This window comes from Bidens hawaiensis, unplaced genomic scaffold, assembly GCF_021521415.1.
Source record: "Bidens hawaiensis isolate Kalapana, Puna unplaced genomic scaffold, B.hawaiensis_p1.1 tig00034840_1, whole genome shotgun sequence".
Classification (NCBI taxonomy): domain Eukaryota; kingdom Viridiplantae; phylum Streptophyta; class Magnoliopsida; order Asterales; family Asteraceae; genus Bidens; species Bidens hawaiensis.
Genome location: NW_027505338.1, coordinates 76216 through 148304, shown reverse-complemented (window position 1 = coordinate 148304; position 72089 = coordinate 76216). Strand labels below are relative to the sequence as shown.

General features: G+C 37.0%; 2 protein-coding genes across 2 annotated transcripts; both read left to right on the top strand.

The window, feature by feature from the left end:
* The first annotated feature begins 22121 nt into the window (after positions 1 to 22121).
* LOC143612552 (uncharacterized) lies at positions 22122 to 24794 on the top strand. Its single transcript, XM_077086508.1, has 6 exons — positions 22122 to 22165; positions 23097 to 23517; positions 23606 to 23683; positions 23764 to 24002; positions 24079 to 24228; positions 24553 to 24794. Exons 2-4 carry the CDS (start codon positions 23116 to 23118, stop codon positions 23878 to 23880), a joined length of 597 nt encoding a protein of 198 aa, XP_076942623.1. The 5' UTR covers positions 22122 to 22165; positions 23097 to 23115; the 3' UTR covers positions 23881 to 24002; positions 24079 to 24228; positions 24553 to 24794.
* On the top strand, positions 24664 to 51820 carry LOC143612551 (uncharacterized). Its single transcript, XM_077086507.1, has 7 exons — positions 24664 to 24794; positions 24878 to 25081; positions 25158 to 25250; positions 50469 to 50576; positions 50656 to 50985; positions 51641 to 51685; positions 51780 to 51820. Exons 1-7 carry the CDS (start codon positions 24777 to 24779, stop codon positions 51804 to 51806), a joined length of 825 nt encoding a protein of 274 aa, XP_076942622.1. The 5' UTR covers positions 24664 to 24776; the 3' UTR covers positions 51807 to 51820.
* The last annotated feature ends 20269 nt before the right edge of the window (positions 51821 to 72089 follow it).

Genomic DNA, 72089 nt, shown 5'->3' with positions numbered 1-72089 from the left:
AAAACTACACTCTAGCCAAGATTATTAATAAGATCACTAGTATTAAGAATTAAAAAAAATTGCTCAACAAATATCGAGGACGAGATTCATTTTAAGGTGGTAATGATGTAACATCCCGAAAAATCCCATATCAATTTTTGAGCTAAAGATGTCAACTTTTAAAAGTTAAAGAGCCAAATGTAGTACCGAATATAAATAAGTGGATGTAAATATAAAATATGTTCGTTTCTATATATATAAATGAAATGAACTTCGTTTTATTCAAAAACCTATTAAACGAGCATTTAGTAAAAGAAATGATCATTGAGATATGAGATGTTTAAGCAAGTGTCTAAACTGATATGCGTAATAATATATCTAATTTAAATTACTACATCTTAAAACAAAATAAATAAATAATAATAAAATATTATCAAATTTATTATATATAGAATTCTCGAAATGTAATACATGTGCATCAAGTGACACAATTGTAAAAGGTAAAAGAAAAAATAATAAAATAAATATGACTAATAGAATAATTCTAGTTATTATAATATACTATATATTACTAATATATACTACGTACATATTAATATATGAAGTCAACCGACTTATTATATATATATATATATTACGGTGGAGTGAGGATAAGAATTAGAACTCACAATTTAAACGAATACCACGTTGCTTACTTTTGCCACTAATTTTCAACTTAACAACGCGTGTTTAAGCAATATATTTGCAAAACTATTTTGCAAATCTCCTACTATATATATATACTATATATATATATAGATATATACTATATATATATAGATATATACTTATGAAGTAAATATGAAAACTACAAACGGAAAAAGATGTGTGAGAAACATAATGTGAACACGTAGGAGGGTGGAAAGTTGGCTAATAAGGTTATGTGTAGTGAAGGGCTACAAATGGGGGGCGAATTTGACATGTGGCGCCCAGTCAGCAAGGGATGAGAATTTATTTTTAAGGTGTAATGGTGTAGGGGCTACAAATTGGGTCCACGGTATCTTTTTTTATTATTTTCTTTTTATAATTAAACTAATCAAATAAAAACCAATTTCTTCAAATAATTAAATAAAAATGTATTAAAATTAAAAAGAAATACAAAAAAAAACATAACTAAAAATATATAAAAACATATAGCTCGGTTGGCGTACATGTTTATGTTCGAGTCGGGAAATTGAAACGGATAGCTCGGTTGGTTTAGGTTCATCGGGTTCCATTGTAAGTTCACGTTCGGTTGGTTTTGCGAACCATGATGTTGACCGAAAGAAGAGAATGGGTGGTTCGGTTGGTTCGGGTTGTTTCTAGGATTCATTTTGCATATACATATATATACACACACACACAACATATATACATATACATATACACACACATATATATATATCACACACACAACATATATACATATACATATATATATCACACACACACCATATATTCATATACATATACATATATATACACACACATACATATAATATAATAATAATAATATTTCTTCGTCTTCCACGGCAATAAAAACACCCCGCCTCCGCCCCTTTTCGTCCAAAAATCGCCCGAGGGGCGGTGTTCGCGCCCAAAATCGCCCAAATCCACGCCCCATTACATATGGCCTAAAGGGGGTTTCACGACATTATATCTTCACACCAAACACACATTCCACACACATTAACCTCGTAGTACGTGCCAAGCTTCGAATTTCCGATGGTTTAAACGCTAGTGCGCGATAGAAAATAAAAATGCTGCTCGTACAAGCTTAGGCGTATAACTTCGAATACCCGCGTAGGGTAGGGGTTCTGCCTAAGTTATTATTTTATTTTATTTCAATGCTTAGACCCTAATCAGGGGTATAGCCTAGACCTTGATCAAGATTTAATAAATACAAAGGATATAGTTAAAATATTATTTCTTCATGATTAAGAAAGTTAAGCTTTTACCTACAAAGAGTATAGTCAAACTAAGGTTTCTTCATGATTAAGAAAAATAATATTTTATATACATAGGTTATAGACAAATGACGTTTCTTCATGAAGAAGAAAACATATATTATAGATGTTCTTCGTGAATAAGAAACTTCGTAGATGATTGGCAAATAAAGAGAAAAATTTCAAATCTAAATATTTTATTCAAACAAATGATCAATCAAGGTTTAAAGCTATCTAAACCTGACTAAAGGTCTGTAGCCGGATCAAGAGACGATCCAGGTATTTATAAACCTATTTGTTTATAGGTTAATAATCAATCACTCATAAAGGTTTTCAAACGAGATCACCAAATCATTCAGAACAGACAATCACAGGTGAATACGTTAAACCTTTTTCAATCAGTCAAGATAAACGAGTTTTTTTATCTTAAAGAAAGTTAGTCAAATACTTTTAAGAGATTACGTGAATTCTAACAAAAAGATTTAAGGGATTACGTGATCCATATTTTATACAAGATAGAAAATAAAGCAACTCAGACCGAGACCGAGTACACATGTGTCTGGATCCAAACATAATTAATCTAGTCTTTCAATCAAGGCTACGTGGCCGCAGACTAAAGGTCATAATAAAAGTTCTCCAATGGGCGTCAATTCCCGAAGAACCGTAATTGTGTGTGTATGGCAGTGGCAAATCCCAGAAATAAGAGACGATTCTGCTGAGCTTGTTCAAGAAAACTATCTTGTCAGTCAAAGAAAGATTTATTAAATGATTTTAGAGTCAACGATTCACCAGCACATCGCTGATGTATTTTTCCCCCATATTACAGAAAATAAAAGTTAGCACAGGTAGCAATGAATTATAGCCACTCATGAAGATATATGCTCGCAAGGTATAGATGGTTCAGTTTTTAATTATTAAAATATTGCAAACAATATTTAAACAAGATTTATAAATTAAACACTCGGGTATTTATTATCCGAGAAGCTTTTCAAATAAATTAAATATTTTATTATTATAAAAAATGGTTTATAAGTAAACTAATGTTTCAAAAAGATATATTAATATTTTATTTTTAAACAAAAGACTTTTGTTAAATAACCGCAACTCTGATATATATTTACAAAATAGGTACCAACTATTGGTCACACGTCTAGACCCTAAGTCGGGGTTTGAAAACATCATACTGCAAAAGTATTTGCAGTTATCAGAGACCGGGACTAATATTTAAGTAATTGTTGTAATTAGAATGGAGGAGCATAGGTAGGCTTTGGGAATAAACCAAACAAAAAACCAAAAAAAATCGTTTTTTGTGTTTTCAAAACTGTTCGAGTCAGTACCGAGGCTATATCAATGCTTAGGGAATCATTCCAAAAAACAATAACAACATTCATACCATTGTCAATATGCTTTTTGGGTAACCAGACTTTGACTATGCTGTTAATATTGATCAGAAAGCACATCCATACACAATAATCAAATTTGACCAGAATAAGGTCAAAGTAAACCCAAAAACCATTATTGACTATGTTCACACCAAATTTATATCTTTCCGTAATACTAAAACTACCCAAGGTGGAATAGGCACTCCATTGACTGTCCCAGGTCCACCATAACTCAAATTTGGACCCCAATAAGTCAAAAGAACCCACCCTCTCTTTCATTTTATTAATAAATTTTGTTAAAACATTAAATAACTAAATAAGTTTGATTCTCTGACTTTGTAATCCATACGCGTAAAGATACAAAAACAGAAAGAGAATGAAGCAAAACAAATATAAATAGCATACTTGTGCTAATATTATGAACATTCACTGGCTTAAATTGAAGTTTCGATGGAAATTAGACCACAAATCTCCATAAAGATTAACACACACACATAAACTTGCATATGCATGACAAGAATGACCAACAACAAAAGAAAAACAACGAAACCTATGTTGAAAGACACTAAAAATAACACATGAAAATGTGAACTTCTAAAAGAGTTTCTAAAATAAATTGACAAATTATAGAAAGTTTAAAAAAGATTACATATTGGCTATAATGCAACTATAAAATAAGAGAATTAAACCTCACTATAATGATGAAAATACTTGGCAATAAATATGCACAAACCTTTAACAACACCAGCAAGACATAAGCCCTAGATTGTTGCTATTGCAGTCTATGAGAAAAGTAAAAATATAAACAATAAGCTCACTACAAACCAAAAGAAGACATAATTCCATAACCACTGCAGATTTGCCCACATGTAAAAAGGATATATACTCTACTTTTGCACGATAAGATGATGGTGACTAAATTGTATATATGCAGTTTAGAAAAAACCTGAATTATATTTCCTACATAGTCATGGTCTTATTTGTGAGTTATTTTGTTCAAAAACATGAATTAGATTAAAAACCTAATTACCGGGTTTACAAAATTATGAAAACTCCGTATGCCGCATACTTTGATCAAGTCTTTTCTTAACAAATAATTTCAATAATTCCGAACGGAGCTGGTGCTTTCAAACTTCAAAAGTTGACTTCAAGAAAGAAAAGAAATAATTGGAGGGAGTGAATCTGTGTGTAAAATCAAGAAAAAGAAAACCCTAAATTAAGAAGAAAAAAACTATATGTTCGACAAAACCCTTAATGAAAACATACCTTAGATCTTAGATCTGGATATATGATGAGGAAGATTATGGATGTCGAGAGAGTATTTTGAATTTGAATTGCAATATTTCTCTCTCTTTCAGGAAGCTTTGGTAAAACAGTAGACTGTATTGAGAAATGACTGTATGTATGATCGACACATCAACAAATGACTCCTATGAATGACGACACATCCGCACAAGGGAGGACAAGTGGCAAAAACATCTTTTATTATATACGAGGATATATATATATATATATAAACTAGTAGGCGCCCGCGCGATGCGGCGGTGACGATGATTTGCTATAAGGTACTCATTTTTGTTAGTTTATCAATACACTCATGAAGAGCATGTAATTCGATATCGGTTCAATTGGTACCTTTATATATTGGGAGCCGGATTCCAAGTGGATGCTATGTGGTCTTTGATGATTGCTGCTATTGATTATATATAGTATTGTAGAGACTTACGAAAAAAATAGCAAGACATGAATCAAAAACTCTTTAATATAAAATGTTAGTGATCACACATGATAAAAGCTCTTTCATTCTCCTATATACTCTCTATCTCTCTACCATATCGCATTCTCTTGTATTTGTGTACTTAAAATATGGTTGCTATTATGTTAAGTGTTTTTTTTTGTTTTGTTGTTGAAAAATTCATTACATTTAATAATATACAATGATTATGGGTTTGGGTTTGGTATCCAAAAATTGGAAACAAAACACCCGCACGGATCTTACTGTGTATTATGTATGTCTTTAATTGCAATTTATTCTAGGAAGATATTAGTACATCTACAAAACTTTAATATAAGATGATCACTCTAAAGATTTTTCTACTTTCTCTCATGTATATAGTTTGGACCGCTTAAGACAACATTATCAAACAATTGTGCCCTTTTTATACTTAATACATGTTACGGTTTTGTTTTAGTTTGGATGACAAGCATGCTTTGACTTGGATGGTAAAACAAGATCGCCTTGATATACTTTGCAAGGCATTTAGAACAATATTCCATAATTACAAAATATCAAACACTATTTGATAGTTACAAAATATGGATCAGTAGTTACAAAAGAAGATTGAAGTTGGCTGCATATCCCCTAGTAGCTAAAGGTATTACAAAAGAAGACACATGTTGGTAGCCATGGTTACTTTGCTGCATATCCCATTAGTTAAGGCCCATAAGCATTAGATTTGATAGCATTCACCTATGTCTTTCGTTTTTTTTGCCCTACTTCAGTATCTGCAGAGATATAGGGATTCTCATAAATTAAAAACAATATGTTTGACTATACTAAGAGATTAACGTGCACATAGGCATAGAGACACAACAAAGATTGTAAACGACAACAATTCGGGTAACAATGTGATTCTCTTACAGATAATCCTAAATGAAATTCAATTATCTTTATAATATGAAACTTCCTCAAAACGGTAACCGAGTTCTAGTTGGGTTGTTTCTTGTCGGTTTGGTAATTGATTACGGTTAAAATTTAATTAGCCTTGATATAGATGTGCACAAAATCGGGTATTATTTAAACCCGGAACCGGGTACGTAGGAACCGGTTCCAGGTATGGTCAACAAAAGTCAAACCGGGTTCGGGTAGGAACCGGTTCCGGTTATAATCGGGTATTTGACCTGGTTTTGACCGGTTCTTCCGGGTTTTTTCGGGTTTTGATCGGGTATTTCCGGTTCCGGGTCGGTTCCGGTTCCGTGTATGGTTTCGGGGAGAAATCCTATACCTGGTCCTACCCGCGGGTTGGATACAGGTAGGAACCGGTTCCGGGTCGGGTCCGAACCCAGTTTTTTTGTGCACCTCTATCTTGATATGAGGCTTCCTCGGGACGTTTGTCTTCTCAAACATGATGTAAACGTGGGAATTTTAGTGAAATTCTTTTCCATCACAAAAAAAAAACAATATTTACCCATTTCATTATATAAAAATTACAATACGACCATTACACCCTTCTCTTATTCTGATATGAGTCGAGCATTCTCAAGCTGCATGAGTAAAGCCCAAACCTCACATAAATCTTGTTTAGTACTTTAGTTATCAAGCTCAAGTCTTGTATGAGAAGCTTGCCATGTTTGTCGAGCCTTGTAAATATTTAAGTTTAATATCTTTTGGAATTCAATTCATTAATTTCACATTGCACATCCGAGCTCGAGCCGATCATTGGCCCGTTTAAGGTAATGCACAAGCTTAAGCCGAACTCAAGCTCGCTTAAGGTTTTTCTCGAAATATATAAAAAAAATAAAAACATATATGAATTAATTAATAGATAATAAATTTGCTAAGCATAAGCTTGAAAAAAAACTCACAAGCCGAGATTGAGCTTTTAAAAAAGAGCTTGAAACGGGTCGAACTCAAGCTCGAGCTCTCGTAAGAAAAAACAGGTCGAGTCAAGCTTGGGCTTAGCTCGTTAAAACCCCCAACGAGTAATCATGAAATATTATTGTGACACTTTAAGAGCAAAATTGCATAAAGAAATTTATACAGCATAAGTAGAGATAAAAAGAATGTGATTATACCTTTGCTTTTTTCGAAGAACTATACAAAGTCATCATCAGCAAGATGACCAAGGCATCACTAAATGAATATGACATCATACCTTCCTTGACATTTCACACTGCCTTTGTTGTCATACTCTCCTGTAAATTGAAATATGATATTACAAACTCAACACAAAACAATAAGGTTTAAAATATTCACCAATGAAACTTATTCATTATCTATAGTATTGTGATGCAATGATGTATATCAGTTGAATTTGGGTCTAAAGCTGGTTGTGATATTTCCAGTCCTGCTTTAACAACATTCAGATACCTGCAAATATGTACACCAAATCCACTCTAATTCTTGCAAGTGAGTATTATAGTGTCCTTTAAAGTTATTTTGACCAAAAATAATACACGTCTTATGGTAATTACTAATTAGACACAACTTTTAACTGTGTATGACCTTGAATTAGGACGTGCCTACATACATATTACTTTTTTTTAAAATAAGTAATAACATCGATTATATTAAATTACCAGGATGTTATTACTAAAGCATAATTAAATTACTTGTCTTTGGCATCATTTCATAAAGTATAAACAAAATTACCATGAAAGACTTTGATGTTTGAGCTTTTCACCGGATGAGATTATCTCTATTTAGTTGCAGCTAGAGATTTTTCAATATTTGAGCCAATGTTATCTGCAAAAAGTTAACATGAATATAAAAATACATAAAAAGGGAAGCAAAAAGGTGAATATTCTACTTACTAATCGTTTCCTTGCTCATAAACCAAAGCCACAAGATCTTTCAATATTTAATTTACCTCACCATGAAATTCTTGTATCCCCTGAAAACAATTACAAAATGGACTGATATAAAAACTTTAAAAACAAACACTTACTTACCCTCTGAAATGGTCAGTTTCTAAGGACACTAAAAATGGTTGTTAAGTGTGTCCAAAATAAGAGATAATTAACGGGATGGGAAAGAACCTGGTACAACCAGAATAAATCCAAATGATGGTAGAAATCGCACTTTAAAATACAACATTTTTGAAATCGAGCAGCAAATAAAGAAAATCAAATCAAACCTGAAATTATGTTGAGCCTTGAACCTTCAAATTACCTAAACATATTCAAATCAAAACGCAGAGAGAGAGAGAACTTTAGTGAGATTTGAATTTCAAATTTAGGTGTCATGCATAGAGATTCAGGGTTTTTTCAAATTTGAATCATCTACCGATAGTATACGCGAGACATGTTTGTTTTGAGACCATATGCATTACCAACTTATAAGTTGTAAAATTCTTAAAATTAAGAGTTTTTGTTAAAATACTATCTTGCCCTTCATATATGTATTATAAGGTAGTATGTATGTATATATATATATATAGGATGGTTCATGCGAGAAGTAAAGTTACAGCGAGAAGTGTGAGAAGTTAATCTGGACCACTCATTTAATTTTTAATCTTGAATCATTAAAATATATAACAAGGTAATTAAAGTAATATAAATGTATTCTCTCTCCAATTAATATATATAATTGAACCAATACAAGTTACATTTTTAACTGATATAATTAATATAATCACAATAAATCCATAAAACAATAAATTAATCTTTATAGTTTTTTACCCTATTTCTTGAATTCACCCTACACAACTATAATTATTTTTCTACACATCTACAAATTTTTTCCTACATATCTTTAATTTTTCCGTACACGTCTAGATATGTTTCCTACACAATTTTAATTTATTCGTACGCATGTTTTTCGTCCTGCACATCTTCAAATGTTTCCTAAGCATATTTAATTTCTTCATACACATCTTTTATTTTCTCATACATATGTTACTTTTTATTCTACACATCTTTAATTTTCTAATACACAACATTTTTTTCCTACACATCTACAATTTCGCCGAACACGCTTTTCTTTCGTCATACACATCTTCAATTTTTCCTACGCTGCATATTCAAACATTTCCTACACATTTTAAATTTTCTCTTACACATATTCATTTTTTTCCCTACACATTTCTATTTTTTCCATACGCAACTTAATTTTTTTCCTACACATCTTATTTCTTTTCCTACACATTCTAGTGTATTCGTACACATTTTTTTCTGTCTTACACGTCTTCAAATTATTTTTTTTTCAAAATATCAATCAATGATGAAGATACTATTTTTCCTAAATGTTATAAATTAAAAACATTTTATTGGTGAAAAAAGAGCAAAATTAAATCTTACACTAACATATAATAAAAATAAATAAATTGTAACTTACAAATCATAAATTCTTAAGCTTTTATTTAGGGATAGATGAGATAAGTTAAATGATGAATTATTTTATTCTACCTAACTACCCTATTATAATTAAGGGAATATCTCATAGAATAGTAACCAACTTTTAAAAGTGTTCCAATTAAGTCACTCATGCATATTTTTCTCAAATCAGGTCACTAAATCTTCAAATCGAGTCTCACCGATTTTTTTGTATGTTAAGAAAGAAATGAAGGATAAGATGTGGGGGTCGGAATTTGCAATATATGTAGTTATATTTTTAAAAAAATTAAAAAATGTTAATTATATTAAAATTCAAAAATAAAAAATAGAATCCACGTCGCCACTCAACGTCAACATAAAAATAAAGATAAAAAGATTTCCTATGTGAAACAAAAACTAAAAACGTTAAAAAAACATGTCAAAACCTTTAATTTAATAAAATATGAAAGTTGAGTGACCTAATTGAAACATTTTTGAAACTTTGTTACTATTCTAGTTCATTAATTATAATAAATGCAATAATTTTTCAACCATTGATTAATAATTAATGGTTGAGATCACTTCTCGCACTTCTCCCTATAATATCACTTCTGAAATGAACTTAATTTACAATTGCAATGTTGTTAAAACTCACAGAATCACCGTGTCTTTCAATTATGCTTTAAATTATGTACTTTTGTCTTAGCATGTAGTACATTTGGTATTCATCTATTTATTCTCCACATGGAACTTAAACTTTACACCTATGACATGCATGTATCTCCTTTGAATCCCTTTCTCTCTTCACCATGCATCTTTCTTTACTTTTAATTGTGACAACAGGGAGAGAAAGGAAAATGACACAATTAACCTCTCTCTACTCTTTCTTTCTCTCTGTAAATAGTCGAAACGTCCATCTCCTTTTTCGCCAGTCCTTGCATTAAAATGGATAAGGTTTGGGTGAAAATGGCAATTCCATTTATTTGCTCTGGCTGCCGATTAGAAGCTGATGATGGTCGTCGGAGGTCGGCACGAATGGTTGCAATCGTCATTTCCGATTCCGGTAATGTGACAACCACTGTTGATTTGGTTTTGGGTTTTTTAGGATAGAAAAATGGAGGGTTAGGATGTAGAAAGAAAAGGAGAGAATGGTTTGGTGGTGACGGTGGTTCCGATGATCAGTGACTTGAGAGAGAGAGTAGGTATTAGGGTTCATGATATGGTGTTAGTGGAGAAAGGGTTGGAAGGAAATAGTGATGATAGTGTTTTAACGTATAATTCTAAAATTCTAGTAAAAGATTAGAATAATGCATGTAAACCCAATTTATGAAGAATCTAAATGTTACTGAAGAAGATATTAATTGAAAACTAAAACCCTTACAAAATGGATTTTGTTGGTTGATTAACCTCTTGGTTCTTTATTTTTATTGAGACAAAATGTTAATTTTTATGTTTTTTATCATTCAAAGAAATTAAGTTCGCATCCGTATACATGAGAGTTATTTACTTTCCTCAATATAATTCAATATGATAAATCTCAGCAGTGTAATTACACTTTGTTTCAAAATTAAGCCACTAAAACATAAACTGACTAATTGTTGGGTCACAAAACAGGTTGGTATAATCACCAGTAGCATGAACCCGTAGGAATTGAGGTATTGCATGGATAGGTTGTTGATAATGACAAAGGGATTTTGCATACTCATCGAGTATTGAATCTCCAACCTTTAGCGTTGTTTTACAACCCACCCACCCAACCCCCCCCCCCCCCAACGCGGGGGGTCTAAGTACTAGTATATATTAAAAAGACAACTTTGTTAACAAAAAAAAACGTGCTATATTGGTTGTAGTTTCTGCTCCTTTGGTTGTAAATTGTGTTTAAATAGCTATACATGCTGCTACTGAATTGTAACGTCCTTTTTTTTCTATACATGTGCCTCTTTTGACGGTGCATATATATGTGGTCTTTTGTTACAAGTTACCTTCTTTAGGTTACACGTATGTTTCTTGTTAATTTCTCTTATATGCAACTCTCTATCTAGCTACTTTTTCATCACCATCTCTTATTTCTATGTTGATAAGATCGCAGTTGTCAACCCAGTGACGGATCCATGAATTTTTTTCACAGTGGTCGGAAATTTTGGGAATCGGTTGTCTGTCGTTGAATATATATATATATATTTGTATCTTCGGGTCGGGTCACATAAAAAGAAAGATAAAACAAAAAAGGTTATAAATACAAAACAATATTACGTCAATCACGAGACGCATTGAAACACATTGATTTACGTATGCGATAAAAATCTGAATAATCTCTATATAAACACAACGAGAAAAAAAAAACTTATATATATATATATATATATATATATATATTACGTAGAGTCAAATATAAAAAATAATAAGATAACAAAAAAAATAATGTAAATAAAAATCAGCTAATTCAATAAAAAAAACTAAAAAAACGTATGCATAACTCAAGAATAAAAACAATACTTTAAGTTTGTTTTAAATAATCTATGTCCTATAGGCTATAATTATATCATTGAAAAGAAAGAAAAATAAATAAATTAGAAAAGACAAAAGGAAAAGTAAGGTGTCCAAATAAGTAAACATTTAATAAAAGTTTAATTAATATCAACTTCTCCTTCTAGAAATCAAATTCTCAGGTGCCGCTGCAACTCCACATCGTCGGAAATATTTCCGGCGGTATTTTTTCTTCTCCTTTCTATCTTTTGTCCTTCGTTTCTCAATATTTCACTGGGGCCGGTGTCAAAATTTTACAGGGGTCGGCCGAGATTTTTTCGTATATATAACACTAATTCTTTTTTTATCACAGGGTACGGCATCCCCTGCGGTCAAGCCGTAGGTCCGCCCCTGCATCACCGTCAACGGTATACCACCTGTCTTCAACCACGACCGTCATCATCATACCGTTCTCGCATCTCCCAGATCGGTTTTAGAATCACCTGATTTAGGGTTTTGTCGTGGTGCAAGGTTTGTCATGTAGAGACAGTAGGAATAAGAGTTGATGTGGTCTAAATTATACATATTTTATATTACCATTTTTCCTACTTTTTATTTGTATTTGAGTTGGTTTTTAATAAATATTACTTTTAATTGGTTTGTATTGGGTTCTAAAGGTTTCAAAAGAATGAGCTAAATTATATTCTACTGATTATATATTTGATTTATGTTAATGTTTAGTTGTGAATTAGAATTTAATAGTATAACTCACATTTACTTGCAATTGACATTAAGTGTATTTATATTAAATGTGACGTCAAAGTAAGTATGTTGAGGTTTTATTCTTCTAAAATTCAATTTTATATATTATCGGTGGCTTTATTTGAATTCTACGTAGGATATTAAACGCCCGCATAATGGTGGTAATCTAAGCCCATGTGTTGGAATTTAAAAAGAACAGGATGTGGTCAGAAGAGAAACGGCAATTGTAAGGTTTTGGAGAACTCTACGAAAAGGGTTTTGGAGATCGGACGTAGGGATTGGAGGCAGCCGTGAAGTAAAGTAAAGAAAGAAAGAGAGCGAAGCACAAGTTGGTTCGAGCGGAGAGCAGTGACGGATTTAGAATTTTTTTTTATCTGGTTCGCTATTTTAAGATGCTCTAAATATATAAGAACGCGTATAAAAAAATTGGGTCGGGTTGACGATTCGGATTGGTTTAACGGTTCGGGTCAAGTAAATGCTCCACTACGGTTCGAAAAACACCTGGTTCGCTAAAAAAGTCGCTATTAAATGCTCCACTACGGTTCGAAAAACACCTGGTTCGCTTGACCCGGTACTCATTGGAATAAATCCGTCCCTGGCGGAGAGCGCCTGGGTTCAACACCTACTCAACCAAACATCATTATTATTGGTTTGAATTTATTATTATCATTACGAATTCATTATTTGAACCAAGTTATTTTCTTTTGTTTTTGAGTATGGTTGTTGGCTAAACCCTTAGACTGCATAGGTTATGATGAACTTTTGTTGATTTTGGATTTTTGTTTGGATTTTGTTTTTGTTATGGTTTATGACTAAGTAACAGGTTTCTTGATTTTTCGTTCGATGCATATGTGTGCTTAAGTTTGTTTGGTGAATTTTATTGTTTCACAGTTTCCTTGGTGATTGTCTGTCATATAATAGGATTCTGTTAGGTCATCTACTGTGTGTTTTGACTAGTTTATGGTTGATTGGCAATAATACCATAGGAACAATATTAATAAATCAAGTAGACTTAAGTGTGCTGCTAATCTAAATAGCTGTAAGGTGATAGATTATATGATAAGTCTTGGTTGTTTAAATTGCTAGATTTAGTTCTTCGTAAGGAGTCCGTCTAGGTTTGATTTATCAGCTTTGTTTATCTAGTCGAGTGAATTCTTTAACTACCTTTAATTTCCGCGCTGTAAGGTAGGATTTCTTATAGAGGTACTTGTCATAAAATAAATTAGCGATCGTAAATGAGTCTAATAAAAACCGGTAATTTTAATAGCTTATTAGGATTCCATAGGTGTCTTCTTGAGAAGGGTCAAAGGTCCTGTTCGGTTTCCCATTAAGTGAATAGTTTAAGATCCCGGTTCCATAACTAGCATTTTCCAACCATTTGATAATTGATGCATTAGGGATTCTAGCCTAGGTGGTTATTCGTCATCATTTGAATTAAGTCCATGTTAAGTCGTCTTAAGTTTTATTAAATAGTTTTAATTAGTTAAATATAGTTATTAGTAAAATCCCCTTAATAATAATAAATAAATAGTTGCGTCAATAGTTAAGTCTAAGTTAGCTAGTTAATGCAATTTAAAAAGTCTCGTGGGTTGATATCCGGACTTACTTAGCTGTACTAGAGTCGACCGATTCACTTGTCGGTTAGTAGTTTTAGTTAAGTTAAGAGTCTAGAATTATTACTTAGTGTCTAGATTAGCTTATTTTTAGTTAATAATAATTAGACTACTTTTAGCACATCAGGAGTCGATTTGGAAAACCTATGCAGTGTGCTGATGGTGGGGGTTCGGTGGTCGGCTTGTGTGGGGCCGACGTGGCGATGTTTCGTAGGGTTTGTGGTGCTGTAGCGTGTTGGGAGTCGAGGGGAGGAGGTGGTTGACCTACTGGCTAGTCTTTCTCGTGTTTGGAAACCCTAGGTAGCGGTGATCCGGTAGCCTCTTGCCGCCTCTCTCCACCGGCATAAAATGTTGAGCTGCACTTTTTGTGCTGCTCTATTATGAGTTTTTACATATTTAACTTCAATTTGTGTTGCTTTGTTGTGACACAGACTCGTTTTTTGACCACGTCTGCTATCGTTGCCTGCGGTCTATCTAATTTGGGTTTTTTCGTTGTCGTCGGTCATACAATGACACCTATGGCGTCATTTTACATTTTCCTTATTGCATATGTTTATGGTCGGTTTTGTTGCTTTAATTATCGCTTTCTTTATCTTGAGATTTGTTGGGCTTTTCTTGGTTGGTGGTGTTGTTTAGTTTGACACTTTATGTTGCAGTCATGGTGTAGCAATTGCTTGCATGGTTAAGTCGTAATACTAAACAATATCTTAACACAAAGTCACTTCGTAACATCTAAGCAGTGTTTTGAAACCCAACCATAGTGTCAAATGGAAGTTGTAATAATTATTAATTAATATTGGATTATATATATAAATATAATAAGTATTTACGAGTCATCCGGGTCAACACTGGTTCGCCCTCCCGGGTTGGTCCGACCTTTGACCCGCTAAGAAGTCCGGGTCAACGTCTGGGCCGGATCTGAAAACATTGCATCTAAGTAAAGTCTTCCACAGACAAAAGCCAGTTTAGATCACCCTAAGGTCAGAAAAGGGTCACCTCGTCAGAGACGAAACGACGCAAGGAGACATTGTCATGATCACATTTATTTGTCTTTGTTACTGCAGATTCTACAAAGTTTTATATGTAGGTATTAAAGTAACAAAATATTAGCTAAAAATCACAAACATCATCCCTGTAATGCCCCAACATATATTTATTAATCAAATTAAATAGCATTGATAAATAACACTATGCTAAAGCAACCATCTACTGCACCTACAACACCACCAATACAGAACATTATTTAATTCATCAGCTGCTAAACATGATAAGAGACACGTACCGTTAAACATCTTGACAGCAAATTAAATAGCATTGATAAATAACACTATGCTAAAGCAACCATCTACTGTACCTACAACACCACCAATACAGAACATTATTTAATTCATCAGCTGCTAAACATGATAAGAGACACGTACCGTTAAACATCTTGACAGCAAATTAAATAGCATTGATAAATAACACTATGCTAAAGCAACCATCTACTGTACCTACAACACCACCAATACAGAACATTATTTAATTCATCAGCTGCTAAACATGATAAGAGACACGTACCGTTAAACATCTTGACAGCAAATTAAATAGCATTGATAAATAACACTATGCTAAAGCAACCATCTACTGTACCTACAACACCACCAATACAGAACATTATTTAATTCATCAGCTGCTAAACATGATAAGAGACACGTACCGTTAAACATCTTGACAGCGACGCCAGTCATGATTGACATGTTCTGGTCGCATCAAAGAAATATGTTTAATGGTATGTGTCTTTTCACATCTAAGCATCAAAATTATTTGTTGGTTTTTCTTGAGTGCTTTCTCATGTGACAGTTCCTCTGCCTTCCGTCATGATGTTGGTTGCCACTACTATCACGAGAATGGATGCCACTACTATAGACTGGAACAGAGAAGGTCTGTTGTGACGGTGGTTTAGGTGGATACGACGGCAGCTAGGACTTGGCTTTTGGGGCCTCTACAATGGATTTTTTTTGTCCAAATTTATCAGACAATATAATTTGGTTGTTTACAAGGTGGGGATTCTTAAGTTTCGCACTTCGTTAGTTTTTGTAACATTCGTCAATTTTGAATTTAAAATCCGGGCCGTTTTAATTTTGAATTTTTTTATTTACTCTTTTGGATCTGCGCTTTATAATTAAAAAGAACGAACTATTATTTATTTTATGAGTTTTGTCTTTATTTTGTCTGTGCGTCACTCGAATTCGTTTATTACTTGAATTAGTATAATAACTTTTAGTCATGTACAGTTTTGACCCCAAACCATGTTTTACCCTACTTTATTTAAACAGTTAAAGCTTAGGGATTAATTTGCAAAATATATTAAATTTTTTTTTCTTTTTTATTTCTTTTCCCTCCCACCGACGCAAGAACAACCCCCCTCCCCCCCCCAACTCTCGTTAATTCCGACATCAATCCATTCCTTAGATCCCGGGATTTGATTTGGTAGCATATTTCTTGTCCATCACGAGATCAATGATATGTTATATATGGTTAACTGACAGCAAATTGATTCGAATATTCGTCCCTAACGAACTCGCGGCTGACTAGAACCCTATAAATTGATGCCTATAAATCAATTGAATTATCCTACTTACTGCGTAACACATTACAAATCATAACCCTAAACCAATTGAAACCTAGAAGCCGTGTAACATCGAGTACTGAACCCGTTCGTGGCCGATAACCCTAACTCGCCGATATCCTACAATTCGCACTCGTATAAGGTAATTGTTATTTGTCTCATAATCAGTTTTGGCTGAGTGTTAAAACCCCTCTGTCATTTTGAATCAACAGAGGGTGTATGCTCGTCAATTTGAGGTTTTATCGATTTAGGGTTCTAAAGGGTTGAGAACTAATTGAGAAATCTTGTTATATAGTTTTGGTCCCATCCTTTAAACATGTTGTTACACAAACCCAGTTGGCTGGTGCGTGATTTGTGAGTTCCCAGAGACAGGTCAGGGCGCGGGTTCGAACCCCCTGATCCGGTTTTATTCCTTTTTTTATTATTTAATTGTTTTGATTAAAGAATATCTTTTATTTTGTTGTAAATTAATAAAAAGTTTATAAACTAATGATAAATTCTCACCCGCTTAATGAACCGGACTTTTAGTTGTTCAAATAAAAATTTTCATTTAACTTGCCCATTAATATATATATATATATATATATATGAATATGTGTATAATTTTGTCATCAACTAATGTTTATTATCTTTATTTGAAAATCAAACCGAGATAATAGTAATAATAATAATATAATTATAATTAACCTAATACTTTGTTAAGAGTTGTGACACATTTTATCAAACCAAACACCTTCAAACTTTTAAATATAATTATCTCGTCACTAAAATATTTTCCTTAGTAGTTTAAGATTTATTGCAAGAAAAATTGGTTAATTTATTTTCATTTTATTTTTATTTATAAAAAAAGTTTAAACCCACTACAAGTTTACATATAAACTTAGAACGATCCCAAATTCGTTATAAATTCCAAATACTCGTTATCTTGTTTGTTATCCTCGTTAAGATGTTTACTTCGAAAATACTTTTAAATTAGGACAACTCGGGATTCTCGTGTGACCTATCAATTTGCTTGAACCATCTATCCGTTACCGCCTCTATATTTCAGGTGAGTTTACATACCCCCTTTCCATCTTTTATATTTGGGGGTAGCTTGAATACCTTATTCAACTTTTTTTATTATTTTGTTTCTACATCTATTTCAAACACAATTTGTTATATGTTTATGTGTGATGATTGCAATATCTATGACTATGTTCTATGTGTTTAAGTGTTTATTTTATGTTTGGTGGTTGTTATGTCATCCTCATCTATTCTCATCTAGTATGATCATACATTTACCCAAGTACATTGATTTTTGTATCAATTGGAACAGGTCCACATCTATTTCAGTTGTTTACATTTTCATAGGAATTGTAATGCTTAACATTAACATATGAATTGTGGTTTTTATCTATATATATATCTCAACTAAAACTTATGTATTCTCACCAACATTCGTGTTGACAAACTCTATTTTTATACATGTTACAGGTACAAGTAATTTACGTTGTTCAAGATTGAAGATTTTAGTTTTACCTTAGGATATTATTCAACTTGCAAAAGCATGATGTAATTGTTTCTTATTATTGAATTTGTGTACTTGTTTGATGTTAATGAAATTAAATAATTATTGTCGCTTTAATTAGTGTATTCTGAGCTACTGTCCAATCAATATGTTACGCCCCGACATGTTCCGTCTTTGGTCAGGGTGTGACAGTTTTGGAATGCATCTTCTTGCTTTTTTGGAGATCTAAAACAAGTTAATTCATTTTACTTTATGATTATGTTTTGTCACATGTATACGTTATTAGTGTTGTGCTATAGTTGTCTTAACATTGGAACTATTTAAATTTGTTTAGGGTATGGGAATACAAGTTGGAAAACTTGCTATTTCAACTTTATGGTTTTGTATAATGTAACAATATTTAAATGTGGACAAACTACTAAGGTGTTGTTTATTTTTTCAAATATACAATGTATGTAGTCTGCGGATTATATCTGCAAACATCTGTAGTAGAAGAGGTGGACCAAACCTATGCAGTCTGCAACAAGAAGACTGTTTGTTTTTTAACGTCTGCGGACTGCTAAAATAAACTAAAATTTAAATAAAAAACTAATAGCAATCTAACAAAATTAACAAAAAACTTTAACAATTAAGAAAATTCTACAAACTTGATTCAACAATAAACTAATAACAATATTCATCAAACCTAAACTTTCTACAAGCATTTTTCAACTACAAACTAATAACAATAATTCATCAAACCTAAACTTTCTACAAACTAATAACAATCTAACAAAATTAACAAAAAACTTTAACAATTAACAAAAAACTACAAACTTTATTTAACAACAAACTAGTAATAACATAACAATTACAATAATGGTGAAGAAATAAACACACCAAGGTAGATGGTATGATGGTGGCGCAGGTATGGTGGTGGCGACGCAGGGTATGGTGGTGGCGGTGGCTGGTATGGTGGTGGAGGCGGCTGATATGGTGGTGGAGGTGGCTGGGTTAGAGAGAGGAGATTAGGGTTTGAGAGAGAAGTCTGATGAGTATGTGTTGAAGAGGCTAGAAGTGGTTGGACTATGTCTACACCAGGAAGTGGGCGCGCAAAAGTTTTTTAATGAAACGTCTTCGGAAAAACAAACACTCTACAGAGGACAATGTCTGCGCGTGGTCTGCGCGACACAGACAGAAGAGGCCATGAAGCTCTTTTGGGAAAAAACAAACACCACCTAAGTAATATATTGATGTTTGTAAATTACCATCTTGCGAGAACATTTGTTGAAATGCATAGGAGTTGGAACGAAAGGGAGCTTTCAAAGAAAGAACAAGCGGTCACGTTATTGCACTTTGTATTTTCATAACAAAACTGTTTTTATATGTGTTTTCATAACAAAATTATTTTTTTTCTCAACTCTATGCCTTTCGCTGCAATCGCGACGAGTTTAAATACTAGTTGCATAAGAATATAAAAATACTATATAGTTTTCTGATAAGTGTATACTATTTTTACACAATTTTTATTCGAGGTGAAGTTTTTTTTCCTACTTTTATTTTAAGTGAATTTATCCAATATTTTTCTACTTAGTTTTGTTTATATACCCGATGTCAACTTGTTATCGAGTTATTTATACGTTTTTCACGTTAAATTAAAATATTTGTAGAAGTATAATACGTGGGATTATTAAGAGGGAAAATTACCAAAATAAACATGTTTGACCAAGAATTTACCAAAACAGGCATGTCTATTTTAGCCTACATCTCTCCAATCATTGTTTTTTTGACCAATAAACAACTGACACGTCACCGAAGCCGGCTAAGCCTTAGCCGCCACTTTATGGGCACAACATTTTATGAAAAGTAAACGGGTCCCACCTTTAGCCAATAAAAATTTGACACGTGTCAAAGGCGGTTAAACTTAGCCTACATCTATGTTTATTTAGCATATTTGACTCTTAGCCGGCTTCGGGATACGTGTCTATTTAGTTAGCCGGCTCCAAATATTCCTTCTTAGCCGGCTCCAACTCGGCTTGTAGGCTAATGCTTCACTTAGCTGCCTTCTTTTTTTCATTTAGCCGTCTAGTTTTAGCCGCCAAAATTGAATATTTTACCATACTTACCAACTATTAAATATTTAGCCGGCTTCACTTAGCCTTTTTCTTAGCCGGTGTAAATTTAGCCCCCAAAATTAAATATTTTTACCTACTCAATTAATTATTTATCCGGCTTCGCTTAGCCGTCAAATTTTTTTCTCCTAGCCGGCATGTTTTTGCCATCAGAAATAAATACATTTACCTACCCAAATTTAATTTTTCACAAACCATTTTTATAAAACTATACAACCATATTCTCTACATCTTATAAAATCATCTTCACCATCTCAAACTTTTTTACTTTCTTATGACAAGATCCTCATTTTTAAAAAAAATATGTTTGTTAACGTCGAATCCTTTATCTTTGAAACATGAATCCTTTAAACAACTACCAATAACCGACACACCATCTTTACTATTCGACGGAAAATTGTCTGGCATTATGACTGGTCTTTTATCATACTTGGATTCCGGGGTGAAAACATATTACTATCTGGACATTTAGAATACGGCTGAAAATAATCGACAAGAATATTTAAATCAATAGGAATTTCTTCATTTCCAAAAAAAGGTATTTGGCTAGATGAACCACTCGAAACAAGTATCTTTGACAAACCAACAGAAACACGTTTCTAGTTTTGGATAGATGAACCAACACGGATTTCTTGAACAACAAACATCTTAAAAAATTTCAAAAATATTTTTAGACGTCGTTTCTAAAATAAACTTTATATCCCAATCTTTCACTAAATCGACTGGATCAGTAAACGTAGACATCTTATACGATAATCTTGTAATATTTTGAAGATTACACTTTTTTGAAATTAAAGAAATTAAATAATCGTAAGTAATATTTGTACTTATCTGTAAAACGCGTTTCATGCAATCAACCGGAAGATATTCAACAACCCGATCAACAACATGCCAATTCCCACCACTATAAACGACGACGTTAACAAACATAGTTTTTTAAAAAAATGAGGATCTTGTGATAAGAAAGTAAAAAAGTTTGAGAGGGTGAAGATGGTTTTATAAGATGTAGTGAAAATGGTTATATGGTTTTATAAAAATGGTTTGTGAAAAGTTAAATTTGGGTAGGTAAATGTATTTATTTCTGATGGCAAAAACATGCCGGCTAGGAGAAAAAATTGATGGCTAAGCGAAGCCGGCTAAATAATTAATTGAGTAGGTAAAAATATTTAATTTTGGGGGCTAAATTTACACCGGTTAAGAAGAAGGCTAAGTGAAGCCGGCTAAATATTTAATAGAGTTGGTAAGTTTGGTAAAATATTCAATTTTGGTGGCTAAAACTAGACGGCTAAATGAAAAAAAAGAAGGCGGCTAAGCGAAGCCTTAGCCTACAAGCCGAGTTGGAGCCGACTAACTAAATAGACACGTATCACGAAGCCGGCTAAGAGTCAAAGATGCCGGCTAAATAAACATAGATGTAGACTAAGTTTAGCCGCCTTTGACACGTGTCGAATTTTTATTGGCTAAAGGTGGGACCTGTTTACTTTTCATAAAATGTCGTGCCCATAAAGTGGCGGCTAAGGCTTAGCCGCCTTAGCCAGCTTCGGTGACGTGTCAGTTGTTTATTGGTTAAAAAACCAATGATTGAAGAGCTATAGGTTAAAATAGACATGTCTATTTATTTTGGTAATTTTCTAATAAGAGGCGTCAGCAAAGGTGTACAACTTAAACAGACGGCAGTAGCCAAAACTAATCCATTATTGACATCTTCCCCAAGTCGCCGAGAAAACCCTAGCACAGGTATACATACATACATACATACATACACTCTTCTACTTTTTATTATTATGCTTCAATTCACCTTCTAATTACATCATAATCACTTGTTTTATGCTCCCTATCATCATTTTTACCACTTTTCGTTGCTTAATTTCCAACAAATTTTAATTTTAACACTGTGTATGATGATCATTTCGGGTTTTTTACATCATGTAGACCTGAAGCCAGACCCAAATCGCATGTTTTTTCGGGTTAATCGAATATGTATCAATTTCTTATTTTAAGTAAAAAGCTACACTTCTAAAATTAAAGCAACATATTCGTGAAACTCGTAACGTAAATAACTAAATAACAAAACCAATCCATAAATCGAAAACATATATGAACAATAAACAGAGAGAAATGGGAACTTGTGGAACGTGTTGAGTTTTCTGTGTATATCCCTAATACTAGAATCAGGTTTTAAAACAAAAAGTTTATTGGAGTGGTGCTTCATTAGCTTCAAATATCCTGGAATTTGATGTCTATTTGTTCACTTCAGTAACTTTGCTAATTTGATAATGTGTATATGATGTCTGCAAATCTTTTGAACAACTATGTGTTAGATACAGGCTGTATGTATGTCATATATGTGCCTGCTTGTTTGTGTTCGTTGCGATTGTTTGATTGGTATAGAGTAATTTTGTTTTTTTAGATGTACTTATATTTATTAAAGAAAAGGATCCAATTACAATAAAGAGGTGGATAAGCCTGCCACCACCCCCATTATCAGCTTAGTATGGTTTTGAAACAAATTAGTTTTCTTTGAACGCATAGCTGTTATTTCTGTTAATCAAGTTATGTATATGTTTAACATTCTTTTGATAGCATTTAGCCTTTCTTGTTGCATATTATTATTTGAAGAGGAAAAATATGGACTAACATGAGCTCATCGAACTTTTGGCTTATTCAGAATCGCTAGAAATACAGCAATGAAGCGAAAACGTACAGTTGGGAGGCCGAAACGTGAAACAACCACTGCGAAGGATAAACTTCAAAATGATGTGATGAACGATGAAGCAGGAGTTCGTGAAACCAACATGAGCGGGCCATCCGTCGGTAAATCTTTACCTAACGAGAGAACAGACGCAACTGCCACGTCACTTATTGAGAAGTACCCGGCCGCATTGCGTGAGATGATTGTTTCAATTATTAAAGAGATTTCCCAGGAACACGGCGGGTTAGCTAGTCTGTCAACGAGCCTGGTTGATAACAACCCAGTCAGCAATGGACAGGTGGCACAACCTCCTGCTGACATGGACCTTGAGGGACACAAAAGCCTGTTACATCGAAACATAGAATACAACCATCAGGAGTTAAATGCTGCCCGATCAGTATGACTCGTTATATTTATAATATACATTGACAATTTTTGTAAAATTTATGCATTAACGTTTGTGGTTATTTTTTTTTTTACCGTAGGTGATTATAAAGACCATGCGTTTGGATGCAGCTGATCCATTTAACAGACCTGTCGATCCCGTTGCACTGGAAATACCTGTAAGTTTATTACTTTTGTTAACATGTGGAAAGTCTTGTTTCTTGTATCACACAATGATTATACATCATGAATATGGCAGGATTACTTTGATGTTATCGATACACCAATGGATTTTGGTACCATATTCAACAATATTGAGAATGGTGTCAAGTACGTGAATGCAGCAGATGTGTTTAAGGATGTACAATTGGTATAATTGTATCAAATATAATAAGAAAGGTGATTACATTTTGGAGCTCATGAATCGGGTCCAAGCATTCTTCATGAAGCATTGGATAGCAGCAGGATTGGACACCGAACAATCGACATCTTTTGTTGGTATTTGTAACACGTGCTACTCTTATTATTAATTCTATTATTATTGTATTATCATCTTACATGCAAATTCCGACAGAACCGAGCCCTGTTACTCCTATTGCTGGTAAAATTCAGCCAAACCAAGTAGCAGAAGATTATCCCATGCCTGTAAACATGCTAGTTGGTCCACCCCAGCCGAGCTCTAGTCAAGTAGAGTCTTCACCATAGCAGGACGAGCCTACTGCTGGTACTCCTCATTAACCATAATGGGTTTTTACGGGTTTACGGTTTACCACCATGGTTATAAAAAGCGCGTCAGGGGTTTCATGCACATCCACGCCAAAGATGGTCAAATTTGGTCAAAGTCAGGGTGTGTAAGAGGCTTATATGAAAAAAATTATCAAAAGATGAAGAAATTATGAACGGTTTTGATAAATAAAAAGGCTGATATTTAAAAGAGATCAGCTTCTGGTTGTACATTGCGTCTCGCTTTTTAAAAACCATGTTTGGTACTACATGGGAAATAAACAGTATATCTGACTTGGTTAAACCGTAACTGTCTAAAAAGCAGATTCAACAAATTTTCAAAAGAAGCGCCATCAAGGGCCCACACGTTGTCTCAAAGTATTTAGTACAGTTGGACGGATAAAAATCGTCACCAATGATCTGGGCCAGCCTATTGGTCCCGAGGCACCTCTATTAACCAGCTTTTTGGGCCTGACGGCCCGTGATGGAAACTTGGCTCCCCTTACTTTTCCTACTTGGAGTAAAGTGCCAGAAGAGAACAAGGAAAAAATGTGGCAGAAAGTCCTGGTATCTGAAAAATAATCAATTATAATTTGGCTCATGATTTATTTTCTTCTGTATTTAATATATATATACTGTTTACACAACAGACAAAGTTTGATGTTGACCAATGTTGTCGAAATTGGGTGCTGATGTCACTTGGAACTAAATGGAGAAATTTCAAGGCACTTCTTAAATCTACTCGTTATGATACTCACGAGACGGATGAGGAGCGGCTTGTTGACTGTGATAAACGGGTTCTTCCCGATCAGTGGTCGTTTCTTGTTTCTCACTGGAGCTCTGAACAATGGCAGGTTTGTTTCTAATCAAATTTTTATTTGGGGAATTGTAATTTGATTAATATTTATATATTTTCCTGTAATATTGCAGCATATGAGTGCCAAAAATAAGGCTAATCGTGCAAAACAAAAGTTCATTCACACCTCGGGCAAAAAAAGCTTTGCCAGAATACGTGAGGAGGAGGTACATTATACTTGTTAGTTTGTTAATATTTGATTTAATTACAAGGACCGATATTGCAACTTTAGTCAGGTTTCAAAACGTACAACTTTTACACCCTTGCACGGGCATAACACTGTTGGTCCCTGAAATGGACGGAGGTTAACTACTCTGCTAAATTCTTTTAAAGATGATCAAAATATCCCTTAATACGTTTTTTGTTTGCTGGTAATTGATGAGTGTATGAATTTAACAGGAATAATTAATCAATTGTAAAGGAGAATAGATTGACTAAAATGAATAAAACTTTGAAATGTAAGAGCAGTGATGTGTAGGAAGGGAATTGTTTGATTGAATGTGTAAAGGAATTACAGGAAAGAGAGAAAGAGACCATAATGGTATCCCCCCCGTATGTTAATATTATTATTATTATTATTATAATTATTATTATTACTACTACTATTACTATTAGTATTATTGGTTTTGATATAACTGTTGAACTTGATCCCCTTTGTTATGCTTCATACATATTATTATTATTATTATTATTATTATTATTATTATTATTATTAGCTCTTTACATAGCTATTGAACTTTGATTTCCTTTCTTTTGTTCCATACATATGTACTTAGAGCTGAGGGTCTCTCTAGAAGCCACCTCTTTATCCCTTTGGATAGAGGTACGGTGTGCCTACATCCCACCCTCCCCAGACCCTACTTATAGCTTTGCTGTCGGTGGGACTTCACTGGGTATGATTGATTGATTGATTGAGAAAGAAAGAGACCACTAACAACCCAGGGTTACACCCTCTCTCATTGCATGATGCAAGAGCCACTAATTTCTAACAAAATACATAACTTACTAACTTCAATATTCCCTTCCTATTAATACTAAGGGGCTGTTTGGCTTATGCTGAATCATTAAGTGCTGAATGAATAAGAGGTCTGAATGGTTAAGAGACTCTGAACCAGTAAGATCTGAACAAGTTAAAGTCTGTCTGGTTAGACATCTGAATAACTGTACAAAATGACTATCTTGCCCCTCTGAACTATTTTGTGCTGAATGAATGTATTTGTTTGGTTAAAACATTGAATGATAAATAGTTATAAAAAGAATTGATCATGAACTAGCGTGGAGCCCTTTCATAGTCATATTTTACAGTAGCATTCCAAATATGTTTATGGACGAAAGTGGTCTAGTTGAACTAATAACTTAGGAGTGTTGCAATATGGAAGTTAAATTACCGCCATATTATTTTGTAGCTCGTTAAAAAACAAATGCCCGTGAAACCTACCTACCCTTTCCACAACACTCGCTTAAAACCTGAACAATCGAAAGACCGGAAAAGGACACGAGCAACCATAACACAAGTTCCAATGCAAACCACACGATTTAAGCATCCACGCAAACCATATTTCATACTTAAAATGCAAATGCACAAAGATTGATACGAACAAAGTAACTACAATATCCATATTCCCATTAAACCAAAGTTACATGATAATCAAGATACACGTATTAAAAACATGATAACCAAATTTCAGCCCCCAAAAATGCCCTCGGTATAAAATAAACTCGAGCTGCCCCAAAAGGGAAGATGAGCCACTTCCACAAATTCGGTTAAACCACCCTATAGTTTTCTCCACGTCATCATGCACAAGTGTTTGGGAATATGAGCCGCTTCCACAAGTTCGGTTAAACCTCTTTGCATCGGGCCTTCGTTGCCTGCAATTGTCACAGTTATTTTTCTAATCAACAATAGAAAATAGAAAAAGTAACAGGAGAATAGGACCTGGGGTATCAGGTTCATGCATTTTCAAGGTGGCAACACGTTATTAGACGTTCATGAACATAAATGTAGGTTCCCGGACGGATCTTACACGGGATATCGCTATCTACGTAGGTGCGGAATCCCTGCGTAGGTAGTTACGAGCGTAGAATACGTAAAACAATCACACGCGATACAAACGAACACGTTATATATTATAACTTGAAACACGTCTATTACAGACTCTCGGCACGTTCACTGAACTCAAACAACTGACTCCTCTCTCGTAACCTAAACAATCCGTCGGCTTCAGTATATATAGACACGACAACTTCGCCCGATATGTTCAGGCGAAGTTGTCCATAACTTCGCTTGTTCAACAAGTTCGCCTAGGCGAACTTGTCGACAACTTCGCTTGTTCAACAAGTTCGCGTAAGCGAACTTGTTGACAACTTCGCTTACATACATAAACATAAACTTAAACATAATTACATTACAGACTCGATTACAAACGCTAGACTATGAACTACTGACATTTATGTACCAACAGACTCCCCCTTGGCAGTAGCTTCATGTCTTGATCTTCAAAGCTTGTGTCTTGTAATCTCTCGTCTTCTCTCTTCATCTCTTCTAGCATGCATTCCCTGTCTAACACATACAGAAACCAACTTCTGGTACTTCTTAGCTTCCTCTTTCCAAGCAGGAATGTAGAAAATCTTCTTAGCATGTAGTACCTGCAAGTCAGCTTGAGACAGATTGACTAAGTGCATAGGATCATACACTCTCATGATCTCTTGCTCATCTTCATCCTCCATGACCGCTTCAGCAGTTTCACAATCCACGTACCACCACTTCAAGTCTTTCAAGACGTTCTTGGGCATCACCTTCATCGGCACTTCTTTTAAATGACGGACTGGTTTATACTTCATAACCATCCATGGTTTGCCGTCTGCCCTCATCCCTCTATTTTTGTCTTCTACTAACTTCCCTTTCTGAGGCTTCAGAAGTTCAAACTTTTTATCTTTAATGGCCTCCTTCCAAACAATTTTCCCAATTACTCTCGCCATGTTATCATCACTTCCGTTTATCAGCCCCAGTCTTGCTAAGTCTTTCACCTCACACTCCGGTAAGGTATTCAGGGATCTTAACATCTTCTTGAAGTACTGAGTGCCGTCGTAACGTTTGATCACAAATAGTTTCAACTCTTCATCGTACAACAAGCATATGATTCTCTTCTTTGATTCTGCATATCCCTTTATATTATACGACTTTTTGAACATCGTCGGTACTGCTGGCTTCTTCGTCTTTACAAACCACTGAGCGCAGCCTTCCTTCCAGTTTGGCTGATCTTCCCACTCAGTGTTGTCAACCGCAGCAGCTTCACATATAGTCGACTGTTCAACCACAGGGATCTCATGCTCTACATTTTCTTCAACAATCTCTCCTTCTTCTATCACATTCTCAACCACAATTTCTGCACCAATCTTTTCGATCTCATCGATTGGCAGAACATCATCTTCATTTATCAACTCATCATCCTCTAACATATCGTCCATCTCTTTCAGCGCATCAATCATATCATCAACAATCTCAACATCTTCAACCACATCCACATCATCACCAACAGCAACCACATCATCACCAGCGGCAGACTCCCCCTCAGCTGTGGAAGCCCCAAGAGCTATAGTAGTTCTTGGCAACTCACCACCTGCACCTTCCGGTGCATTGGGATCATCGTCTTGATCATTTCTTCTTTTCGTCCTCAGCTCGTCGCCTCTACAGCTCATCCCCCCCTGAGATGCCAAGAACACCTTCAAGGCATCTATAACTTTCCCGTGCTCAACCAGGAGGGATGCCTGCAGTTGATTTGCTTCCACTAGGCGTTGAATAGTCTTGGACTGCTCAGCAACGATCCGCTCTAGTGAAGCTATTCGTTCCGAGTCTGAAGTGGGCGTAACAGCAGGTGGTACACTTGGTAACCCTGCAGTGGTAGCAACAACTGTCGACTCTATGAATTGTGCAACAATCTCCGACGTAGTGAGCGTTGGAGGCGGCAACGATACGATCTCCGGAGCCGAGAGTTGTGCTGTGGTGGATGGGATGCTAACAGATGCAGTAGTTGCCACCACAGGAACAACTGTAGCGCTTAAGCTTGTAGTCTGTGCTGTAGAAGGGACCAAAAACATACCAGACAAGGCAGGTGGAGCAAAACGTACCAACCGTGAAGTCTCTCCAGCTCCTACACCCATACCTGTCCTTTCCCTTCGTGAACGCTTTCTCACCAGCTGCACAGCTTCTTCTTCATCATCTTCCTCGTCGTCGTCGTCAACAGTTCTCTTTTGTTTCCCAACTGTTCTCTCATGCGTTACCATCATCCGTCTAGCCTCTTCCATCACATCATCAAAGTCAGCCTGTGGACCCGAGACTTGAATATTCTATTGAGGATCAACTCGGTCCATATCAAACATTCCTTGGCCTCCCAACATGGCATCAAGGTCAATCTCTGCAGCTGACACAGCAGCAGATACAGCAGGCGCAGCTGATACAGCCTGGGGTGGTGCCGCCTGTTGTGGTCTTGGGTCTCTGAACTCGTCCCCTGCCGCAGGCACATACTCCGGGTTTTTAAGGTACCCAAAGAGCGGAGTATGCCTGGGACGCAGCTCAGGCTTGCTTCGTGCGCTGGAAGTGCGACACTGTGCAAAGATACGTTTTGTCACACTTTCCACGTATCGAATAGGGCGTCGTTGAGGCAGCGTCGGAGCCACATGATTTAAAATCATCTGTAGGAATCGTGGATACATTATAAACCGCTCACGCGCCACAGCCCTTCGTTGCCTATCGATCTCATAAAAGATCATCTGGCTGAAAGAATATCCTTTATTATAAGTCAACGCCGTCATAGCAGACTGCATTGTCGCACCCATACCATCAGTGCCTGCCTTCCGTCCTGACATACATACGATCATGACGTGCATAAGGAAGCGCCACTGATCTAAAAGGAATCCCTTCCTCCGTTGTGTGTCCCCTAAGGGACCAGAATACCCCATCCTGAGGAACGCCCCATCACGGAATGGCGCAACAAACTCCGTTGGGTCATCCCTCGTCTCTTCACCAAACCGCAACGCCACCCGTATTTGTTCAGAAGAAAACTGAACAACTTGACCGTTTACGGTGGCTCGCATAACCGGGGGCTCAACCCGGCAATCGTACTCTACCGTCTGCCAAAAGTCTTCAATATTCGGTAGGGAAATAGGCAGGGTAGTTGTTATTGCGTGATATATCCGTGAGCGCAGGAGAAAAGTAATTATCTCCCTATAGTCCTCCACGCCATTTGCATCTGGGTCAAGTATTATGAACTGGTTATGAGCTGGGAAGAATTGTCTGTGATCATCACCGTCATCACCTGCACCTCCTGCACTTCCAATAGCAGCCATATCTGCACTAAACGAACCAAGTTAGATAAACGTTAAAGTGTTACACAAGTTCGCTTGATTACCAGGAGCGAAATTGTGATCAAACCTGTATAGGCGAAGTTAAAGGTGAGGCGAAGTTGGGAACAACTTCGCTTCATCTTTAAGTTCGTCTAATTAATTTTAAGTAAAAAGGTCTAGGCGAAGTTAAAGTTAACTTCGCCTCATCACAACATCGCCTCAGGCGAAGATAAGGGTTAGGCGAAATTAAGCATCAGGCGAAGTTGTGGATAACTTCGCCTCAGGCGAAATTAATCGTCAGGCGAAGTTGCGGATAACTTCGCCGAAACCCTAACTTCGCCTGAACTGAATAGGCGACTGTTAGCATTCCAAACATCCGGAAATCCGATGTTTCGGTAAAATTGACGATGAAGAACTCAATAACACTTGGTATTAAGGTTATGTGGACGAAAAGTTTGTCCATGAACACGTTAAACACAAGTTATAAAAGTCGGTTTTGAGTCCGACGGACCAAGATCTCGAAGCGGTCGAAATAAAGTTTGAAAAACAAGAAGAAACAGCTAACACGATGTACCGATAACACATACCGTGAAACGATAACTGAAACTGAGAACAAAGAAAGAAATCGAAATCGAAAAGATCAAGTTCGCTGATATATCGGAGCACTGAAACGATAACTGAAACTGAGAACAAAGAAAGAAATCAAACCCCTTTCAAAACCATTCTCTAGCAAGTAGTCCGATAACGTTGAATACCAGGCACGAGGTGCCTGATGTAATCCATACAGCGCCTTGCTCAACTTGTACACGTGATCAGGAAAGTCTGGGTTAGGAAAACCGGAGGTTGCTCAACATATACAACCTCATCAACTTTCCCATTGAGGAACGCACTCTTCACGTCCAACTGAAACACTTTCATCTTCTTAAAAGCAGCAAACGCCAAAAACAATCTTATCGCTTCCAACCTGGCCACCGGAGCGAACACTTCATTATAATCTATCCCCTCTTGCTGATTAAAACCTTTAACGACCAGCCTCGCCTTGTTTCTTATAATAATCCCCTTTTCATCTCTCTTGCACTTAAACACCCATTTTGTGCCTATCGCATGCACATTCTTCTTGTTTTTCAAACTTTATTTCGACCGCTTCGAGATCTTGGTCCGTCGGACTCAAAACCGACTTTTATAACTTGTGTTTAACGTGTTCATGGACAAACTTTTCGTCCACATAACCTTAATACCAAGTGTTATTGAGTTATTCATCGTCAATTTTACCGAAACATCGGATTTTCGGATGTTTGGAATGCTAACAGTCGCCTATTCAGTTCAGGCGAAGTTAGGGTTTCGGCGAAGTTATCCGCAACTTCGCCTGACGATTAATTTCGCCTGAGGCGAAGTTATCCACAACTTCGCCTGATGCTTAATTTCGCCTAACCCTTATCTTCGCCTGAGGCGATGTTGTGATGAGGCGAAGTTAACTTTAACTTCGCCTAGACCTTTTTACTTAAAATTAATTAGACGAACTTAAAGATGAAGCGAAGTTGTTCCCAACTTCGCCTCACCTTTAACTTCGCCTATACAGGTTTGATCACAATTTCGCTCCTGGTAATCAAGCGAACTTGTGTAACACTTTAACGTTTATCTAACTTGGTTCGTTTAGTGCAGATATGACTGCTGTTGGAAGTGCAGGAGGTGCAGGTGATGACGGTGATGATCACAGACAATTCTTCCCAGCTCATAACCAGTTCATAATACTTGACCCAGATGCAAATGGCGTGGAGGACTATAGGGAGATAATTACTTTTCTCCTGCGCTCACGGATATATCACGCAATAACAACTACCCTGCCTATTTCCCTACCGAATATTGAAGACTTTTGGCAGACGGTAGAGTACGATTGCCGGGTTGAGCCCCCGGTTATGCGAGCCACCGTAAACGGTCAAGTTGTTCAGTTTTCTTCTGAACAAATACGGGTGGCGTTGCGGTTTGGTGAAGAGACGAGGGATGACCCAACGGAGTTTGTTGCGCCATTCCGTGATGGGGCGTTCCTCAGGATGGGGTATTCTGGTCCCTTAGGGGACACACAACGGAGGAAGGGATTCCTTTTAGATCAGTGGCGCTTCCTTATGCACGTCATGATCGTATTTATGTCAGGACGGAAGGCAGGCACTGATGGTATGGGTGCGACAATGCAGTCTGCTATGACGGCGTTGACTTATAATAAAGGATATTCTTTCAGCCAGATGATCTTTTACGAGATCGATAGGCAACGAAGGGCTGTGGCGCGTGAGCGGTTTATAATGTATCCACGATTCCTACAGATGATTTTAAATCATGTGGCTCCGACGCTGCCTCAACGACGCCCTATTCGATACGTGGAAAGTGTGACAAAACGTATCTTTGCACAGTGTCGCACTTCCAGCGCACGAAGCAAGCCTGAGCTGCGTCCCAGGCATACTCCGCTCTTTAGGTACCTTATAAACCCGGAGTATGTGCCTGCGGCAGGGGACGAGTTCAGAGACCCAAGACCACAACAGGCGGCACCACCCCAGGCTGTATCAGCCGCGCCTGCTGTATCTGCTGCTGTGTCAGCTGCAGAGATTGACCTTGATGCCATGTTGGGAGGCCAAGGAATGTTTGATATGGACCGAGTTGATCCTCAAGAGAATATTCAAGTCTCGGGTCCAAAGGCTGACTTTGATGATGTGATGGAAGAGGCTAGACGGATGATGGTAACGCATGAGAGAACAGTTGGGAAACAAAAGAGAACTGTTGACGACGACGACGAGGAAGATGATGAAGAAGAAGCTGTGCAGCTGGTGAGAAAGCGTTCACGAAGGGAAATGACAGGTATGGGTGTAGGAGCTGGAGAGACTTCACGGTTGGTACGTTTTGCTCCACCTGCCTTGTCTGGTATGTTTTTGGTCCCTTCTACAGCACAGACTACAAGCTTAAGCGCTACAGTTGTTCCTGTGGTGGCAACTACTGCATCTGTTAGCATCCCATCCACCACAGCACAACTCTCGGCTCCGGAGATCGTATCGTTGCCGCCTCCAACGCTCACTACGTCGGAGGTTGTTGCACAATTCATAGAGTCGACAGTTGTTGCTACCACTGCAGGGTTACCAAGTGTACCACCTGCGGTTACGCCCACTTCAGACTCGGAACGAATAGCTTCACTAGAGCGGATCGTTGCTGAGCAGTCCAAGACTATTCAACGCCTAGTGGAAGCAAATCAACTGCAGGCATCCCTCCTGGTTGAGCACGGGAAAGTTATAGATGCCTTGAAGGTGTTCTTGGCATCTCAGGGGGAGATGAGCTGTAGAGGCGACGAGCTGAGGATGAAAAGAAGAAATGATCAAGACGATGATCCCAATGCACCGGAAGGTGCAGGTGGTGAGTTGCCAAGAACTACTATAGCTCTTGGGGCTTCCACAGCTGAGGGGGAGTCTGCCGCTGGTGATGATGTGGTTGCTGTTGGTGATGATGTGGATGTGGTTGAAGATGTTGAGATTGTTGATGATATGATTGATGCGCTGAAAGAGATAGACGATATGTTAGAGGATGATGAGTTGATAAATGAAGATGATGTTCTGCCAATCGATGAGATCGAAAAGATTGGTGCAGAAATTGTGGTTGAGAATGTGATAGAGTAATTGGGAAAATTGTTTGGAAGGAGGCCATTAAAGATAAAAAGTTTGAACTTCTGAAGCCTCAGAAAGGGAAGTTAGTATAAGACAAAGATAGAGGGATGAGGGCAGACGGCAAACCATGGATGGTTATGAAGTATAAACCTGTCCGTCATTTAAAAGAAGTGCCGATGAAGGTGATGCCCAAGAACGTCTTGAAAGACTTGAAGTGGTGGTACGTGGATTGTGAAACTGCTGAAGCGGTCATGGAGGATGAAGATGAGCAAGAGATCATGAGAGTGTATGATCCTATGCACTTAGTCAATCTGTCTCAAGCTGACTTGCAGGTACTACATGCTAAGAAGATTTTCTACATTCCTGCTTGGAAAGAGGAAGCTAAGAAGTACCAGAAGTTGGTTTCTGTATGTGTTAGACAGGGAATGCATGCTAGAAGAGATGAAGAGAGAAGACGAGAGATTACAAGACACAAGCTTTGAAGATCAAGACATGAAGCTACTGCCAAGGGGGAGTCTGTTGGTACATAAATGTCAGTAGTTCATAGTCTAGCGTTTGTAATCGAGTCTGTAATGTAATTATGTTTAAGTTTATGTTTATGTATGTAAGCGAAGTTGTCAACAAGTTCGCTTAGGCGAACTTGTTGAACAAGCGAAGTTGTCGACAAGTTCGCCTAGGCGAACTTGTTGAACAAGCGAAGTTATGGACAACTTCGCCTGAACATATCGGGCGAAGTTGTCGTGTCTATATATACCGTAGCCGACGGATTGTTTAGGTAACGAGAGAGGAGTCTGTTGTTGAGTTCAGTGAACGTGTCGAGAGTCTGTAATAGACGTGTTTCAAGTTATAATATATAACGTGTTCGTTTGTATTGCGTGTGATTGTTTTACGTATTCTACCCTCGTAACTACCTACGCAGGGATTCCGCACCTACGTAGATAGCGATATCCCGTGTTAGATCCGTCCGGGAACCTACAATTGGTATCAGAGCTTTGGCTCGATTGTGTGGTTCGGGATTTCACGCGGGTGTAGAAAACGTCTCGTTTGACCTATTCGCGGGACGCATTTTCGTTGATATTGTGTTATACTCACCTTATACAGTCATATTCAAGCCGTCACACCGACCGGAAACTGCTAAATCGTCGAAAACAGATCTGAATATTTTCAGTGTTCTTCGGGCGAAGTTGTTGTTCTTCAGGCGAAGTTGCCGACGCTGGAAGTAGGGTTTCGGCGAAGATATAAGGTTGAGCGAAGTTAACCACAACTTCGCCTACCTCATAAGTTCGCCTAAGCGAAGTTAACCTCAACTTCGCTTACCTCCTAAGTTCGCTTACCTTAAGCGAAGTTATTCTCAACTTCGCCAAGTCACGCGAATTTAAGGATTTTCCAGCGAAGTTAACACTTAAGCGAAGTTATCCTTAACTTCGCCTATAGTACTGTTTGGAAGAATTTTTGTTTTTTTTTTCGGGTTTTTCTTGTTTTCGAGAAGATGTCGCCGATTAACATCTCAGAGTTAGTCAAAATGGAAGTTGAAGCGGGGTCGGCTACTAAGGCCCCAAGGTTGATGAAAGGAACCGACTTTGTGGCGTGGAAGGATAGGTTCATTCAGTATATTAAATACCAGGATGCAAAGATGTGGGTGTGCATCCAGGATGGATATATTCCACCGACAATGGAATACGAAGGTCGGGATGTGGTAAAGAAGTACAGCAAGATGGAGGAAGAAGAGAAAAAGATGTATGAGGCCGAGAGCAAGGCCCATGCTGCAATTACTATGGCTCTTCCTCAAGACATTCTCCATACATTCAGGAAGTACACTTCTGCACGAGAGCTTTGGGATGCTCTTGAGAATAGATTCGAAGGGAACGTGGGTATTCGTGCCTCGAAGATTAAGCTGTTAAAGACTCAGTTCTCTGTCTTCAAGTATTTGAAGAACGAATCGCTCGATGATATTATCACCCGATATTATCATCTAATGACAGAGCTGAACAACTATTCTATTGCTTACAGAGAGGAGGAAATAGTTGAGAAGCTTCTCGATGCTCTCCCACCGAAGTGGGAAATGTACACTGTTCTAATGAGGGAAGACAAAGACTTTCCTGATTATGACTTGGAGACAGCAGTAAACAAGCTCAGAACCTTTGAGCTTAATATGTTTCGTAAAGAGACACCAACGGATCAGGTTCAAGACCCTGGTATGTATGGTGCCAAAGTTAACTCAGGCTCAAGTTCGAAGTCTGAATCTGCTGCTTACTACTCTAAAGGAGAGTCAGGTTCTAACTCTTCTCATGAAGGAAATGTGTCAGTAAACATGAATGGTGATGTTTGCTTTGTTGCTGGAGGATCAAGTGCTTCGAAACCTCAAGCATCCAAGAGTAGTTTCTCTCCCAGTGCTTCAAGCAATAACTACTCTAAGATGCCAATGAGTGTTAAATCTGCTGAAGAGCAGTTTGCACTCTATGCATCTTTTATTGCTTCTTACGAGAACTACATACAAGGGAAGATTGTGGACCCTGCTGCTTTGGAAGAAGACTATGACCAGATCGATCCTGATGATCTGGAGGAGATGGATCTGCAGTGGCAGATGGCGATGATAGTCAGAAGAGTGAAGCGTTTCATGAAGACTGGCAGAAAGTTCGTAGGTGGAAAGCCAGGATTTGATAAGTCAAGGGTGAGGTGTTACAATTGTCAACAAAATGAACACTTTGCAAAGGAGTGCACTAATGCACGTGTAGAACGTAGTCAGGGGAGGACTACACAGCAAAGTGGAAATAACAATGGGAATAATGCCATGATGTCTGATGCTGGTGAATACAACTGGAACATGTTCTCTGGAGAACTCTTTGAGCAGGCACACATGGCGAAGGTTGCAGCTGAAGAATGTATGAAAGCTGCTGAAAATGAAAAAGCTTTCATGGCTGATGACCAGAACTCCGAGGTATGTACTAAACCTATCTGTACTAAATGTGAGAACTTGTCTGAACAGCTTGCTACAATTACTGATCAGTATGTTAAGTTGGATGCCGAACTTAAAACCTTGAAAGAAGATCATCACTTCACAAAGACAAGAGAAAATAATTATAAAATAAAAATTAAAGCTTGTGAAAAAGACGTTAAAAGTTTAAAAACAAAATTAGCTGAAAAAATTGATGTGATCGATCTAAGCTACGAGGTTTTAGAAGAGAAAACCAAGTTAATCGCTGATAAAGAAAAACAGATTGCTGATCATCAGGTAAAAGTGGTGGAACTAAATAGGAAACTGGAGCAATTCCGGAATTCCTCTGCTATTCTTGATCACCTTGTTAGTGATCAAGGTTCCTCACCTAAGAAGGGAGGAATTGGTTACCATGAGGTTCCACCACCTTATAACCATAATTATACTTTCAATCCTAGTGTTCATGAATCTGTTAATTTTGTAGCTGATCAGACAGGTCCTGCTAAGGAAACTGGTAAAGTACCGAAAGTTAGTAAAGGCGAAACAAGTTCGCCTGTCTCAAAAGTTAAAATTTCTATTTCAAGTCCAGTCTCATCTGATTCGGATAAGTCATCCGAGTCGGGTAAGACAAAAGAGAAGGAAGTGTTACCCATTAGTGGAGAAAAAGTTAAATCAACTAAAAGGAGTACTCCACTCAACCCATATGTCCCACCTTATGTGAGACGTACGGTTGGTAATACTGCCTCCACATCTAAAACATCTGCTGAAAAGAAAGCTGAACATAGGTGTTGTTTTAGATGTAAACAAACAGGGCACCTTGTTGCTGATTGCCCTCTGAAGCAGCGTTTCAGAGAGGTGAGGCCCTCGAAAACTGAGACTAAGGTTTTTGGTAATCGTTTAAATGTTAAAAAAGAAAACCATTCAAATTTGAGAGATAATACAGGTTTTCAAAGAAACACATCTCGTTTTTACACTACTAATAACCAAACCAAATGCTATAATTCTTTTGATTCTCTTAATGTTCGTCGGTTTGGTTGGACTCACTATCAGTCTCCAAGGAGGTATCCTGTTAGGACTCGTGGAAATTTTTCTAATGCTAATTTTGGTCAGCCAAGGTGTGTGAGTTCTGTTAAGAAGGTTAATCGACCCAAGACCAAGAGGTCTTGGGTCCCCAAATTTTAATAATCTCTTTTGTTTGTGCAGGAACAGTTGAACAGGGCGTCTAATAATCTTTGGGTTGTGGACAGCGGCTGTTCCCGGCACATGACTGGTAACAAGGATTTGTTACAAGATTTAAAACCTGTTCAAGGAGCAAGAGTCAGTTTTGCCGGTGAGAGTGGAGGCAAAATAACAGGAAGGGGTACGGTAACTAACGGGAAGATGACGTTAGAAAATGTGAACTTTGTTGAAGAACTGAAGCACAATCTGCTGAGTGTGTCGCAGATTTGTGATAAAGATTATACCGTACACTTCACGAAGACTGATGCGATTGTGTTGAAGCCTGGTTTTCAAATACCAGAGGAGTGGATAGTAATGAAGGCTCCACGTGATCGAAATACGTATATGATGGATTTAAGTTCAACTGAAATGTCAACGGAAGAATCGTGCCTTTTGACGAAAGCAAGCGAATCGGAATCTGAACTGTGGCACAGGAGAATGGGGCACATTCATCTTCGGAAGATGAACCATATTGTCAGACATGGGCTTGTGTTGGGTGTTCCCTTAAAAAGTTTCAATTTTGAAGACAAATGTCTTGCATGCAAAAAGGTAAAGCAACACAAGAAGTCCCATCTCACCAAGAAAGTAAATTCAATTGCCAGTACACTAGAGCTGCTTCACATGGATCTCTTCGGTCCTGTGAATGTAAGAAGTCTAGGTGGTACAACTTATTGCTTGGTGATCACTGATGACTACTCACGATACTCGTGGGTATACTTCTTGAAATCAAAGGACGAAACGGCTCAAATGGTGAAGAATCTGATTACCAAAGTTGAGAACATTATGGATAAACGAGTGAAGTTCATCAGAAGTGACAATGGTTTCGAGTTTAAAAATTTTGAAATGGAGATCTTCTGTCTGTCAAGAGGGATTGAACACCAATTCAGCGCTCCGTATACTCCGCAACAGAATGGAGTGGCTGAAAGGAAGAATAGAACTTTAATTGAAGGAGCCAGAACTATGCTGGCTGATTCGAAGCTTCCGGTGGTGTTCTGGGCTGAAGCTGTTTCTACAGCTTGCTATGTACTGAATAGAGTTTTAACGGTAAAGACTTAATAAAACATGCTACGAGCTTATGCATGGGAGAAAGCCCAATTTGTGTGGACTTGAAGCTTTCGGGTCCCCGTGTTCAATTTTAAAGGCACATTCAAAGTTTGGTGAAGCAGCCGATGAAGGAATCTTAGTCGGCTATGAAGTTGGGACTCCCAACAGGCGTGTCTTTAATACAACGAACGGCAAGGTTGAGGTGGTATGTAACACCGACATTACGAGTTACAGATCGCCAAGACCGAGCATCGGACCTCCTGGGATTTTCGACTATGATAGGCTTTTCAAGTCTTTTAACATACCTGATTTGTTTTGTACAGAGGAAGAAGAACGTGTTGCTACGAAGATGATTCTAGATGAGGAGGAAAATTTGGCACATAGACAGCTATTTGATGATTGTCAACCTTCCTCATCAAATTCTATCGGTTCCCCTGCTGTCTCTCCTGAAGAAGAGTTTATCAATCCATTTCACTCTCAGCCAGAAACAACCATTGATGAGCTCTCTTCTAATTTAGAAGATAATTTGCATGTCGGTGCTGTTCCGACCACGAGAATTCACAAAGAACACCCTTTGGAGAATGTTATAGGTGATGTGTCCTCCGGTGTACAAACCAGAAGTAGCTTGAATGAGCACACCTGTGTTTATACAAGCATTAAGGAAACGGGTATAATGAACGAATGTTTGTACTCATGCTTTATTAGCCAGATTGAACCGAAAAATTATCAAATGGCTCTTAAGGACAGCTCGTGGGTCGAGGCCATGCAAGAAGAGTTAGCTCAATTTAAGAAGATGGAAGTTTGGACTTTGGTTGAAAAACCAAGGAATGTGCATGCGATAGGTACAAAATGGGTGTTTAAGTGCAAGAGAGATGAAAAGGGGATTATTATAAGAAACAAGGCGAGGCTGGTCGTTAAAGATTTTAATCAGCAAGAGGGGATAGATTATAATGAAGTGTTCGCTCCGGTGGCCAGGTTGGAAGCGATAAGATTGTTTTTGGCGTTTGCTGCTTTTAAGAAGATGAAAGTGTTTCAGTTGGACGTGAAGAGTGCGTTCCTCAATGGGAAAGTTGATGAGGTTGTGTATGTTGAGCAACCTCCGGGTTTTCCTGACCCAGACTTTCCTGATCACGTGTACAAGTTGAGCAAGGCGCTGTATGGATTACATCAGGCACCTCGTGCCTGGTATTCAACGTTATCGGACTACTTGCTAGAGAATGGTTTTGAAAGGGGTTTGATTGACAGCACACTGTTTGTGAAGAGAGATGGAAGTGACTTCCTGCTAGTTCAAGTCTACGTGGATGACATCATATTTGCTGCATCAAGAGTCTCCATGTGTCAGGAATTTGAGGCCGTCATGAAGAAAATATTTGAGATGAGTGCTATGGGTGAACTAACGTTCTTTTTAGGATTGCAGGTTGATCAAAAGAAGGATGGGATGTTCATTCATCAAACAAAATATGTTCATGATGTCCTCAAGCGCTTCAAGATGGAGGACTGTTCTCCATTTGACACTCCAATTTGCGTCAACCACAAGTTGGGAGCTGAAATAGACGGTGACGCAGATGTGGACCCAACTCAGTATCGGGCTATAATAGGTTCTTTGATGTATTTGACTGCTTCTAGGCCTGATATAATGTTTGCTGTTTGTCTTTGTGCTCGTTTTCAGGCAAACCCAAAGGAATCTCACATGAAGGGTGTGAAGAGGATTTTGCGGTATCTCAAAGGCAAGCCGAAGCTAGGGTTGTGGTACCCGAAGGGAGGAGACGTGGAACTGGTTGCTTATACAGATTCTGATTATGGAGGGTGCAATCAGAGTCGGAAGTCGACAACAGGAGGATGTCAGTTTCTCGGTGGAAGATTAGTTTCCTGGCAGTGCAAGAAACAGACATCAGTCGCAATCTCAACGTGCGAAGCTGAATATATGGCAGCATCCAACTGCTGCTCTCAGGTTTTGTGGATTCAGCAACAATTGCGCGACTATGGTCTGAATTTCTTACTCACTCCTATTTTTATTGATAACACTGCTGTCATCTTAGTAATTAACAACCCCGTGAAACATAGTAAAACTAAACATATTGACATTCGTCATCATTTCATACGGGATTGTGCTGAGAAGAAACTGATTAAGGTCGAAAAGGTCGATACGCTAGAAAATTTCGCTGATTTATTTACAAAAGCGTTTGATAAATCCAGATTTCAAAACCTAATTGAGCTGAACGGGATGATCAATCCCGAGTAACCATGTTTTTTTTTGTGTTTATTTAAAAAAAAAAAAAAAAAAAACGTCACTATTGCTTAAAATTAGTCGGTTACCTCAGTTTGATGGACATATCCTCGGATATGTTTTGGTCCTCGTTTCTACTTGTAGAGAATGAGGGTCGCCATTAACCAGATGACTGAAAGTGACCGGGGCGGTTATGATGTGTTTTCTTTCTGTCGCTGAAAATTAGTCGTTCATACTTAGTTAGAAGGACACATACTTGTATGTGGTCGGTCCAGTTGATCCATTGTATCTTCAGGATTGCCGTTTACCTGAAGACTTTGACGTGATCGGGGCGATTGAAGTCAAAATTTTTTTTGGGGAAATGAAATTACTTTTCAAGTCTACTACTTCGTATGAAGTACCTTTGCCATGTTCACAGAAAATTGATCCAACCTTGGAAAATGATATATATATACTGATTGTGTGTGCTTAACTAGTGAAGTTATTAGGCTTAAAAGGCCTTAGAACAGTCATTGTATGTCATGGTAACTTTTTATGGGGCGTAAAAGTAGATGTGATACTAACCTAATCTACTCAATTTTACGTGAAAACTACTTAAGAGTTTTGTATGTCTTCATACATATCTTTCCGAATGATAGGCAGAAAAGCGTTTACCCAGTCATACACGAGCCCGTAAGTGTTCTGATTCCCGTGAAGAAAGCGTTTCAAGACACTGCAGTGATCCAGATTCGGGACTTGCAGTTGTTTATTACTCCGAAGTCTACAAGTATGTTTGTTGAAAAAAAAAAAAAATTATTACTGTAACCTTCGAGAGTTCAAGATATCGAGACTTCTCAATCATGGAGTAAGAAAGAGTACGGGAAGCAGACAAAGAATACTTACAAGTTAATCAGACACTATGGGTCGAAGTCAATTCGGGGTGACTTGGGGAAAGCCAAATACGCTTTGAGAATAGATAAGAGGCATCTTAACCTCTGAGTTGTTGCCCACTTATTTTTTGAGATTAATTGAACTTAACTCGTATCACAGAAACAATGAAAACCATTTTAAGTTATTTACATGTGTACAACCTGTTTCTCTATGTCATAATACAGCTAAACACGGATCTATGTGACAGTCACGGAGTTAGTATGATTCCTGTTAGGATCTTTTCTAAAACATGGTGGTCCCTGACTAGACTGAAATTTGATCCCTTATTCGTTAAATTTTTATAAGTTTTTCTTAGTTTTGTAGTTGTATTAATTTTTAACTGTTTACTTAGAATTGATCATGTCGTTTATTTCTTAAAGGGAAGTTTTAAAGAGCTAATTCAAATTGTTCAAAATTATAAGGTTTGGTTATGAAAATATAGGCGAAGTTGTTGAATCAGGCGAACTTGTGGATAACTTCACCTAAGCGAAGTTATCCGTAACTTCGCCTGACCACCTCTGACCCTATATAAGGATTAAAAACAGTAAAATTTTCATTATTTACAATATACAGCGAACTTGTGCTCTGATATCAATTGTAGGTTCCCGGACGGATCTTACACGGGATATCGCTATCTACGTAGGTGCGGAATCCCTGCGTAGGTAGTTACGAGCGTAGAATACGTAAAACAATCACACGCGATACAAACGAACACGTTATATATTATAACTTGAAACACGTCTATTACAGACTCTCGGCACGTTCACTGAACTCAAACAACTGACTCATCTCTCGTAACCTAAACAATCCGTCGGCTACAGTATATATAGACACGACAACTTCGCCCGATATGTTCAGGCGAAGTTGTCCATAACTTCGCTTGTTCAACAAGTTCGCCTAGGCGAACTTGTCGACAACTTCGCTTGTTCAACAAGTTCGCCTAAGCGAACTTGTTGACAACTTCGCTTACATACATAAACATAAACTTAAACATAATTACATTACAGACTCGATTACAAACGCTAGACTATGAACTACTGACATTTATGTACCAACAATAAATGAACGAGCACGACCTTACTGAACTGAATAATGAAGCCTTAATCGTGCCCGTTCATGATCGTTCGGTAAGCTTTAACTAGTCTAACAAACGTTTCACGAACACATAACGGCACGAAATTTTCGTGCCCGTGTTGCCCGCAAAGGAATGAACTTGTTCATGTTCGTGAAACCCTTTTAAGTCCTTATTTAAAACAAATTACATATTAGAAAAACCGTGAAACCAACAGGAACCAAATCGTTATGAACGGTTTGGTTTCGGCTTTTGATAACCAAAAACCATTACTAACGGCTTGGCTACGGTTTGACCTTAAAACTGGACTGCAAACACCCTATCTAGAATTCATTATCGACATCTTGCAATATGTGTGTTTGAACAATCCATCTTTATTTCACCATTGAAGCTCTAATCTCTAGAATTGAGCCCTAATCTTAACAATAATGACCAATACTATCAATCTAATAACTACCATGTAAAAAAAATATAACCACACAAACACCTTAGCAGATGGGAGAACAAAGAATGAACCAAACGGTTCATGAATTTCGGTAATAAAATTCGCATTCATTGATATTGGAGAAAAAAGATTACCTGGTTGAGGGTTGGGAGGGATCGCAGATGAGATAGGAACGTCGATTGGGAAGAAACAACACTGTCGATTGGGGGAGATCCAGATGAGAAAGTACGTTGCATTATTTAGGGGTTATTTTGGTCCAATTTCTCATTCAGACTTCATTTTTAGCTGACCGATTCAGAGCTTCAAAAATCCATTCAGATGTAGTTCTTGAAGGAGCCAAACACTCATGCGTCTGAGCGATTCAGATGTTGGCATCTGAATAATCCCATTCAGTGGTAAACAAACAGGACCTAACATGTGACCTTTGCCACTTTGCAATTTACCCCTCCTCGAATAAATAATTAACTCCTTTGGACCCTCATGATTCTTATCACTGCCCTCCCCTTCAAGGACAGTCTTGTCCCCAAGACTGAATTCAGGGAATTGTAGTTTAATCCAATCTGCATCCTCCCATGAAGCCTCATCCACTAGTTGACCCTTCCAATGTACCAACCATTGTTCCAGAGAATCCGAGCCCTCCCGATTGACAAGAGTAGCCAAAACAGTGTGAGGTAAAGGATGCGGAGAGTCAGTCATATACAATTCTGGAGGTAACCCCGTCTCACTAAGACCCGAAATAGCTTTCTTTAAAAGAGACACATGAAAAACCGGATATATTTTGGAAGTAGCAGGGAGGAGCAATTTGTAAGCCACTGGCCCAATTTTCTCCAATATTTGAAAAGGCCCAAAGAATTTAGCTGCCAGTTTTGGTGAATTCGACTAGCAACGGCTAATTGGCGGTAGGGTTTCAATTTAACATACACCCGTTCACCCGCCGAAAATTGCACGTCTCGTCTTTTCTTGTCTGCATGTAACTTCATTGCACCCTTTGCAGTAGATAATTGATTTTTGAGTTGTTTTAGAGCCTCATCACGGTCTTGAAGGTCTCTGGCAATAGAATCCACCCGGATTTCGCCTGGAATAAATTGAAACACCGAAGGAGGACGCCGATCATAAACAGTTTCAAATGGAGTAACACCCATAGAAGCATGAAAGGTGTAATTGTACCAAAATTCTGCCCAAGGTAACCAAACAAACCAAGTTTTGGGCTGATCAACTGCGAAACAACGTAGATAGGATTCCAAACATCGATTGATTACTTCAGTTTGACCGTCGGATTCCAGGTGGTAGGCAGAACTCATGTGCAATTTAGTACCCATGGAACGGAAAATTTCTTGCCAAAACTTGCTCAAAAACAATTGGTGACGAATAACCTCTTTAACAAAAACCTCAGCCACTGTTTTAGCGGTGTAAGGGTGTTTTAATAGAATAAAGTGAGCATACTTCGAAAGACGATCCACCACCACAAGAACCACCGTGAACCCCTTGGAAGGTGGCAATCCAACGATAAAATCCATAGACAGGTCTTCCCAAACAGTGTCTAGGATGGCTAAAGGCTTTAAACGACCACCAGTGTCTAGGATGGCTAAAGGCTGTAAAAGACCACCAGGCAACAAAGAGCTAGCCTTACAGCGCTGACAAATATCACATTCTCGGATAAACTCTTTAACTGTAGATGTCATACCCACCCAATACACATTAGCCGCTAAACGCCGATAAGTTCTATAAAACCCCGAATGTCCTCCCGCAGTGGTAACATGGAGCTTGTGTAACAGAGCAAGAATAAATCTAGAATGATGAGAAATAACCAAACGGTCTTGATAAAACAAAACATTATTCTTGAGTGAATACCTAGGGTACTTAGCCAGTGTTGTTTCAAATTTAGCAATTAAGATTTGAATTTCAGAATCTTGTTTGGCCTCCTCTATAAGCAAAGCACCGTGCAGCCATATAGGACCAGAAACTGCTTGTAAAAACTGACCAGAATCAGCACGACAGGATAATGCATCCGCTGCACGGTTTTCCCGACCGGGTTTGTATTGAATGTTGAAATCGTAACCCAAGAGTTCAACCACCCAATTCTGTTGATCATAAGAAGAAACACGCCGCTGCAATAAGAATTTCAGACTCTTCTGATCCGTACACACAGTGAACTTGGAACTCAACAAATAAGGACGCCAATGTTGGACCGCTAAAACTAAAGCCATTAATTCCCGCTCATATGCTGATTTTGACAAATTTCGATCACTTAAAGCTTTACTAAAATAAGCAATAGGTTTCTTGTGTTGCATTAGAACCGCACCAATACCACATCCCGAGGCGTCACATTCTACAACGAAAGGAATAGAGAAATCAGGCAAAGACAAGACCGGAGCTGAAATTAAGGCCTGTTTAAGTTGTTCGAAGGCAGCCTGAGCCACCGGGGTCCAACCAAACGCATTTTTTGTCAAATCAGTTAACGGGCGAGCAATGCTTCCATAGTTTTTAACAAATTTACGGTAATACCCCCGTCAATCCCAAAAATCCCCGAATAGCTTTTAATGTCGTTGGAGTCGGCCAACCAACCACAGCAGCCACCTTTGCCGGATCCATAGAAACCCCTTGACCATTGATTACATGACCCAAGTAATCAATTGACCGTTGACCCATACTACACTTGTCAGGATTGGCTTTGAAGTGATGAAGGAGTAGAATGTCAAAAACTTCTTTTAAATCAGCCAAATGAGCCTCCCAAGTAGGGCTGCGAATAAGGATGTCTTCAAAGAAAATAACAACCTTGTGCCGTAGAAGAGGACGGAAAATGTTATTCATCACTGCTTGAAAGGTAGCCGGAGCATTCATAAGGCCGAACGTCATGACTAAGTACTCATAGTGCCTATCATGAGTACGAAAAACAGTCATGTCAATGCTATTAGGGCACATCCGAATCTGATTATAACTAGATTTGAGGTCCAATTTAGAAAAGAAAGTTGAACCATGTAATTCATCAATCAATTCATCGACCACCGGAATAGGATACTTATTTGGAATTGTGGCGTTGTTTAAGGCGCGATAATCAACACACATACGCCAAGAGTTATCCTTTTTACGAACCAATATAACGAGACTTGAAAACGCACTCTTACTCGGCCGAATCATCCCCATACGTAACATTTCTTGCACTTGGCGTTCAATTTCTGTTTTCTGAACATGAGGGTAACGATAAGGACGAACACAGATGGGAGCAGGACTAGACAACTGGATACAATGATCATGAGAACGGATCGGAGGAAGAGAAGGTGGGTGGAAAATCTCTTCAAACTGCTGCAATATAGACGTTAAAGTAGTTTGTTGATGACTGTTTAATATAGGTGAAACCGGAGGAGGCGAAGTGCTCATTGATGAAGTAACCATAGTCTCGTCCATAGATAACCACTGGTGCAAAGCTGATAATGATGGCTGACCCGTTTGAACCCCATGTAATTGCACTGACACGCCATGATGTTCAAACCGCATCCAAGAGTGTTGCCAGTCATGAACAACCTCACCCAAGGACTTTAACCATTCCAAACCCAAAATAAAATCTAAAGAGCCGGTATCAAAGACCAAAGCATCCACCGAAAACAAACAGGGACCAATAAGAACCGAGAGAGCAACACATCTTTCATAAACAAAAACGAAATGTCCATCACCAAGTTTGATTTTCATACCCCTGAATTTAGAAGAAGACAAACCCATAGCCGCCAAAACCAAACGACGCGAAATGAAATTATGAGAAGCCCCACTGTCAACCAACATAGAGATCGGAAAACCCATCAGAGTACCCTCCAGTTTCATAGTGGCAGAAGGTGCTTGAGCAGCAACAGTGCCAGCAAACTCTAATGCATTACAAATACCAACCTTGTAATCTGAATCGGTCTCTTGTGTAGAAGGATCCGATTGTAAAATACATTGGTCTCCAACGGAAAAGTCATCCTCATCATCTCCTAACAACAGGACACGTAACTTTCCCTCAGGGCACTTATGAGTTGGCCCATATTGCTGACCACAACGAAAGCAAAGCCCCTTTTTACGCCGGTCCTCCCACTCGGTACTGGAGAGAGAACGAATACCACGATCACGAGGGGAAGACTGACCATTATCGGTCACTGGAAAAGACGATCTAGGGTTTGCAATTGAGCGGGGAGAGTCTAATTTAGGGAAAACATGTTTGTCACTGGACCTAGAAGAAAAAACATATCTGGAATCAGATCGGCCATCACCGAAGGCCCATTTTTAAGGCCAAACGCTGGAGGCCCATTAGGGTTTAGATAACGAAATCGGCCCAAAGCCGCTAGGCCTGGACGAAGCATCAATTCGACGTCCTTTGCCAGATACATAGCGTCTAAACGAGATTGAGGACGATGAAGACGTACCCATTTCTTCACATCGTCTTTTATACCAGCCACAAAATAACCGACTGACTGCGATTCCTGTTGACGAGTAACTAGTGAAAGAAGGTACTCAAAATCATCAATATAATCATTGAATCCACCTGTTCAATCGTAGCCAGCTGCTCATACGGGTTCTGGATTTCCAATCAACTGAATCGATGAAGCAATTTCGATTGAAAATCAAGCCAAGAAATGGTAGGATGCACCTGAGTAATTATAGTAAACCAATGTTGTGCAACCCCAACCACACTTAATTGGGCCACTTGCAATCGAGCATCATCAGGTGTATGATTCAAGTCGAAATACAAATTTGCTTTCTGAATCCAACCTTGTGGATCAAACCTAGAAAATTCAGGAAGTTTTACCTTCTTAACTGCCCATGGAAGTGAAAGAGATGAATCGGTGGCGTCGGAGGGTCCGAGTTAGATCTGGAACCAGAATAGATGAAACCACTGCCTGAAGCCCCTGAAGCCGATGAATCAGACACCGGTTTCTTATCCTGCTTCGCCATCCATGTCAAAACCACCTTCCGAAATTCACTAGCCTCGGTGCGTTCCTCTTCCAATGATTGTAACGAAATCCGAACGTCAGCTACATCAGCTTGAAGTTGTTTGATTTGAGAATCCTGAGCATCTAATCGAGTGTTTGTGCGAGTTTCCATGGTGAAAGAAATTGAAATCTGACGGCAGGTCAAAGGTAGGTCGGACCAATGATGAGTGTATGAATCAAACAGGAATAATTAATCAATTGTGAAGGAGAATAGATTGACTAAAATGAATAAATCTCTGAAATGTAAGAGCAGTGATGTGTAGGAAGGGAATTGTTTGATTAATGTGTAAAGGAATTACAGGAAAGACGTACTAATTTCTAAGACTATTAGTTGTGGATGCCATTTTGCTTCCTAATTTATAGTGATATGTTAGCGCAACATCATACCACACTCCACTTCAATATCTTTCACAATTCAATGGAAATGGTCACCATTTCATCACTTCCCTTACTTTTCAAATAAAATATAATATTTATATTACAATAATTTAATATAACTAAAATTAAAACATAAATAAAAATAAAGTTATATCCATTGAGAAAATTAGCAAGAAGTAAAAAATTACTTAATTTAAAACATAAAATAAGAAAAAGAAAAAAAAAACAACTAAACATATTTGTTGGCGATTTGAGTTGGCTTCCATGGGCAGTTTTATCCCAAAAAAACACTAGTTTGACAACGATTCCAATCTATCCGCCGTGAAATTTGATGACGAGCTTCCGGCCGCTCGTTTGCTTTTGTCCCACCTGGGAGGGCGGATAGGCTCGACTTATCGTGTGAATAAAAAACGGAACGACCGAACTCGGCTCATCATCGGATGAAAAATCCGTCTTAGTTTAGAGAGATTTGTAAGTTTTTGATATGTAAAAAGGGAGAAAGAAGGGGTTTATTTATATGGTTTAGTAAGTTTTGTAATTATAACATATTTAAAAAAAAACAAAAAACAAAAAATTAACTTTTTAACGGTTATATTATGAAATAAAAAAACATTTTTTTGTCCTTTTGGAAGTGGTCAACAGTTGTAATATGAAATAAATTATTAATATTTACTTTGGAACTTCTCAAATGTAAACGGCAATTGCAGTGGTAATTTCAACTCCAAAACTCCACCGCCATCGGTGTTAATTTGAGCGGTGTGGTGCTCACCGCCGGCACCACTTGACACATCATCATTCTCACAGGCATAATGGCTTCCATACCTTGTAGCCTAACAAAATACATAACTCATTAACTTCAATATTCCCTTCCTATTAATACTAACATGTGACCTTTAGCCACTTTGCAATTTACCCCTCCTCGAATAAACAATTAACTCCTTTGGACCCTCATGATTCTTATCAGTAATAAAGGGTGTTTTTGTCATTTTTAAAAACATCTGACATAATAGTTAATCTCCCTTCATTTTAGGGACCAGCAGTGTTACGTTCGTGCATACAATCGAAGTGAATTTGTAATTCTTGAAACTTGGGGAGTAAAGTTGCAATACGGAAGTACAACAGGGGCTATCCATGTAATTAGTTCTTAATGTTTCCTAATAATACTAGAAACCAGCAGAATAATCTATGAACGGTTATTTTTAACTTTGACAGAAGGCAAAAAGGCCTGATGGAAAAGAACCCTCAAAAGCTGAACTTTTCATATTGACCCGCACACGCAAAAATGGTCAGCCTTTGAATGAAGAAACGGCTGCTGTTATTGTATGAACCTTAACGCTTATTATATTATACAAATAAGCCTTAAGAAACTGTTTAAAATTTAAATTCTATGACATTGCAGTCTCAACTTCGTGAATCAGAAACTAACAAGGAACAAACACCGGTTAACAAAAACAAGCCTGAAGATGAAGTGTTAAATCGTGTAATCGGAGTGAATAGGAGAGGCTCGGTGGGCCTACTTGGATTAAATGCTACATCTTCGCGTGCCGGGTCTGAGACTCCGACACGCGCGCAGGCTTTAAGGATGGTTAGTGAGAAGAATGCAGAGGTTGTTGAAATGAAGGAGAAACTTGCATCAATGGAAGAAACATGCTCGCAAATGGCAGCTCAGATGTCTGACATGATGTCAATGTTGGCTAACATGCATAAGGATTCCAATAAACATAGTGAAGTAAGTTTGTAATTGTATCAAATTTGGAACCTTAATATAAAATTTTAAGGTTAATATCATAAAAATCCATTATAGTTTCTTCTTTTTCACGAAATAGTCCCTCAACTTAATTTTGTTATTTAACATATTAAAGCCCTTCAACTTGTAAAAGATACCCATAAAAGTCGGTTAGTTGTGCTTATCTTGATTGTATATAAAGCTTGTTTAGTTGTACATGGAGATTTTAAGTGTATATTTATAAGTTAACAAGTTAAAATGCCATATATAAATAATTTATTAGTATATTTTTTTCTATACCAAATGCCTCGAGTACGTGAACCCCTTGATTTGTTCCTCAACTTTGGGACATAAACTTGTCTAAATTACACATGTTTGTGAATTTCTCTTAATATTGTGACTTGTTAACTTTTAAATTGAACAAAATTCGATAAAGTGTTATGTAGCATTCTAATAAATTTAAGAGTTAAGAAGTCATTATTTTGAAAATGAAATCCTCAAAAGTTAGCCTGTTAGGACTTCAATATGCAACAATTAATTTAGTTAATATTTCATATAGTTTTTACAAGTTTAGGGTCTTACTAAAATAAAGTTCAGGGACTATTTCATAAAAAAATAAGAAATTATAAATATAGATTCGTTTGTCTTCTAATATCAGTCAGAACCTATCTCTACATCTAATCACGATGGTCCTTCAAAACAGGTGGATTTCAATTAATATTGTTATTTTTTAATCCCAAATGCTTAATATGTTGTTAATACCATCACATATTAATGAACATTGATTTGTGTTGCAGACTCGTGGAAGGAAAAAGAGAGCATAGAAAACCTGCAAGGTAAACGATTCCTATACTATTTAAGTCGAGTATCATTTGAATTTTTTGATTTTTTTTTTTATTGTGGGCAGGTGATTTCAAGGGTTCAAGCAAAGGCCGTATCTACAGGTAACATAAGTCTAAGCTGTTGTATGATATGATAAAAGATTTTCTTAATGAATTTGTTATGTAGTTGGCTAGTAGGGATATTTGACGTTGCTTAGGAATCAAAAGGATGTTTCTACCATCTTTAAACAAAAGTTTAGATTTATATGTTTACAACTTTACATGCCGCTTAAGTGTGTTTGCGTGTGAAACTTTTGGCATAATATTTATCTTTATCTTTGGAGGGAAATCTGTTTCGAGAGCGAATGTGGGCTGTTTGTGTTTTGTTTCGTACGTCTATCTCATTTGACCCATTTGCATCTGTTGCGACAAGATAACTAGAAAATGCCTCAAATGCCCTTTCGAAACCACTTTGACCTGAAACCTAGATTTCCCTTCTGATTTGTAAAACACTATCCTACCCCCTACCTCTCTATCTTACTGGTAATATGTATATAAATAAAAAGTATAACACTCATGATTTTTTCGCTTGTGACCCGAAAATCCGACTCGTTTAAAGTTTTTGATGTGATTCAGTTAATTATACATATACCCATATGTTTCATATTTTATACGTAATAGTTTTTCTTTCCTAAAGTTACTTAATAATATTAATCATTACTAATATGTATATAAATAAAAAGTATAACACATGATTTTCTTTCTTTATTCAAATATCACATAAATAACATTATTGATGCATAACCAAAGTACATTATTTTAATTTAGTTTTGTTACATTTATTTTTTACCTAAAGTTATTTATTTTTATAAGATGAAAAATATCTTCATACACCATTCAAATTTTGGTCAAACCTTCTCCCTCAAGTCACTCTCCTAATCAATTTTATCATTAAAACATTCTAAAGAATAACCTCCTTATTTTAGTATAAATAAGAACTCACTCCCACCCCTTTCATTCTTGCACCACTCTTTGACAAGTTCAACAGATTATTATTTTTTTTTCATTTATAAGGTAGGGTTATAATTATTCAAGTCTTCTTCATTTTATTTCAATTTATTTTAAATTATTGTTCATACTAGTTAATCAAATGGTCATATGACCATAACACAATCATGTCTAAGAATCCACATAATCCATACACCATGGTGTATAGGGTGGATGAGACAAAGAACACAAGGAGATGATCGATTACACGAATGGCACACTTGAAACGTTCTTACATCTTTATTTTTCTGTTTTGAATCATTATTTTTTTTTGTTCAAAGGACCCAAGAATTTTTGATGATATATGCTAATAAATGTTATATAATCATATCCAAAAAAGTCCATAATTTTATTTCATAAAATCCTTTTCGAAATCGTTAGAATATTGCTTTTAGCAATATTTCAGTTTTGACATTAGATTTATCCGTCAAAGAAAGAGGCATATCTTGTTTATAACAAACTGAAATGGTGCAACACCAAATTCTATGATATACTTCAATGAAATACGGTTCTAAACACTATTTCTACGCATTTTAATGCATTCCTATTAATTCACAATAAATATTTTAAAAACAGTGCGCAGATTCGTACCCTTTAATTTACATGGCTGTTTTGGCCTATTTAGGTCACGAATTTGCAAACCTTTCCTAAATGAAAGTTGTTCAAAACATTCTAATTTAGTAGACTGGAAAGTCTTGATTTATAATAAAATTGTTTGATATTTTAAATACCTTACTCAAAACAGAACAGTTTGCTGTCCAAAAACTGATTTTTTTGTTTCATCTTCCTTTTTGATCTTTTCCTTATTTTTATCTTAATATTTATACATTAGATTTATTATTCTTTAAACTTTCCAATCCTATTAGTTAGTCTTTAATTATTATATTTTTGGTTATTTATAGTTCGTGAGGTTCGATCGTTCATTTTCTTTAACGTGCTTTCGGTTGTCATTTCAAGTTTGGCTTTAATCTCAAAGGTGAGTTTACATATCCCCCTTTTTCATATTTTAAATTTTGGGGGTGGCATGTATACCCTATTTAAATTACTCATTTTTATTTACTTATCTATTCATAACACAATTCAATATATGTTTATGTGTGATTATTGTATGCTCTATGATAATGCTCTATGTGCTTAATTGTTTATTTTATGTTTGGTGGTTGGTATCTCATCCTCATCTATCCTCATCTAGTATGATCATACATTTACCCAAGTACTTTGATTTCGTATCAATAAGAACGGGTCCACATCTATTTTGCATTTTCATAGGAATTGTAATACTCATCATTTACATATGAATTGTGATTGATATATATATATATATATATATATATATATATATATATATATATATATATATATATATAAAACTAAAACTTATGTATTCTCACCAACATTCGTGTTAACAAACTCTATTTTCATACATGTTACAGGTACAAGTAGTTGATATTATTCAGGTTGGAAGACAATTGTTCGACCTTAGGATATTATTCAACATACAAGAATATGATGTAATTGTTATAATTATTGAATTTGTGTACGTGTTTAATGTTAATGAAATTAAATGTTCATTGTCGATTTAATTAGTGTCTTTTGAGCTACTGTCCAATCAATACGTTACGCCCTGGCATATTCCGCCACCTTTGGTAGGGGTGTGACTGATTGGTATTAGAGTCGAAAGCTATAAGATAGGTGGTTAGATATAACGACCTAGTAGCATGCTTAGGGTCCCTATAAGTGATATGCTTTTACGTGTTTGCACCCTGAATTATATTATTGATCGCAATAGCTTAAATACTATTTAATGATTTAATATTATTCCTGTACACAAAAGCACACACTTTATCCGAGGCGATGCCTCACTTTCAAAATTGTTTTCAAACTTTAGAAAAAAAATGGGAAATTCCTTAAGAAATCCCGCATTTTCACTCCCCTCTCCTTGAGGAAGATTCGTATGACGGATATGTAGTAAACTGTAAGAGTGACACACTTGTTTACCGAACACTTGACACCAAGGCTTGCGAGACTAAGGAAGTGCAATGCACATAAATGTCAATCAACCGCGAGACCCGGTTGCCTTCCTGGAGTGTTTAGTAAGGGTGTGGAACTTATTAAGCCAAAGCATTTCACACCAAACGAAACCGAATCTACTACCCTCATTGTATCAAACGTGGTCATGTGACGATCACACTCTTAAATCAATGATGAGATTTTTGTCTAAATTTTTTTATTTTGTTAAGAATGAATATTTTCTCAAATTATCAATTTATCAACACTCTAAGTTAAGGTTATTAAAATTTTATCTTGTATTCTCATGAATTTTCACAAAACTAGAAATTTCATATAGTTATACAATTTTTTTTCTTTTTCCAAAACATAATAAAATTTTCACGTGCCGTCATTGTAGCATGTCTTCTTCCCGCTTTATTAATCGTAACTGTCGCACCAGCAACTCGGGCCATAGCATGTCATCCTGCATCTCTAAGGGAATCGTGGAAGCCCTCCCAACAATCATCTCTCAACTCCAAACTGCGAATGCCCCTACATCACCCACCACTCCGAACCCAATTGCTTGCTCCATCAAACAATTCAAGAGTGCCAACCCGCCTGAATACTTCGGTATCGACGGTGCTACTATTCTCCTCAAATGATTCAAAGAAATGGAGAGCATTTTCCTCCACTGTGAATGTCCCAAGGACAAGAAAACCACTTACGCCTCTAGCGTACTCAAGAAGAATGCCCTCAATTGGTGGAACGGTGAGAAGCGCACGCTTGGCGCTGAGGTTGCCATGGGATGAGCTCAAGAAACTCATGCTCAAGAAGTTTTGCCCGAAGCATGAGCTTCAGAAGTTGGAAGAGGAGTTTTGGAATTTGAAACAAGAGAGTGGTAATGACACCATCTACAACGACCGTTTCCATGAACAGAGCCTTCTCATCCACCACATGGTCACTCCCCTTGAACATTCAATCGAAAAGTACATCTCTGGTTTGCCTATGCAAATCCGAGATTCCGTCCTAAGTCGTGACCCTCAAACCCTCCATGATGCCATCACCTTAGCCGGTACCCTCACCGAAAACCACGTTAAGGCCGGGACCTTGACGCGGAAAAATTTCAAGAAACCCAATGATAAGCCTGCATCCGAGCCCACCGAAGAACCTAAGCCCGGATATGCTAAACCCGAGTCTTCTAAGCCCGAATCCTTCAAGCACAACAACTCCCCCCAATATCGCAACAATAAAAGAAAGTCCAATTCCCAAAACTATGTCTTGGTCCTATCGCAAGCCCAACCCACCAAGAAGCCCTACACAGGACCCCACCCATTATGTGATACGTGTAACTTTCACCATTCGCCTAACCTCAAGTGTCGACAATGCACCCATTGCAATCGATTTGGTCACCTCTTTACCACATGTCGTGAACGCAACCAACTTTTGATGCAACCATTTACCTCACCTCTTACCCAACCCCAAACTTCACCCTATGCTCAACCATTTACTCAATCACCCTCAACTATTAGAGCTTGCTACAATTGTGGAGACCCAAACCATTATCGCAATGCATGCCCAAGAATCACACACATGAACCAAATTCAGTCCTACCCGACCCAAACCGCTCAATATCAAGCTTACCAAGCCCAAGTAAATCAACTTCAACCAATCCAAGCCCAACCCATCCAAGAAATTCAAGCCCAACCCTTTCACCCAATTCAAGTCAACCAAATCCCAATCAACCAACCAACCTCAAGTGACCAAGTTACTCAAGGACAAGTGTGTTATATCAACGGTTCCCAAGTCTAAGCCTAACCCTTTATGAAGACATGCTACGCAAAGTCGTTTCTTTTATATAGTTCTTCCCATTTAATCTAATGTATTGACTTCATTAAATCTTCAGTTTTGTTATGCATGAGAATTATGGTTATTTATAATGGTGTTCAATCACTCATTTATTCTCATTTTGTCGTTTAGTGCACTATTTATTATTACACAATTTATTATCATGATTTAAGTGGTCTATGACCGATTAATTACTGGGACTATGTGCACGGTGATGTGCATAATTATCTAATAGTACCGTATTTGTATCATAAACTACCTATGACCGATTTCCTACAAACGTGTTGGAAATTGGGACTATGAACATGTGTTGTACATAGTTATCTAATAGGAGTCACATGTACAAATTTTATTTCGATATTTTAATACATGGCTACCCAAACCCTCCAAACTCACCTCATCATCATGGTACTCTTACCTCATCTCATCGATTTTATAATCTTGGTTTCAAACCTTATCTATTGTTATACTCATAAGTCATGTGATTTGTTTGTTGTGTGAACCTATTTATTATTACGTGAATTTTCTCGTCATCTCAAGTATTTTCTCTACATAGTATGTGTAAGTTACTTATATAAATTCAAAATTTTTCTCTATCTGTTTATTTCATTTTGTTGTTATTACTCTCGATAGTTAACTTCAACAATTTCGTCATTTTTTTTTATTATTTTACTAGTTAATTATGTTCATCAATTTTCATTTAAATTTTAGTTCATTGCTCTTGATCAAATGATATCGATTTAGAAAAAAAAAAAGTTTTCTTTTATCTTTGTGTTCAAACCGCACAACGAGACGAACCATGTGCATCATGCGACGACCTAAATAATTATGTGTGCACACATAATTATCGAAATCCTCGCATGGAACTCATAGTGAATACAGTTGTGTGTCATAACTCAGAACCGATGGTGATTTTGGGTAACGATACAAATGTCGTTGTGATAAGAGTATGGTGGATACGCCGCCGGTACATCCTATATATAAGTGTCCTTATCATAATTTTCCATTTGTAGCGTTATTCGGGTCATTTGAAGGTCTGCGTTATATTTAAAAAAAAATATTCTTTCTTAGACTCTTACTTTTGTAACATCCTAAAATTTTCCGTTCGGTTAATAATAATAATAATAAAATATGATAGGATAAGTAGGCTTTTAGATGGGATTAATTATGGACCAAAAAGGAAAGATGGACCTTAGGTCCATGGGCTTAAGGGAGTATAAATACCCCTTAAACCCTAATCCTTTCCATTTTATCCAAATCTACACCTTATCCTACACCTTGAAAAACACACACAAACACTATCCAATATCCCGAGCCAAGATCCGAAGGTGGAAACCCGATTCAGTGGTGCTAGATCGTTGTGACAAGCTGAACCAACATCAAACTTGACCGTTTTCGTAGAACGACACGTTTAAGGTACGTTTATATTTAGAAATTGTTCATATAGGTTCGGTTTGGTTTGGGAAATCATAGATCTGTTTTAGTATGTTATAAACAAATCCAAAACAACAAACCTCACTAGAATTGGTTAAGATTCGATGGGTTAATCGATTGATAAACGGGCCGTACCTATATATGCCCAAATCGCACCCATTAAATGTGAATGCTTGGCCGATTTGATGGTTAGGGTTTGCAGGCGCTTGGATTGCAAGTTCAATGGTACCAAAATCGTGTTATTTGGTTAAGAAATGAGGGTTTAATTGCATATATGGTAACTGTTGACCATTTCGTGTTCTTGACAATTTTGACTTTGACCCTGAGTCAAAGTATGAATAAGAACAGCTGATAGTTCGTTATGGATAGTAATTCGTTACGCGTTCTTGACGAATGAGCCCTTAATTCGTGTGAATTGATAACGAATAAACCCTTGATTCATTATTCATCCATTCGTTAGATTCTAATAACGAATCAGCTAGCGAATCAGCGGATGTCAAGGTAACGAATCAGATGGTGCTCATATAACGAACTAGAACAACGAATCACGTCATATTCAGATAGCGAATCAGATTGACGAACCTGATGATGACAAGATAACGAACTAGAGTAACGAATTAGTTAACGAATCAGACTTAATTCGTTATAGCAAATGAGTTAACGAATTAGAAAATAAATTAAAATCCTAATGGAAAATGTGTTAAGACAGTTAATGAAAATAAAATTTTTTCAAGCTGGCCTGGCAGCTTAACCCCAGCCAGGGGCTCTGCCCCTTGGACCCCGCTTGGGGCTGCCTCCCCTAGAACCCCGCTGCCAGGGGCGCTGCCCCCGGACCCCCGTTCGTTGTAGGCTATTGTTATACTAGAAACGTGATATGGGTAGTGATAGTTAATCATCACGTGTAATTGTTATACAGTTAGCCGTACACACCTCTCGGAAGGAGTAACCATCAACAGTGAACGTAACCGATTTCAGGTGAGTTTCTAGCCCCATTCCTTGTTATGTTTTCGGGGCTGTGTTCATACTCGATGTGATAGTTAATACACTTACCCTAAATTGGTAAGTGTATGCCATGTATGATTATATGATATCTATATATGTCTTGAATGAGAATGATAGCTTGTCGGTACGTGAACGATCTTCGGATATTGCACGTACTGTCAGTCAGGTTAATAAAATAGATATGAATATGGTATTAATGTAAAGATGAGGGCTTGTCGGTACGCGAACGATCTTCGGATATTGCGCGTACTGTCATGTTATAAATATAGATTTGAATATTGTATGTAATGTAAAGATGATTGCTTGTCGGTACGTGAACGATCTCCGGATATTGCATGTATTGCCAAGAATAGTGATTGTCTCCTTATATGGATATTAAATAATAAATTATGTACCGAGTTCCTTCTACGGATAATATATAGAGTGTTCCTTTAATGGAAAGGATAGTGTTATTTTAATGGAAAGTATAGTGTTCCTTTAATGGAAAGTACAGTGTTCCTTTAATGGAAAGCATAGTGTTCCTTTAATGTAAAGCATAGTGTCCCTTCTATGGAAATATATAGGATGTTCATTCTATGGAAGTATATAGAGCGTCCTTCTATGGAGAATTTATACAGAGCGTCCTTCTATGGAATATATATATATAGCATGGGCAATAGCCATGGTTATTTTAATAGATATTGTGTGACGTTCCTCTTATGGATATTTATACAAGGTTAAGATATGTAGGTATGTAAGATATGTGTATGTATTGTATGTCGCCTGATTAACTAGAACTCACTCAGCGTAGCTGACTTTAAGTATGCACACTGGTGAATATGATTAAAGAGCTAGCATGAGGTTGGCACATGGCACAGATTGAGCGGCTGACATATGAAGATGAAAGTAATGGTGTTTTAAATATGATGTTTATTATCATGGTTTTAAAGAAAGGATTTAATGTTTTGTAATGAATGATTTAAGTTAACATTTCCGCGAAAGTTTTAATAAACTCTGATTTGTAGAACTGTGTTTATGAGTAAATCCAACGCTAAAGTAGGGCTACCGGGTTCGGGACCTTACAACTTTCTTTCTTTATGTTATGGTTTTTCTATAATTTTGGGACGAAATTTTCAAAAAGTTGTGAATACTGTAACATTCGTCAATTTTCAAACCCGAAAACCCGACTCGTTTAAAATTTTCGATGTGGTTCAGTTAATTATACATATACCCATATGTTACACATTTCAAACGTAATAGTTTTTTTTCCTAAAGTTATTTAATAATATTAATCATTACTAATATGTATATAAATAAAAATTATAACACTCATGATTTTTTTTCTTTATTCAAATATCACATAAATAACATTATTGATGCATAACCAAAGTATATCATTTTAACCTAGTTATGTCACATTTATTTTTGTCACATTTATTTTTACCTAAAGTTATTTATTTTTAAAAGATGAAAAATATCTTCCTACGCCATTCAAATTTTGGTCAAACCTCCTCCCCCAAATCACTCTCCTAATCAATTTTATCATTAAAATATTCTAAAGAATAACCTCCTTATTTTAGTATAAATAAGAAATCACTCCCACCCCTTTCATTCTTGCACCACTCTTTGACAAGTTCAAGAGATTATTTTTTTTTTCATTTCAAAGGTAGGGTTTTAATTATTCAAGTCTTCTTCATCTTATTTCTATTTATTTTAAATTCTTGTTCATACTAGTTAATCAAATGGTCATATGACCATAACACAATCATGTATAGGAATCCACATAATCCATACACCATGGTGTATAGGGTGGATGAGACAAAGAACACAAGGAGATGATCGATTACACGAATGTCACACTTGAAACGTTCTTACATCTTTATTTTTTTGTTATGAATCATTATTTTTTTTTTGTTCAAAGGACCCAAGGATTTTTGATGATATATGCTAATAAATGTTATATAATCATATCCAAAAAAGTCCATATTTTATTTCATAAAATCCTTTTCGAAATCGTTAGAATACTGCTTTTAGCAATATTTCAGTTTTGACATTAGATATAGCCGTCAAAGAAAGAGGCATATCTTGTTTATAACAAACTGAAATGGTTCAACACCAAATTCTATGATATATTTCAATGAAATATGGTTCTAAACACTATTTCTACGCATTTTAATTCATTCCTATTAATTCGCAATAAATATTTTAAAAACAGTGCGCAGATTCGTACCCTCTAATTTACATGACTGTTTTGGCCTATTTAGGTCATGAATCTGCAAAACGTTTCTAAATGAAAGTTGTTCAAAACATTTTAATTTAGTAGACTGGAAAGTATTGATTTATAATAATATTGTTTGATATTTTAAATACCTTAATCAAAACAGAACAGTTTGCTGTCTAAAAACTAATTTTTTTATTTTATCTTACTTTTTGATCTTTTCCTTGTTTTTATTTTAATATTTATACATTAGATTTATTACTCTTTAAAATTTCCAGTCCCATTATTAGTCTTTAATTATTATATTTTTGGTTATTTATAGTTCGTGAGGTTCGATCGTTCATTTTCTTTAACGTGCTTTCGGTTGTCATTTCAAGTTTGGATTTAATCTCAAAGGTGAGTTTACATATCCCCTTTTTCATCTTTTAAATTTTGAGGGTGGCATGTATACCCTATTTAAATTACTCATTTTTATTTACTTATCTATTCATAACACAATTCAATATATGTTTATATGTGATTATTGCACGCTCTATGATAATGCTCTATGTGCTTAATTGTTTATTTTATGTTTGGTGGTTGGTATCTCATCCTCATCTATCCTCATCTAGTATGATCATACATTTTCTCAAGTACTTTGATTTCGCATCAATAAGAACAGGTACACATCTATTTTACATTTTCATAGGAATTGTAATACTCATCATTTACATATGAATTGTGATTGATATATATATATATATATATATATATATATATATATATATATATATATATATATAACTAAAACTTATGTATTCTCACCAACATTCGTGTTAACAAACTCTATTTTCATACATGTTACAGGTACAAGTAGTTGATATTATTCAAGTTGGAACACAATAGTTCGACTTTAGGATATTATTCAACATACAAGAATATGATGTAATTGTTATAATTATTGAATTTTTGTACGTGTTTAATGTTAATGAAATTAAATATTTATTGTCGCTTTAATTAGTGTCTTTTGAGCTACTGTATAATCAATACGTTACGCCCCAACATGTTCCGCCGCCTTTGGTCAGAGTGTGACAATTATGTCCTACTGCCTCGAGTATTATTAGGGTTTGGTCCCTTTCTGCCTCAAATATTATTAGGATCTGGTCCCTTTCTGCCTTGAGTATTATCAGGGTTCAGTCCTTTTCTGCCTTGAGTATTATTTGGGCTCAGTCCCTTTCTTCTGTGCCTAGCCATCCCTTATATTCATTCATAACATACATATGTCATTCTTACATTTTATATAACATTCATATCTTTAATTATAACCTGACAGTACATGCAATATCCGAATATCGTTCACGTACCGACAAACAATCATTCATATCCTTCACATAAAACATATATAGCATACACTTATCACTTAGGATAAGCGTATTAACTAATCACATCGAGTGTGCACACAGCCCCGAAAACATAGTAAGAAAATGGGGCTAGAAACTCACCTGAACTCAGTTACGTTTACCATTAATGGTTATCCCTTTCTTTAGCTGTGCGCGACTAACTGTATGACAATTACACGTATCAATTAACTATCATTACCCTTATCGTATTTCTAGTTTATTTATAACACTCAACGAACAGGGGTCCGGGGGCAGCGCCCCTGGCAGCGGGGTTCTAGGGGTGGCAGCCCCTAGCAGGGTCCAAGGGGCAGAGCCCCTGGCTGTCTTAACACATTTTTCATTAGAATCTTAAATTATTATTTTATTTGCTAACTCATAAAGTTCGAGGGCTTCTTTGTAATTAAACCATTTTATTCTAAGTACAGGGACCTTTCTGTCATTCCTTCATAGTCTAATTCGTTATCCAGTTCTCAAATTCTAATTCGTTATTCAGTTCTTTAACGAATGGGGATTCTATAATGAATTGGTCTTTATAACGAACTGACCCTTATAACGAACTGGACCTTATAAAGAATTGGACCTTTATAACGAATGACCCTTCTGTAAAAAATGAACCTTCTGACGAATGAGGGTTCATTTGTTATATCTCCGTTAACGAATTACTTAACGAACAGCTTCTAATTCGTTATCTCTTCTTAACGAATTGACATAACGCATCATCCTAACGAATTGGAGCTCATTCGTTAACTCTCCGTAACGAATTCGTTACTCACGCGCCTAGGGTTAGGTCAGAATGTCAGGGAACATTCTCTGACATCCTTACCTCGTACGCCGCCTTTCCGGTGCCGCTGTGCCGGAAAACCGGGCGGTGGCCGGAAAAACGTATTTTACCCCATATTACACCGTTTTTCACCATTTTGCGTCTCGTTTGATCCAGATCTGAGCTAGGGTGACCCCTAAGCTCATAATTTGATCGGTTTATAACCGATTCCATCCGGATCTCGTGACTTTAACGGTTTAGGGTGTCGGCTCGTCGTTTCGCAACTAGATCTAGCGGGTTTGGATCCATACAATATCATACTATCATTACCTAGGGTCTGGATCGGTTCTTCTTCTTGGTTTTGGCTAGAGATAGAGAGAAATATGAGAGAGAGCTTAAGTGTGTGTTTTGGATGGTGTAAGGAATGGATGAGAACGAGGGATTAAAAGATAATTATGGTTTATATACTATGGATCATGGGTCTAAGCCCATAGTCTTTCTTACTAATCCAAGTCCATAACCCACTTTTATTATTATTTTACTATTATACCACTAACTCAATTAATTCCCCCGACGTAAATAATACATTAAATGTTATCCAGAAATTTCGGGATGTTACAAATTTTATTTTTTTTCTTTTTTTCCTATCTACCAAATAACGCAAAGTTATCATTCATTTCATTCCTATGTGGTAACCAAACATATCATTGGATTGGTAATAACTCATTTAATTCATTTGTCCATTCCATTATCACATTCATTCCATTTTGTCGTCCATTCCATTACCTCATATTAAACAGACCCTTAGGTAGCGTTTGGTAGGCAGGGATGAGAGAGAGAATGAAATGAGTCAGTGCGAGAGAATGAATTTAGGGGTGTTTGGAAAGTCATTGGAATGGAATCAACGATCACACAAGGAATCTCATCCATCAAATTCATTCCTACCCACCCCCTTTTTTCATTCAATTCCGCTTCCACTTTACTCTATTGATAACACCATCTGACCACCGTCGCCGCCACCTGACAACCACCGCCGCCGCCACACCCTGACCACCACAACCGCCGCCACCACCACCATCACTCCCGCCACCTAAGCACCGCCACCGCCACCAACACCGTCACCGCCATACCACCAACGCCACCATCACTATCGTTGCCTGACCACCATCATCTCTGTCGTCGCCACCACCATCATCGTCACCATCATCGTTACTAGCGCCACCATCACCATTGCATTTTTTTTTGTTTTTGTATTTTGTTTGAGTGAACTGCGGTTTTCGTCCCTGTGGTTTGTCCAAATCTGCGGTTTTAGTCCAATAGTTTTAAATTTGCGATTTTCGTTCATGTGGTTTCATTTCACTTGCACTTAAACCCGAATTCAATAACCTCGTTAGGCCTGGTCGTCACCTGAGGGGCATTTTTGTCTTTTTTCTCCCCAAATAAAGCCAGTCGTAGTTCACAAGCCCCCCCCTCACGTGAAGCACTGTGGTGTATTGGGGGAAAAAATGGACAAAACTGCCCCTCACGTGAAGGGTACGTTGATGAGTTTAACGACCAGACTTAACGGGATTAACGAATTCGGGTTTAATTGCATGTGAAATGAAACCATAGGGATGAAATCACATATTTGAAACTATTGGACTAAAACCGCAGATTTGGACAAACCAAAGGGACGAAAATTGCAGTTTACTCATTTTGTTTTTAATTTTGAGATATGGGTATTTTTATCAATTCTATTTCATTCATAAGTTTTTTTTATTATCTATTATTATCTATTATTATTATTATTATTATTATTTTGCTAACAAACAACATAAAATAATAATTCATTCAATTCCTATAGGTTAACCAAACATGAAAAATGAACGGTAATGGTTCATTTCATTCTTTTGTCCATTCCATTCATCATCCATTCCATTACCCCCAAACAAAGGGTTTACGGTTTTAAAATCACGTTCTACTTTCTCTGATTTGAAGAATTTTGAAAAATGAACCGGATAAGATTGATTTTATGCTCAACTATGGTAATTAAGAGCGTGAAAACCCCATATAACTGTGACTAATCAACAAAAATGAGTAAAACAATGACGACTTTTCAATTTCTGTGAGTCGTAAAAGGTATAGAGTACGGTTCACTTCCCTTAATCTCCATCATTCGACACATCAATGTAATATCAGTTGTTTCCTTGTCACTCAACTAAATCATTCAACTAATGATATACATCATTATTCATTATTCTACATCATTCCATTTATTTATATTATTTAAAAACCAAACATAATGAAAAAATGGGATTGCGCAATAAAAGAGGTAGTCTCTGTGATGTGTGTGATGGTTGTCAGACTCATCATGTCACTAGTGAAGTGAAGGAGAGGAGTGGTGTTGAGAGAGAGATTGTTCGCATCATTTTTGTCCATGTAGCCAGCACATCATTTGCCATCCTCTGTTAAACACACCCTATAGTCTAACTACTAGTAGATGAAAATTTTTCAAATGATAAACTCCCACTAAACATAAAAGTGTGTTAAGAAACACGTACGAGTGCTATGTCTAAGTGCGAGAGATAATGGAAATAGTCTTAAGAATTTTCTCACTCGACATACACATGTTCAATTCCTTATATTCAAATAACTACGAGTTGATCATTACGTGTGAGTTGAATTTCTTTAAAACCAATATACATGTATGGGGACACACGTGTACGAGTAAGACAAAAACAAGTACGAGTAACATTTATTTTTATAGATTATAACAACTACGAGAACACATAACATGTACAATGGTAAAAGCAACACTCTGAGACAAGGATTTAAGAAACTTGATTTTGAAAATTTAGAAGAAATTAAATCATTTTTTATATTTTCTTTCAAATTTTCTTCACATTTATATATATAGGTTTAAGTTCAAGAGAGAAATGAAATTACTGCGAGAAATGAATATGAGCCACTAGTTTTATTTTAGGTTTTAAAAGCTTAAAGATAAATTAAGAAAGTATAAATACATCTCTCTCTTCAATTAATATATCTATTCAATTAATATAACTAATTAAATTACTATAACTGAAAAATATTAAGAAATATATATGAAGAAACATGAAATGGATCTGGGTCGGATCCATGTTCAAGTTACCCGGTCTTCGATATAAACATACCACGACTTCGTCTTCTTCTGTAGTTGCTCGGGATTTGCCATGGAAAAGTGGGGAAGTGGAGGTGACTGCTAAGAGTAAACTCTTTTTTACAGACACAAAAATATGTGGGAGTCAAGGGTCTAAGCGAAGGTGCTTCAAATGAATGATGAATGCTCCTTATATAATAACTCCATGGCTACCATCATGAACCCTAACCTTTATTGGGCCAGACCCGGTTAGGGGTTACCTCCACAAACCCCCAGCCCAATGGGCCTACTTAGTAGACAATCATAATGATGTAATAAACATAATATATTTATGTAATAAATAAAAGGTCGTACCGGGTTTGACGTACCCTACACCTACAAGTCCCCCAGTCTAGTTCTTCTCCTGGGCGTGCAAGCGGTTAGGGGAGTTCTGGACTTATGAGGAATCCTCGGGAGTGAGGACTATTGCTTTTTTGACCCAATGCTTTCTATTATGACCTTTTGCATGTGCGTCTACTTTGCTTCGGGTTGTAAGAGATTTTAAATCATGATGGCGATTTTGGCACGCGGGCCTTTTTATAATAAGATGACACGCGGGTCCTTAATTCGGCGTGTGGCCATATGGGTTTATAAGGATTCCCAATTTTTGAGTTCGGATGTCTTCCATCCTTAGACGAATTCTGACACGTATTTCATAAATTTGGAGTGTAGCCATGTGTTTAGCATTAGCTTTAGCATTGGCATTACCGTTAGAATTAGCCTTTAGCATTAGCGTTTAGCGTTAGCGTTTAGCATTAGCGTTGGCATTAGCCTTTAGCATTAGCGTTGGCATTATCCTTTAGCATTAGTGTTGTGGGTGTATTATAAAGTTCCCATCATCGGGCGAATTATGAGGTGTGCCCAACCTAATATTTGGACGTCTTCCATCCAAAGATGATACGCGGGTCATAAATTTGGCGCTTGGCCATGTGGGTGTATTATAAGGTTCTCATCCTCAGGCGGATTATGAGGTGTGCCCAACCTAATATTTGGACGTCTTCCATCCAAAGATGACACGCGGGTCATAAATTTGGCGTATGGCCATGTGGGTGTATTATAAGGTTCCCATCCTTGGGCGGATTATGAGGGGTGCCAACCTAATATTTGGACGACTTCCATCCAAAGAAGACACGTATGTTATTAGTTTGGCGCGTAGCCATGTGAGTGTATTATAAGGTTCCCATCCTCGGACGGATTATGAGGTGTGCCCAACCTAATATTTGGACGTCTTCCATCCAAAGATGACACGTATGTCATAAATTTGGCGCGTAGCCATGTGGGTGTATTATAAGGTTCCCATCCTCTATGCGGGTTTTTTATAAGGGTCCCCAACCTTTATGCGAGTTTTTTTATAAGCGTCCCCAACCTTTATGCGGGTTTTTTACAAGGGTCCTCAACCTTTATGCGGGTTTTTTTATAAGGGTCCCCAACCTTTATGCGGGTTTTTTATGAGGGTCCCCAACCTTTAATTGTGGCGGGTCTTCCATCGCGCTAATGTAGTGGTGATATACCATGATGGTCCTCCAGTTCATTGCTGCTAAATAATATTAGTAGCATTGAACTTGTAATAATAACAAACAACTTTTTATATCATGCACAAAAATAACACTTTGTTGTTTTGAGATGTCATATGAGATTAAATAATTTCTCATTGTCATTTTTTACTAATAATCGTCCCAAAGATTTGATAATACACACGTTTATTAGTAAAGTCTATGACATCGTCTATTTCATTTCATAAACAAGTACGCAATATTAGTTTATTAATAAAAATGGAAATTGTGTCGAGACATGACTAGAGTATTCGGTCGTTTTATAACGGTATGTTTTTACATCCGCGTATATATAAACATATATGCGGAAAAGGTTATTACTTTACTGAAAGTTAACCATCAAAAAGTTTTTCCATTATGAAGACGTCAACGAAATCTATGGTTCTAACACACGGATGCCTTGGTGCTACAGCACGACTGCATTGTGTTTACGTGTTAGTTATTTTGATATAAGATGTTAAAAGTTGTCCCTGCCTTTATACTTTCTAATCAAAATAAATATAACCAAAAAGTAAGAGGGTTGTTTGTGAAAATTAGGAATTAATTCCATTTTCTTTCCTTCGATGCCACACATGTGACATGCCACTGTATATATTTAAATATTGAGATGTGTATTACCTTTACGCAGGCCAACACTCATCTTCATTATTATAAATATGCCCATTCGATTCCCAACTGAAGGTTGCAAAACGCATTTAATCATGTCGAATTGTCCCGCGGAGCTTGTCTGCAGCTGGTGGTAATGGTCCGCGGTGATCATGTATGTGACCCGCTGTTGTCCCGCTAAAGTTTTCACTTAACTCGCGATTGTCCACCAGGTTTCTATTTGATTAACTGGAGCCTATACAAGGCTGCGGGAGCCGGAGTTGGTCCATCGGGTGTGTGACCCTCAATCGTTTATCTACGGTGACCACCTTTGGTCCATCGACGTAAATGGTCCGCGGTGACTTGTTTTGGTCCGCGGGTGTGCGTAAGTGACCCGCGGCACTCATTAGTGACCCTTAGTGAGCCGAGTTGGCCCGCGGGAACGTGCATGCGGGCCACAGTGATTGACGCTTGATGCACAAGACCCGCGGTTGTTGAGCCAGAGAATATTTTTGTCCCGCAAAGATTGGTGTGGGCGCGCTAGAACGCCTTGCTAGCCCGTGCTGATCAATTTTCTAAGCACGCCGGAGCCTACAAGGGTCCGTGATGGCTGAATTTGAACCCGCGATCGCCGGAATTGGATTTTAAACTGTCAAAGCTTATACTTAACTGAAGCAAACTTGTGACCCGCGGAGGCGGAAATAACCCGTCGTGACTTTGCCCAGAGTTTTCGCATTATCCGCGTGAGCCGAGATTGGTCTGTCTGAAGCAGGCTTGTGACCCGCGGAGGCCGAATTTGATCCGCATAGAGCAGTTTCGGTCCGCGGGTGATTGGAGTTGACTTGCGGGTTCCATAATTGACCCGCCGGGGGGTTCCTCGTGGTCGCGGATGTTGGGGTAGGCCTTTCGAAGATTGCATGCGGCTAGTTGTAGTTAAATGTTGATCCGCGTGAGCGCGGGTGACTCGCCAATTGTTAGTACACGGTTTTGCGTCTTGAGTCTTTGTATCTATCGTTATTGTATTTGTCGTTTTAATAATGTAATAAACTATTAAGATATTTATGTAGTTCGCTAAAGTATAGTCTAGTTCGCTAAGGATGTTTAGCGAACTAGATCTAAGTTAATATCCCTCCTGATTCGTTAATGATGTTTAACGAATCATGGGGTGATTCGTTAAGTTATTTCATTAAAGTTTATGTAACGAAGTGGATTCTAGTTTGTTATGGAATGTTAACGAACTAGATCCATCTTCTATTTATAGTGGCTTCAGTCCATAGTTTAATGTTAAGCATTTGAGTTATATTATCGAACCTTTGCCCAAATACTCTCTCAAGCTTCATTCAAGTATTAATATATACACATACATACAATTAATATATATATATATAACGCATAACATACAATCAAGAGTAATTATGAACTAGATCCGCGTTAGGTTAATTATATATCAGATCTGAGATCTGTGTTAGATTAACGAGATCAAACAAGTGGTATCAGAGCTTTCGATTCTCTTTTGCTCTTGATTTGATAGTTAATTCGTTATTCGTAGACGATTAATTGTTATTTTGGTATAAATTTTGTTACGGTTTAAGGTTTGAATCGAATTGTGTGTGAATTGGATTGAATATGGACTGATTGGACTGGATTTGTGTTTGGTAAGGTATTGGAGAGGTTTTGTGATTCGGATTTGGTAATTGTATTGAGTTTATGAGGTTTGTGGTTTGGATCTGGTTGTGACTGAAACAGGGGATGGTTTTTGGTTAGATCGGATACGCGTTAATCGATTAGGTTATGGAACGAGTTGTATTGGATTCGTGGTGTGATCAAGAGTGTTTTGGTAGCTTGATTGAGTAATTTGGTTAAGAATTGGTTAAGTATTACAAATTTGATTTCTGGGTTTGTGTTCATATTTTTTTCATAAATCTGGAATATATGAGTTTGAAGGTTTGAAGATTTGAAGATTCACTTTAATTCGTTAACCTTTCAGCTTAAGTCGTTAACATTTTGCCTAATTCGCTAATGACATTAGCTAATTCGTTAAGATCATCCTCAGATTCGTGAACCAATTCGCTAAGTTTTCTAATTCGTGAACCAATTCGCTAAGTTTTCTAATTCGTGTCAACTAGTTCGTGTGACACGTGTCTTACCTCGATAACTGTTTTATAACAACTTTTGCCACGTGGCAATTGTTGTCAGAAGTTTGTTACAACCGTTGTAACAAACTATTTCACTATAAGTTGATTCGTTATCAACTGTAGCTGGTTCGTCATCTAATTCGCTAAGCCTTCTGTTAGTGATTCGTTAAAGATAACTGTTTGATTCGCTAAGCTTATTCTTTGTGATTCGTTTATCTAATTCGTTAGTAAACCATCTGATTCGTTGACTTATTTCGTTAAATCAATTTGTTGACCAGATTCGTTAACTTCTTTCAGTTTCGTTAAAACCATTTCTGATTCGTTACCTGATCATTCTTAAACTTCGTTAAGTTGTGATTCGTCAATTACTGTTCACAGTTCATTACTACTGTTTACAGTTCGTTACCCTTACTGTTCACAGTTCGTTAATCTTATTTTCTATTTTAACCCTTAGAGTTTGAAATTTATCATTTAACAAACATGGCTGGTATGTATGCACTAGCTTCACAAAATATGTTAATGCAACAAATATTGCAACTTGATACCGAGATAGGTTCACATTCGAAATGTCCAAGGTTGATGAAGTTTAGCGACTTTGCTAAATGGGAACCCCGTTTTCGTGCTCATTTTGGGTTCTGTTCATCCTGACTGCTCATATTGTTTAGATGAGGTATATGTTGTTCCAATGATTGAAGATGACACTGTTGGTTACACTCCTAAGGCTATTTCTCAATACTCACAAGAAGAGAAGAAAGCGTTAGAGATTGAGATAAAAGCTTATTCTACTCTTACAATGGCTTTACCCGAAAACATCTTTCACCAAGTGGGTAGCATAAAAATCTGTGCTTCTTTATTCCAACATATTCGTACGAGGAGTATGGGAAATACAGCTGAGAGTAAGAAGGTTATGCTCAAGTTTCAGTTTCGAAACTTTAATTTATTGAATGGTGAAACTGTTGAGGAAATGACCACAAGGTTTAATCACTTGATTGCTTAAATAGATAAAATGAAATTGGAAATTTCTGAGGTTGATAAGATAGACACTATTCAGAGTGCACTACCAAGTTCTTATTCTACGTTTTTAATGGTTCTGAAAGAGAATAACTATTTCACGAATGAAGACTTGACTGCAATTGAATTCTTGCAAAAGATTGAAGCAAGAGAATACGATCTTAAGTGTCAGAAGTCTTCCAAGGAAAGTCA

Excerpts from the sequence above, each read along its gene's own strand:
- LOC143612552 (XM_077086508.1), top strand. The coding sequence starts at position 23,116 with ATGAAGCGAAAACGTACAGTTGGGAGGCCGAAACGTGAAACAACCACT. Across the intron at positions 23,518-23,605 it reads AGTTAAATGCTGCCCGATCA|GTGATTATAAAGACCATGCG; the intron begins GTATGACTCGTT and ends TTTTTACCGTAG. Across the intron at positions 23,684-23,763 it reads CCGTTGCACTGGAAATACCT|GATTACTTTGATGTTATCGA; the intron begins GTAAGTTTATTA and ends TGAATATGGCAG.
- LOC143612551 (XM_077086507.1), top strand. Across the intron at positions 25,082-25,157 it reads GGAGCTCTGAACAATGGCAG|CATATGAGTGCCAAAAATAA; the intron begins GTTTGTTTCTAA and ends GTAATATTGCAG. Across the intron at positions 25,251-50,468 it reads CCAGAATACGTGAGGAGGAG|AAGGCAAAAAGGCCTGATGG; the intron begins GTACATTATACT and ends TAACTTTGACAG.